General features: G+C 32.0%; 6 protein-coding genes and 2 long non-coding RNA genes across 10 annotated transcripts in view; 4 read left to right on the top strand and 4 right to left on the bottom strand.

The window, feature by feature from the left end:
• Positions 1-748: 748 nt before the first annotated feature.
• Positions 749-3,944, bottom strand: LOC7480613 (scarecrow-like protein 6). 2 transcript variants are annotated; one of them, XM_024595776.2, is made up of 3 exons: positions 3,625-3,944; positions 2,770-3,370; positions 749-2,661 (listed from the first exon to the last, which is right to left on the bottom strand). In XM_024595776.2, the coding sequence occupies exons 2-3, from the start codon at positions 3,365-3,367 to the stop codon at positions 1,160-1,162; spliced, it is 2,100 nt and encodes a 699-aa protein (XP_024451544.1). In that variant the 5' UTR covers positions 3,368-3,370; positions 3,625-3,944; the 3' UTR covers positions 749-1,159. The 2 variants fall into 2 exon arrangements, with proteins under 2 accessions (XP_024451544.1, XP_024451543.1); XM_024595775.2 differs by having other exon boundaries at positions 2,770-3,944.
• Positions 3,945-23,439: 19,495 nt separating this feature from the next.
• LOC7461702 (autophagy-related protein 8f) lies at positions 23,440-26,243 on the bottom strand. The gene is made up of 6 exons (XM_002302485.4): positions 25,980-26,243; positions 25,793-25,849; positions 25,646-25,701; positions 24,716-24,768; positions 24,417-24,535; positions 23,440-23,753 (listed from the first exon to the last, which is right to left on the bottom strand). Exons 2-6 carry the CDS (start codon positions 25,827-25,829, stop codon positions 23,650-23,652), a joined length of 369 nt encoding a protein of 122 aa, XP_002302521.1. The 5' UTR covers positions 25,830-25,849; positions 25,980-26,243; the 3' UTR covers positions 23,440-23,649.
• A 6,797-nt stretch (positions 26,244-33,040) lies between these two features.
• LOC7461703 (scarecrow-like protein 6) lies at positions 33,041-36,127 on the top strand. Of its 2 annotated transcripts, none has more exons than XM_024596048.2 (2): positions 33,041-34,313; positions 34,440-36,127. In XM_024596048.2, the coding sequence occupies exons 1-2, from the start codon at positions 33,710-33,712 to the stop codon at positions 35,906-35,908; spliced, it is 2,073 nt and encodes a 690-aa protein (XP_024451816.2). In that variant the 5' UTR covers positions 33,041-33,709; the 3' UTR covers positions 35,909-36,127. The 2 variants fall into 2 exon arrangements, with proteins under 2 accessions (XP_024451816.2, XP_024451815.2); XM_024596047.2 differs by having other exon boundaries at positions 33,042-34,313; positions 34,422-36,127.
• A 2,649-nt stretch (positions 36,128-38,776) lies between these two features.
• Positions 38,777-42,003, bottom strand: LOC7453956 (vesicle-associated protein 1-3). Its single transcript, XM_002302486.4, has 8 exons — positions 41,784-42,003; positions 41,420-41,490; positions 41,245-41,326; positions 40,873-40,988; positions 40,606-40,770; positions 40,436-40,477; positions 39,519-39,596; positions 38,777-39,177 (listed from the first exon to the last, which is right to left on the bottom strand). Exons 1-8 carry the CDS (start codon positions 41,833-41,835, stop codon positions 39,070-39,072), a joined length of 714 nt encoding a protein of 237 aa, XP_002302522.1. The 5' UTR covers positions 41,836-42,003; the 3' UTR covers positions 38,777-39,069.
• Positions 42,004-51,754: 9,751 nt separating this feature from the next.
• LOC7461704 (protein RGF1 INDUCIBLE TRANSCRIPTION FACTOR 1) lies at positions 51,755-53,691 on the top strand. Its single transcript, XM_024595083.2, has 5 exons — positions 51,755-51,960; positions 52,042-52,224; positions 52,322-52,396; positions 52,663-52,803; positions 52,928-53,691. The coding sequence occupies exons 1-5, from the start codon at positions 51,958-51,960 to the stop codon at positions 53,264-53,266; spliced, it is 741 nt and encodes a 246-aa protein (XP_024450851.1). The 5' UTR covers positions 51,755-51,957; the 3' UTR covers positions 53,267-53,691.
• Positions 53,692-58,060: 4,369 nt separating this feature from the next.
• LOC112326459 (uncharacterized) lies at positions 58,061-59,379 on the top strand. Its single transcript, XR_002980028.2, has 2 exons — positions 58,061-58,864; positions 59,078-59,379. It is a non-coding gene; the product is annotated as an uncharacterized LOC112326459 (long non-coding RNA).
• Positions 59,380-61,936: 2,557 nt separating this feature from the next.
• LOC112326492 (uncharacterized) lies at positions 61,937-63,660 on the bottom strand. The gene is made up of 3 exons (XR_002980090.2): positions 63,543-63,660; positions 62,548-63,249; positions 61,937-62,224 (listed from the first exon to the last, which is right to left on the bottom strand). It is a non-coding gene; the product is annotated as an uncharacterized LOC112326492 (long non-coding RNA).
• Positions 63,661-69,946: 6,286 nt separating this feature from the next.
• Positions 69,947-71,583, top strand: part of LOC7453957 (protein GRAVITROPIC IN THE LIGHT 1) — a 2,333-nt gene continuing 696 nt past the window's right edge. Inside the window, exon 1 of the mRNA XM_002301235.4 lies at positions 69,947-71,583. This exon is cut by the window's right edge and continues 696 nt beyond it. Within this exon, the coding sequence (XP_002301271.4) occupies positions 70,269-71,583 (1,315 nt within the window). The 5' untranslated portion in view covers positions 69,947-70,268.

A 71,583-nucleotide genomic window follows, 5' to 3' on the forward strand; every position in this document is an offset into this window, starting at 1 on the left:
TTCGAGCATTCATACAGAGTTCATCGAGCCGACGGTTTTGGCTTTCTATTATTAATTTATTTTGAGATATAATATTAAATAAGGGGTCCTCGCTCTTTCAACATGGCTTTTATCGTATAATAATGCGATTGGTGTTCAACTAAAGTGTATTCATTGATGAGGATGATGGGAAAGCAGGACTTGAATAATCATGCAATGGTCCAATGACACGACGCCCCATGTGACTGACTCCATGGGAGGGAGGGATAAAGAAACCAAGGAAAAATAAAAGCAAATTCAGTGTATAAATAATACCAGGGAGGGTTATACTGAAAACATAAATATCACCATACGATCCTTGAGACCTTCGAGGACACAAATCTATAAAGCCTGGAAGACTGTAATCGAATTAACTAAATTTACTTTTATCATATTGGTAAAACTATAAAACTACATTTGCAAACTCATTTACAGATGCATCTGCTTTGCCCTAAAGCTAAGGCTACCGTCAACCGAGAACAAAAAGAGAACGAAACAATCCAATCCTGTAAAACTTTTAACACTAAATGGGGATTTGACGCATCCCATATGAAAAGAACATTCAGATTCTGATGACACTAACCAAATATCATGAAAGATTTTGATCGCCTTGGCCAAAGATTCTAGTGATAGTTTTTGAGCGCAGAGCTGATTATTTCATGTGGCATACTACTACAACATCAATGATGCAGGTCAGTTATTGAGATTATACGAACCATTGTCTCGATGCTTTCTTAAACTAAATCATGTAAGAATATAATCACTTTGAACATCAGAAACAAGAGTATCTGCGAAGAGAACTAGCAAACTCTGGACAAGTCGTTAAAACTTAACAGAAGATGAGTCATGAATCAAATCGAGGAAAAAACCTACTTCAGCAAAACTGCCAAAGATGCACAACAAACAATTACCACCTTAAAACCAGCTATGAGCAGATAACTGAAGTGACAGCAACTGAGAACTGTACACCCATCCAGTTACTAAAATCTTCAGTTTCTTGATGGGAAATAGTAGGCCTAGAGCACATAGACAATTGGCGAAAGCGAACCGGAGAACAAAATTCAAAAAAGATTAGAAATTAAACGGGGGGTTATGAGCTGTGCACCTTTGAACCAACATCCAAAATGCTAATTCTCGTTTCTTAACAGCTCCAAGCAGAAACTGATACGAGGTCCCTCTGTTGCCAGCAAAGAACAAGTGAAGACTGCTTCTTTTCAACATGGAAACCCTTAACAGGAGTACGTTGCACCAAACACTCAGCTTGTGACTCAGTAAAGTTACTGAAAGTCAATGGAGTGAAACCAGACTGCAAAAACAGACTCCTCCAAGGGGTCGTCCTATCAGAGCAACCATGTCGACCCAGTACCATTCTTTCAATGCATGGTTGGACCAAGAACCTCTCAATCTTTTGCAGTATATCTAAGTTCACATTCACAGCATCAAGTGATTCAAGCAGGCTTGTATAAGATTGAATGGCATGATTTATATGGTGAGCAAATGGGAGATCACTTCGGTCACAACCACTGTCCAAAGAGACCACAACTTTGGGCGAGAGCTGCTTTACAAAGCGAAGCACAACAGGAAGAGTCGATGGGTAATTAGAAAAGACGCCAAGTGGAAGATTCACAGCAATTACTTCCTTGTCCAATGTGCAAAGAGTCATTGGCCGAGAAACAGAGCCCAAGGATTCAAGGCTTAAAATTTCAAGCTCGAATGGCATGTTGATTTCACTAGCAAAGATTCTTAAATTTTCTTGAGTAAAACCAAGCTCAAGCTCAAGCTCATCATGTGAGGAAGGAGAAACAAAAGCAGTGATTTTAAGAGAAGGGGCGCCTCCATTCCTCAAAGCCAGTTCTTGCATAAGAGAAGCCCACTGCCCACCATACCCAATATCAAAATCAACAACGTGAATTCTCTCAAACCCCTCAAAAGCCTCAAGAAGGGCTTGGTTACAAGTAAAATTTGCAAACTGAAGGATCGGTGAGATCTCAGAGAAGGATTTATAAGCACCAATCTTGAAAATCGGGTTATAAGCAGTACCAATAGAGTTGTTATTGTTCATATTGAGAAGTAATTGCAAGGCCTCCTTGAAGTAAAAAGCAGTCCTTTGATAAGGCTTACCGATTGGAACAGAGAGCTGGTGATTGAGCCGCGCCAATATCCCTTGCGCAAGTACCGGATTCCCAGTTTCGATCAGCTCTGCTGCTTCACATATCGGGTTTATTATTGCGTGTTGAAGCTGCTGCTGGTTTGCCAATTCATCAATTGCAATTTTCTGCTTCGTAATCATTCCCTGCCTTTGCTGCTGCATCATTTGAAACTGATGATTCTGCTGCTGCTGCTGTTGTAGCGGAAGAAACAACTCTGGAGGCCTCAAATCAAAGACTTTGGGCATATAATTGGCTCCAACATGCCCAGAATTCAGCCTTTTCAATGGCGGTGGTGATAAGAAATGCAGGTTATTATGATGCTCTTCTAATTGTGCATATGACAATGGCAAAAGCATAGCTGGGTTTTGCACAAACTGATGTTGATTTTGGTTGGTTATCGCCCCAGGATTCAAAATCTGAGGCTTCTCGTCTTGATCAAATGATGCCTGCTGCTGCTGGTGTTGCTGAAACAAACCTGGCAAAAGACTGATCCCTGAAGTAAACAAAACAGGATTTGGTGTTGGGTTTTGGTGAAGTACACAACCAATACTAAAAATTCTAGTAACTTCGTGGTTAACCAGAGGGGAATCAAGAAAAGTACCATGGATTGAAGAAGGGTCAATATTGTTGTTGTTGACAACCAAGTTGGCACTTGCAGTACACATATTGGGTACTTCAAAGCCAAAAACTTGATCTACCACGCCGAAACCTGATGCATTAAGCTCCGTATCTTGAGACCTACTTCCACTTTGTAACAGCTTGTTAAGTCCTAAAGCTGGGTCCTCGATATCACCCATAATTAGCCTTATTATGGACTGTTCTTGACTAGGAGACCCTGACAACACACTCTCCCAGTCCTCCATTCCAAGTTGCGGTCCGCATTTTTCATCTACACTAGGGCTGCTTCCACAAGCAGCTGCGACGTCGTTGGTGGTTTCGGTGGAGGCTCCTCCGCCGCCGCCACCTCCGCCTTGAGAAGAAGACAGCGTTGAGGAGGATGTTGGCGGGCTTTGTCTACTTATTGTGTCAAGCACAGATGTGGGCTCAGTACTGCCCACAAGAAAACCACAACTTTCTTTGCTGTCGTTGTTTTGCCACTTGTGGTGGTGTTGATGGAATGGATCTGGAGAGGAAGTAGTAGAAGAAGAAGAGAAATCCGGCAGCCCCTTCCCTTGAAAGTTCTCAAAGGGTAGGGGCATGGCCTTCATTTAACAAAATCAACAATAAGAAAAAAGAACTGAATAAACCAAGATATCTCCAGTTTATTTTCAAGAAAATCAAGAAACTACCCCACCCCACCACTACCAGCTACGACTAACTCTTTCAGAGTTTAATACTTTGCCGAGGAAAGGGGGTTAGTTGCAACAGGAGACAAAAAAAAAAACTTTTAAAATCAAAGTCTGATTTTTTTAGAGGAGACAAGTTGTTAGTGATAAAGCTTGGAGAACACACATACAGAGCTTAAAATAAAGCTTCTCTTCTTCTTCTTCTTCTTGGACACTCATCTAGCTAGCTCATTTTTGGTACCATCTTTTATCTCCATGGTTATTCCAAGTGAGTTATCTTTGCTGGGTTTTTTGTGTTTTTTTGCTTTCTCTCTCAGCTTCTTCTTGTCTTGCCTTTCTGTTGTGGCTTTGCCGTACTCCGTCCTGCTCCTATTTTCTGCCGTCGATGCGTGCGAAACGTAAAAGTGGTAAAGTTCTGTTCAATGCCCTCTCTCCCTCGTCTTGTTGTATCTCTCTCTCTCTCTCTCTCGTTTCTTTTTTGTTTCAATTTTATTTTTTAATTTGTGCAATATATAATTTTTTATGTGGCTTTTGTCTGTAGATTGTAGACGTGGTTATCTCTCTTTTGGGTTTTCTTGTTGATCGTTACCCCACTCTCACTTCCATCGCGAGTGTAAAAGAAGAAGATTAGCTTGAAAAAAATAAATGAATGAATTCAAGAAAAAAAAAATGGTAATGATTTCGTCAGCATGTGATTATGATTATTATAAAAAAGTGAAACAGGATATTTAAAATCAATTCTCTCGTCATGTTTAATTTAAAATTAAATGATAGATAAATTAAATTTATATATTTTTTAAAAATAAAATTTAATTCATTTTATTTTATATATTATTTTTATTACTTTCATTCATGTATTATCTTTATTATTTTCATTTTATTTCTTAAAGGATCTTTAAAAATAATTGGAAGATGAGTATTTAAGAAAAACTAGTTTTAACATTAAATTTTATTTTATTTTAATTGTAAATAAAAGGGGTTGGTTTATAATTTACTTTTATATTTTTTAGAGGTTGAATTATATTTTGAATTCAATTCTTGATACTAGAAATAATTCTAAACATTATATTATAGTAAAAATTTTTAATTAAATTCAATTTTGAAGATTACAAACATGCTATAAACAACATATTTATTATAGCTGAAACATTATGGATTCATATTCTCACACTTCATTCATTGTGTCAATTTTTTTTATTTTCTCCTTAAATTTTATTTTAATTGATTACATCTTTTTATGTCCAAATTAAAGTTCAATTACTTTAAATTTGTTGGGCAAGGACATGATTAAAAGAAAAGAAAATAAAGTAAAAAAAAAGGCATATGAATTGGGTGGCAATTTCAAAAATAATGCATAAAGGTTCACTTTGGCCATCATACCTTTTAAATTATAAACTTTCAGTCCCTTGATTTTTTGAAAAAATTAATTTTAGTCCAAGACTTCATTTTCCCTATCTTTTTAGTCTCTTGTTTGAAAGATAAGTGAAAATGTAAACAAATTCTAGTGGTAGAGAAATAAGTCTCGGTTGACACCGATTTTAACCATGAAAAAAAATTAATTTTAGTGTCAATGAGTTTTATTTGATAAGGAGAATTTATCATGTATGTTATTTGCTTTTTAATTTGCTTGAGATTATAGATTTGAGCTTAGAATTTTTTTAGGTTGATTTTGGATTTTTAAATCGCTTAAGATCATATATAGGTTTATCAAAGTGTGTAGTATATTTTATAGGTGTTTTAAGTAAAAACAAATTATAAAATAGGTTGTAGGTTAAAACCATCAACCTTAATTTTCCAACCACTATTAAGGTTAGAATATGGATAAAAATAGGTGGCACGTTGTGTGCCTTTATTATAAAAGAACAATTAGAGCAGAAGGCATTACCAAATAAAAAAATGTAAAGTATCCAGCATGCGGGTGCACCCTTTCAAAATGAACCATGTAAGCGGGTTTGGCTTGTTAGGCTTGCATCCCTGAACCTTTTTTAGACTGTTTATTTAGCCCTTTTAAAAAATCTAAATGTGCGGGCCTGTCCCCTTGGACCTTTTTTATCTTTTTTTTTTTCGCTTTCAATTTTATTTTTTAGTTTTGGGTATTTATTGAAATTTTTATTGGATTTTTTTTCAGTTTTTATAAATTTTTATGATTTATTTTTAATAAAATATGATTTATTTTTACTTAGTTAACAAATATACTTTCAAAAAAAAAATCTGATCTTATAAGGCATTTTTTCCAGCATCCTTACTTCAATTTTTTTAAAAAACTTTTATTAAAGTTGTTTTGCTAAATAAAACATATTGGTTTCAGAGCTTATAGTGCGTGTTTTGAGATAAAATATTTACATTAATATCTATTTTTCAATTTTTCAACTTATTATTTGACTAAATATTGTTCGGGTTTTACTTGGATTTCACATAAAATAATAGCATTTTTTTTCTAATATGTGCAACATTGCATAATATTTTTTTCAATTGATTTTATGTGTGTGTCTATTTTTATTATGATTTGATTAAATAAAAAATTAATTTTAATAAACAAAGTCATTAAACAAAACAGGGTATATGGCTCATATTGCAAGAGTAAATACCCTAATCTATATTTATTTTTTTATTTTTCTAGTTCTATCTTTAATTATCGTTAATACTTTTTTATTTATTTATTGATACTCATTGTTCTCGATTTATTTAATTAAATATATGTATAAGCGTTTTGATTTATATTTAGGATTTAAAAAAAAAACACATTGAAAACACTTGTAGGTATCTATTTTTTTTATTGGAAAAAAAATTATCTACCCGCTACCAAGCACATATCAAATAATTATAAGAGTTTATTAATTGGCACATTTCCGGTTCATTGATATTCTTCTAAAGCAAAGGGAATTAGATTTTCATCGGCAGTTTCAATTTTGATAATGTATGGTTAGTTCATTTTTCTTCCTTTAAAAGGAACTAGATCTTAACTAAAAATTGAAACTTTGATAATATATATATATATATATATATATATATATATATATATATATATATATATAATTTCAACCATTAACTGAATTTATTTCTCTTAATATTTAACTAATAACTGAATTCTTCTAAATATTATGATTGTTTTATGCCTTTTAATATGTAAATAGCATTATCTTTAAAGTATTATTTGTTTTATTTTAAAAATGTTATTTACTTTCATTATAAAAACAGATATTACTGGGTTGAGACAAATATATACTCCCAAAATTTACAAATATTCCAAGTCTTGCATAGCAAAACAAAGACTCTTCTAAGAATATTTCAAAAAAAACTTATTGAATCTTGTGTAAAAAGAGAAAAACAAAAACAAAAAATCCAAACAACCAAATTAAAGACTTATAATAATAATGCTGAGTGACCAATGATTAATCAATTAATAATAATTTTTACAATAATTAAAATGAAAGAACAATGCTGATTATTATCCAACAAACTATTTACAAGATTAATGGAAAAATGAATAAAGTGTACATGTAAGAATGATAAAAATCCAAGTTGTTGCTTGTGACATGTATGTTCGCTATCTTTATGTATATCATCTAGTTATTATTAATATTATTGGTATGTATTTTAGCACGAAAAGTTATTTGAAAAGCACCCATAATCATATGTCAAAAATATCAGCATGGTTTGTATATATAACAGAAAAACATAACAGTTAAGACTCCTATAAAAACTCAAGGATTTCACAGTACGACCAAAACAGGACCATCGAAAGGTAACCCAACAGCATGGACACCAAGAAGTGAAGATTTGAGGAGAACCCAGATGACAAATATGAGAGGAAAGCCCCTGAAAGGGCAGCGTACAAGTGCTTGCCAAATGGACTCAGCACGAATCGGTGGATGAAACTCACTGGAATCATCACTACAAAGCATAGAAGAAACCTTAACACTGGGACTGAGACCCCGATTGTCGCAGCCATGGATTCCATCTCCAAACCCTTTCTACAACAGTTCTCAATTTCTCAAATCTCAAACCCATTGCTAGGCTTGTTTCATTGGACTTGATTTTCACACACAAATTCAAAATAAATTGAGACACAAATTCAAATAAATTGAGACACAAATGGTGATAATACAGAGAGAGAGAGCAAGCGAACAGACCAAGCATTTTGTTTTCCTGCAATTTATTTTCCCTATGTACCTCTTCCCGCAGTTTTTATACCAACATCAAATAACGAGTGCTACAGTGCTCGCTATGGTAGCAAACACTGTTCACTAAGCTAGAGTAGAGAGTCTTTTCGAGAGCGTGGGTGCGACGGAAAAAGAACCATACTTGCTAGCTATTATAGCTAAAAAGCCGTGATAAAAAAGCATGGGTGTGTATGCTCCAAGTAGCTCCAAGAACTGGCCAAATAGAGTTTGTGCAGGATTTTGTCCATTTAAAAAAGATTTCATGAATAACAACTAGTTTTCTGAAACCTCTATAAACATCTATCTTTTCCATGCATTTTAACATGAAGAGCTTGTAAGAAAGAGTGAAGAAATCTTTCTTAAGAGCTTTGCTGGTTATATTCTTGCATATTGTTCTATAATGCTTTAAGCTTTATTTGATTTGTTCTCGGGGTGATCATAATTATCTAAGTTACTGAACTAATCATTATAAAGGTATGAATGGCACCACATCAATATTACAAAATACATGGTGTGAGTAACATCGAATAACACTCGGGCCAATGACGAGATTTCCTTGAGAATTGGGGTAAAATATTTTAAAAAATATAATGCAACAAAAAATAATGATTGAAAACTTTCATGCCAATAATGATTGAAAACTTTTGAATTTAAAACAAAAAATATTAACTTTACCTTGAAATCAAAGAAATTAAAACATGTGTAAGGGGATTTTTATTCCTTTCACTATGATTTATTTTTTGTTATTATTAATTTAATGAAGAGCTTATATAAATTAAATATTATTTAAATGGAAAAGATTATTGGTGCATACTAATGACTTATGCAGCTCCTCCTAATGGATAAAAATATTTTTTTTTATTGAAAGTGTTATTACGTTCTCTTTCTGTAAGTATGGTATATATCGGTGGCAGCATAGTAATTTGTTATCGAAGAAGCTTTCTTTTCCTTCTTTTGTCTTTCACCTCCCTTGAAAATCATTACTTGATTATTTTTGTTATTGATATTTCAACTTTAGTTTTTTTTTAATTTTTGTTATTAAACCTTTTATAAAAATTTATTTACTTTTAATTTTATCCTTCATCCTAATTTGTCATTTTTTTTTCAATTTGGTTCTTATTCTTTTTATTTTTATTTTTTTCATGGACCTTTTGTAAATGTTTTATTGTTTTCAATTTCATACTTCAATTCAAATTTATAGTATATTATGTTTTTCAATCTGGTCTTCATTCTTAAAATTATTTTTCTTTTTAATTTCACCCCCTAATAGAAAATTTGTAATTGCCCTTTAATTTATTTTTTATTTTGATCTTGATCCTCATTTTTTTAATTGTTGCTTTTTATTTTGGATCCTTTTATATATTTGTTTTTTTTCCTGATTTCATCATTCAAGATTTAATTTGTTGGGAATTGGACTTCATATTTTTCCGTGTATGTTGCTTTTCGGTCAAATGATACAGGTCACGGTTTTGAAAAGTTAATGAGGGTTATCTTTTTTTGGCTTGTTTTTTATTTATTTTATTGTTTAACATTAATTTTATTTATAAAAAATTGGTTTTGTTGTTCTCTTTTATTTATTTTTTATTGGATTATCTCGATCTCATGATTTGAGATGTGAGTTTGGCGGTTTAACTTGAACTAACTCGACCCTTATTGCTCAAATTAAATGTCTATCATGTTAATTCAAATTGACTTAATTTTTTTTTCCTTTTTATCTAATTTTTTTGTTTTATATTTTAAGTATCCGACAATTAAACTATATCATTTTTTGTTCTTGAAAAAAAATTTATTTTCCCGTTATTGTCATGTTTTTTTGAATAACGGACTAAATTTTATAGAAAGAAAATTTTAATGCTCGACACAAAAACTTTCATGAGTACCACGACCATTAAAACCACAAAAGAAAAGAAAAGAGACTTAAATAAACTGTAAAAATGAAAATGTTTTAGCAATTAAATTAAGTTTTTTTTTCCTATTTTATTTTTGTAGTAGGCAATAGAGGAGTACACTCAATGAGAGCGCGTGAGCTTCTCATTCTGTGTGCTCTCATGTTAATAATTCCTCTTACTCTTACAGCGACCAATGAGACAGATAAAAAGCGATGTAATTCAGATTGTTTTTGTAATTTATCCTTATTTCCATAATACCCTTACCAGCCTCGGTTTGCTACTTTGCTTACGAGGAAGGAATAGGATCGGTGAAGGAAGGGGTATTTAAGTAATCATGAGAAGCAGGTTCTGCTAGTCAGGATTTTGAAACTGAATCTGACTACACGAGATAACGGGGTTTTGAAAATATCGATACAAATTTAACGATTGAGATCTTTTTCTAAAGTTAAAAATGTGTGGATGTGATCTTACTTTGTTATTTATTTTTTTACATGCTTTGGCCCAAAAATAGAAAAATAATAAAAGAAAATGGAAAATCAGTTTTGGGTCCCAATTCCTCGGTAGGAGCAATGATTGAACAATGAATTAGAGGCGGATTTCGATGTATTTTTTAAAATAAAAATACTTTTTTAAAACATTTAAAAATAGCTTAAGCATTCCGACCTTAAATTATTTCTATCATATTAATTATTTTTTAAAATATTTTTATTTGAAAATATTTTAAATAAATATTTTTTTATTTTTTTAAAATAATCTTTTTAGTCACTACATAAAAAATCAAAAAATAATTATTTAAAAAAAATAAAAAAATGTGATTTGGAACGCAGGTGGCATCATAGCAACACTGATGCAATGATTCCATGACACGTCCCAATCTGACGCCAGGTTTCCAATGAACCTTTGTATCATAACGAGGAGTTAATTTAGATGCGCAGAGGGAATTGGAATTGAGAGTTTTTATCAACTGAATATCTTCTTGCCACGTCATTCTTCAAACCAGAAAACACAAGCCTCAACGACTAATAAAGGTGAGCGAAGAAGAGCCTTGGAGGGTGCGACGATTGGAGATAGAGACGATGCATTCCAGGCAAGACAATGTTTGAAATGGTTTCCAACCAGCCTTTCCAGCATTTTGTAGAATTTTTAGTTTCTTAGACAAGGGTTTAAGCATTATAAGATTATATTTTATTTAATTTATTGAACTTATTTTTGTTGATGTTAGATGACAAAAAAAATATTAAAAAAACTATAGATAAAAATATAAAGTAAATTTCTAATATTTTTATTAACAGCATAAAATTTATAAATCGAGGGTTTATAAACAATTCAATTCAGAAAATAATATAAAATATTGTAGGATGTAATTGAAAAGATAATTTAATTACTAGAATATTATTCTAAAGAAACTTTCAAATTAAATAAACTTTAAGGATGGTATTATAAAACGGAACAAGATAAGGTTCTGGTTGGATGAAAATAGATACTACATGCAAGATGATATTGTTGTAATTAACGGGGATTAGAGGAAATATAAATAGTGCAAGAAGCCACACTTGGCCGATACGAAGAAAATAGAAAGGGAAGGGAGGTTTCTTCATTTTTCTTCAAATTTCTTGAGTGAAACATTAAAAAAGGCATAGATTAAGGGGTTTAAAGAGAGTTTTAAGAGAATTAAACAAGAAATCTTAAGATTTTGCTGAATCTTAATGCTTGAAATTGAGGGTGTCGTCGAAGGGTTGGAAGGAGAAGTGGTAAATTGAGAGAGAAACTTGGGTTTTCTTGTAAACTTTACCTTGATTGGTTGTTATTAAGAGGTAAGAGAATATTCTATTTTCATGCTTCAACAAACTTGTGATATTTTTTTCAACTTGAGCATGGATGTTTATATTATGGAACCTAGGGTTTGTATGTTGGAAAGTTTAAAAGGATGAATGTAATTTATATGTTCTCGGACTTGTAAAAAGGTTGGGCTAAGTGAGAATTGTAGAACATTAGAAAGAATTCATGTCATCTCTCCAATATGCAAGTTTCGGCCTAGACTAAGAAATAAGGAATAAATTAAATTGGTTTAATTGTTATGAACATTGGGTTAAAGTGTTTTAGGATAGGTATAAAATGAATACAAAAGAGGCTAATTCTTACAAAAACTTGGAGAAAAACTCATTACCCTATTTAAGGCTAAGCACTGTATTGGTGAATAAAGAAAAATCTGAACTAGTTGGCTTAATTGTTATCATAATTGTGTTAACTTATGTCCATATGAAGTATCAAAGTGTAGAAAAAGAGAAGAAGAAGAAGAAGAAAGAATGGGACCTAAGGTTCGATCATAATAGGAGAAATTAGAGGTTTGTGGGAGCCAAAACAAAGTTTGTTCATTTATGAGTGTGTTTAAATAAGTGTTGATGTATTAAAGATGAATTGAAATTGATTTATTTAGTTTATCTAACTGTGGTTGAATTTCCAATAAATTTTAAATTTTAAATTTTAAAGTTTGGAAGACATAGATGAGATAAATGAGTATAATTATATAATTAAATTGTGAATCATGGAATGAATGTTGGATTGATGAAATCATAAATGTAGTATAATTTTGAAAATATAATAAATGTGAATACGGATAGGGGTAAATTAATGGATGGTTAAAAGCAAGAACCTTTAATAATCTGGCTTAAATATATTAGCATTTGTTAAGAATGGAATATGTATAATATGTTAAATGAAGAAAACAAATGTACTTGGATAAAACTTGGATTAAGTGGAGTAATGGTTTAAAAACTTGATCTATATAGATGTTGATGGTTGGATGCCTGTTGATATAGGAAAAGTCGCGAGGCTTATCTAGTAGCAAGGGACTATTACTCTAGCGCAGATATTGGATGTGTCTTGCACCTTTACTCATTATTAAATAGAGAATTCTTATTGATACAAGCAATTGTAGCTTTCTTTAAATGTGTTATTCATAATTGTATGTATGTTTCTATATCAATACTGGTGAAAACAATGTGAAAATGATGACTTTGAGTAGTACCTTGAGTGGTATTAATGACGTCAGCTTATTTAACGACTGAGAAATTTATTTGACTAGTATCTTCAGAGATACTAGTGACATTAGTTTATCTAATGACCAAAAAATTTGTTTGACTGATACTTGAGAGGTACTAGTGGTGTTAGCTTATCTGACGCATGAGAAATTTGTTTGGCTAGTATCTGAGAGGTACTAGTGGCGTCAATTTATTTCACGATCAAGAAACTTGTTTGACTAGTATCTGAGAGGTACTAGTGACGTTAATTTATTTGATGACCGGGAAATTTATTTGACTACCACCCTATGATGACAGTCATGTCAATTTGTCTGACGACCGAGTTTTTTTTTATTGACTAGTTATCCTGATGAGTGCTAATAGTATTAATGAGACTGATGACTGAGATGCTAGAGTTAATTAAGTACTTTAGGAAGTTTCGTGGCATGAGTAGAATTATTAAACGAATAATAGTATACCTTTGGCTAGAACTTAATAGACAAGATTAAAAAGTAATTTTAATTATGAATTACATGAATTAATTCCTTAACTCATTTATATTGTATGTGACAATGATTTTCAAGTACATCTCACTCGCGTGGAGCATTAGCCTTAGCGCTTTCTTTTGTTAGGTTCTAGTGATGTAATTATAGATTAGTTAAATCCACTTTTGTATTATTAAGTTGTCATTGGTGATTGTAATGTGAAGTAATCTAGATAAAGGTTGCTTATAATCTTAACCCTGAATTCTATATATTAAGTTTGAAATTGATATAATATTTATTTGTATTCATTAGATTAAAAGAAAAATACATTTAATTAACTTATGTTAATCCCTACGATTTAATTATGTCATTTATTTTGATGAAGTATTTTTAACACAGAAAATAAATGGATTGTAGAAGAGAATGCAATTATATTGCTATATGATGAAAGTTCAGGATGATTGAACTATGACTTGAGATTGATTGTGTGAAATTATTTACGATGTCAACAACTTGGTATGTTTTAAACAGGAAAAACTCTGCTGAATTTTTAGCATGGATCTATAGAAAAAAAATAATCATGGTTTATCCCTAATGATGAAAATGATCTAAATGTGTTTAAAAGTTAGGAATGTTATATCCCTCAATATTTTAGATTATTTTTTTTTTCCAGATTTGATCTTTATTTTATGGATTGCTATTTGTTTTGTTTTTAATCATTTTTTATTTGTATTTTTTTTTCAATTTTATCCCTTAATATTTTATTGATCAAAATTTTGTTAACCTTTTGGGTCACAAGTTTGAAAAATTTGATCGGGTTGGCTTGAATTGTTTTTTCCAGGTCTTTTTTTACAATTGATTTTTGCTAGTACCATCCTTTTATAGGATTATCTCGATCTAATGTGTCAGGTCACGAGTTTCGCGTGTTAACCTAACTTTACCCGAGGCAATTTATTTGTTGTTGTTGTTGCCTGATTTTTTTTTATCATATTATCAAATTAATCAAGGTTTAACCTGATTATCGAATTTCTCTTACTTATTTAAAAACATAACCATCTCCTAAACTTTTTTTCGGGGTTGAAAAAAAGTTTGGTCCGGCCTGTAATATCGCCCGGGCCATCAATCTAATAATTAACTATAAAAAAGTAAGCTATCAATATCATATCCGAGAAGAAATGAAATAATATAAAGTACTCGTTTGAGATTGTAGTAGAGATTGTTTTTCACTTGGAATGTATCAAAATAATATATTTTTTATTTTTAAAAAATTATTTTTGACATCAGCATATCAAAACAACAAAAAAAAACACATTAATTTGAAATTAAAAAAAATCAAAAAAATTTAAAAATACAATTTACTGCAATACCAGACTCTATCAAGCAACTACGAGTATTTACCAGAGGTCTAGTTTTTTTTACTTCCAAACAAAATTGCCCTTTCAAAAAAAAAAAAGGTTCGAACCTTGCCGCGCACAAAGAACCATGGGGAAACCACAAAAAAGGCTCTCGGATACAAAAATAAATCCAATTAAGATCCTTAAAGAGTATTTAGTCTCAATTGGGTCCTAAGGGTTTCATTTCATTAATCCTTGATGGAGTGCAGTCCAATTGATGAATCCATAGTTTTTAAACTCCCATCACTCACATGTTACGTTGGAGATGATATTTGTTTCCTTTTCTTGTCTCTCCATGCCTTCAACTCGGAGTCAGTACTATTAAAAATAACTTAAAATATTTTTTTATTTAATTTGGGTAACGTGTCTTAAAAATTATGAAAAATGAGTAATTTTCCAAGTAATTCAGGTAGTATTAAAAGAATTCAAGGTTACCTAAATTATATTATATACTATCTTTTTATTTATAATTTTTTTTACTTAATCTGGGCCAGTCAAAACTTTTGCTGGGCCTAATTTTAATTGATTATTTGTAATTTTTAGGTAAAAAATTAATGAGATGGTGATGACAAATCAGGATTCCTCCAAGTGCTCGGTTGCATAAAACAAACTCGGGTAAAAGGAAAAAAAAAATTCAGACTAGAATAAATGGAAAAGAAAATTACGAATAGTTCAGATAATTTCCTAAAATAGCATTTTTTACTTGAATTATTTGAATACTCGCCCTTAGCCTGGACTTCTGTCCTACACTTTTGAAAAGCTTCCCCTTCCATCAGCCACAATTGGCACCAAGTCCTATCTTTTATGAAAATATTTTTTTTAAAGAATAATTGTTTTTTAAACAAAAGTGTTTCCAGTTCAAATATTTTCTTTGATTTTTTTTTCTATAAAGTTATCCCGGTCTTATATATAACTTAGAACACGGGTATTATAAGTTAACATATGCTAACTCAACTTTTATTATCTAAGTTACGTGTTTATCATACTAACTTGAGTTGATTTGAGTTGATTTTTTTATTTTATTTTACTCAATTTCATTATTTCATATTTAATTAGTTAAAAATTAAACTACATTATTTTTTTTCTCTTGAAAAAAGGTTTTTTTTCCCAAGTTATTGTGATTTTTTTTATATAACTTTTACTTGTATAATATCGTTGTCTATTAAAAAAATCTAACTTATTTGATCTATTAGGACTATAATTCAAGTTATTGATTTTTTTAAAACATGCTTGTGATATTTAAATATTACTTTTTTATGAAAAAAATAATACACCCACAACAAAGCACAAGTACATATCTAGTATTTTGTATAAAATACATAAGAGATAATTAATTATACTTCGGTGCATTCCATGGTACATTGCAAATACTTTATTTTATTTTATTTTAGGTGGCTAGTGGGAAGGTGGGACTAGTTGGAGTGCAGTTTCAACCCTTTGATTGATGAGTGGGAAAATGTTTCATTCACCGGCATATCGCTCAACGCTAAAGTTTCAACAATGGATGTCTGTGTTTGTATTACAGTAAGAAAATCTGTTTTGTTCTTTCGGATCTTCTTTATTGGGATTTTGAAGTTTTGCAAGTATAGAATTATTTCTTTTGGAAACACTCTGGGAATTGATGCATATCATGTTTCTTGTCAGGTCCCGAGCCTGCCTGAAGATCATTACTAAGAGCGAATTCAGTTTGGAACACACCCACACATGTATACAAGTACATGAAGATCGATCTCTATTGTCTTTGATTTGTCGTGTCAAAATTAAAATACTCTAGAAACGAGAAACGACTCGGTCAACCATCTTCACAGACACGACTAAAAGACCTTCGATTAGATTCTGACTCTATTTTCTTTTGCCGTTGAGAGTTTTCTGAGTATGAATCCAAGTTTTAAGGGCAAAGAACTCTGTTGCTGACGAGCTATGACCATAAATTGATTCTTCGCCATACAGAAAAAATCATTTCACAAAAAAAAAAGAAAAAATAATGTCCATTTTCATATGAATTTATATAGAAATATCCGATTCAGTTTTCCTATCTTTCTCTGTTGCGAGTGCTCCTTTCATCTCCAATTAAGTTTCTATTGATCACACACGTATAACCTTGTAGAGAGAAATCAAGGTAAGAAATTTGGCAAACCAAAATAATTTGTCAAATTAAGTTTGGAATTAATGGAATTGCAAGTTTTAAACTCCACCGAAGCTTGCATTTGTTAGGAGGTGCACAGTAATCAAATTTAACAGTTGTTTTTATAAAACTCTCGTGTTTCATTAATAAAATAAAAATTAAATTGCTATTCATTTTTGTCTTTTGCTTCACCGCCATTTAGCAATTCTTGAAATGCTGTTTAAAATAAAAATGTCTTTTATTAATTTAACCTCTGTGAATGGTCTAAATCAAATAGCTACGACGACTAGCTAGCCAAAGTTTCCAAAAGAGCAGCCTAGTCACTTAAAAACATTATCCCCTCCTCCATTCACTGCGAAGATAAAGAAATTCATTGCCTGGGACCAAAATACCAATTCCCCATGTGGGCAGAGAATTTCAAACGTTGATTGTAACTGTAGCAACCAATGATAAACAAGTGCAGAAATCAACTATCATACTCACAATTCACAAATATGCTAACCTGCTTGGTTGCTTAATTACCCATATAATATCAATGTCATCAGCTGCCTTCTTCTTCTTCTCTTTTGCTTTTCTTTCATTTAAAAGAGAAGAAGAAGAAGGCAGATTATTCAACAATGAAAGAAAAGCAAAAGAGAAGAGAAAGAAGGCATATAATATCCTTCATTTAAAACCCTTGAAGTTACAAATTCATTATTTATAGAAATTCCATTTACGTGAAAGTTAACAAGAAATCATCGGTCCATATTCTTATAAGTACGTGGAATTACATCTTGCCGCTATCTAAACAAACACAGTACTGCACTTACAAGTTACAGCCACACACTCACATTTAACCAGTCCACTCAATATACGTTTAAATGGCATGCACATAATGTGATTAGATTGCATCCAATGGATAATGACACTCGCAGAAGATCTTGGCATGCAATGAGAGATGAACCATTTTAATGTTGGTGCAATTATCCTGCACAGGACATGTGAGCATCAAAATGATAAAAAGGAAAACCTCGTCTAGTAATTTTAACATAAACAAGAGGAAGAATAAGATGAAGAGAGGCCTTGGCCAGCGATAATCATGAGTCATGACATTGTAATAGTTAGTGATGCAAAATTAACATTTTGATGTACATCAACTAAAAAGATAGAGGCTCTTGCCAGCACAGTAAATCTAGCAGCCTATGCCATATAATCTAAAATATGATGTTATAGCTATGCAGAAGGCAGCGATCATTCGATCAAAACTAGGGTTCTTCTGATCAGTCCCTCTAACTTCTTATTCTTCATTACTGTTTAATTATATAGTACTTGGGATTGTTTTGGCTGACAGTGGGACTTATAGAGAGACATAGGCTTACAAGATAACCTAAAAAACGTGGATTTAAGTATTCAGTTATGGGAAGGAGGGTGAGTCTTTGGTGGAGAATAATCCAAGTTGAAACCAGGATGTCTTTCACCACGTTTCTTTTGAGGCACACGCCAAGAAACTGAAACAAGAGACTCTTTTTTAACAGCACCTGGATTTTTCTCTATCTCATCGACCGAGTCCAACTTCTGTTTGGCTTTCGAGTCCTTCAGCTTTTGAGCAATATTATCACCTATAGTCTTTGCAATGCTATCTTTTTTTGCTGCTCCAAATTCATTTGACGAAGAGGACTCCACTGTGGGTACTGTAGTAACCGAAATCTCCTTCTGATCATTCTGTAAAAGACCCAGGTAATGTTACAGCACGTCATGCAAGCAATTGAAGCTCAAGAAAAAAAAAAACTAGCAACTTGCACCAACCTGATAGGGAATTATGTGAAATTTTTTCTCAGGGTTATTGTTAATGTCAGCAAGTGGTCTGGCGTTACATGCATGCAAAGAAAGGCATAAAAGTGAAAGAAGAAAATAGCAAGGATATGTGATCACTGACATATTAAGGAAGACAAGCTTTAGCTGGGTAGAGAGTGTTTTAAGGTTCTAAAAATACAAGAAAAGCTTCCTGTACATATGAGTGCTGGTGAGTAGTAGTGGTAGTAGTTAGGGCAGTGGCACTGGTGGTATTTGTTGGAAGAGCATTAAATGCAAGTATCTCAGGAGATTAAAGTCTTTGTTTTGCAGAACATGCAAATGTATGGGTGAGGAAAAGGAAGGAGAAAGTGTGAAGATATGGTCGGTTTCTTTGTCCCTTCTCTTTCACAATTATATCAATTGGGTCCCAAGACTCAGCCCCCACCAGAGAAACAAGAGTTTAGAGCCTCTCCAGTAGATATACTGGGGAGAGAAGAAGAGAGAGAGTCCAAAAGAGAGATTTTCCTTACAAGAATATCACAATATATAATTAAGAAGCATATGGAAGCAGGAGTAGAATATGCAATGTTAAATTAACATTGACAAATTCAAGAAAGCTAGTGCAGCCCTCATTGGAGTCATTGTTTCTACCGAAGAACTCCATTCTCTGTCTTTGTGTTAAACCTTCGCTCCTTGCATACTTCCTGCCTCGTTTCTTGCCCTTGCCTGCCTTTCTTTTTTACCTTGAAAAACTTGTTATGAATATTTTATGAGTCATATATTGTATTATTAATGAAAAGTAGGTTGCCTTTTTAGTTTATGTTTATTATAATTGTTCCTTGTATGTCAATCTGTGTATTATGATTAATTTAAATTACCTTAATAGAAGACAAAAAAAGACAGAGGCAGCCAACATGCGTTACATTGTTTGATGCATGCATCCATTTTAAAGGTACCAAGTATCAATATATAAATTTTGAAGTGCTATATAGTATAGGGTAAATTCTTCAATGTCTTGGTAAATGCAACGTGCCTTTGATACATGTCTTCTCAGAAGTTTTATATGGGAAATTGGAGGATTTTTTTCTATCACAGTTTTAAAAAAATTTGTAAACATAATGGAAAACAATTTAGGGATATAGCGCAAATTTACAAGTCGTAAATAACAACTGCGACATATGAGTATCTGCGACTCTTATTTTCAGCACCTCTATTGATAGAGTTAAGGCTGAGAAGGAAGATCGAGAAGATAGGAAAGATGAAAATGTTGAGTTAGTTGAACCTGTTAATCAATACATGGCTCCTCCTACTCCTAAATCTGAGGTTGTGAGTGCGGATGACCAATACAGATGCAATAACTAGGTTAATAGTCACATGCATTCAAGCTTATCAATTGATGAATTGAAGGTTAGAAAAAATTCAAAGATAATTTTGAATGTATCACTGCAGTAAAGCGGTGGCATGTAAAGAATCCATTGCGGTACAAGGCCCATCGTTCAACTAAAACTTATGTTCAGTTGCAATGTGTTTAGAAACCAGTTTATAAATGGTATTTGCATGAAAGATATCACCAAAGGTCTAATTCATGAAAAATTTCAAAACTGAAAGGGTTACACACATGTCAAAACCCTTTTATATTGCAATGTCATCATCAGATTGACTCAGATCTCATTGTCGAGGTGATGTTGACAATTATAAAGAGGGATTTAAGTACGAGTGTTGCAAGGATTCAAGTTACTGTGGAAAGAGATTATGAGCATGAAGTCTTTTATTAGAAGGCATGGATGGCTAAACAGAAAATATTAGAGCGATTATTTGATACACTCGGAGAGTCATTTCAAAACCTACCTAAAATGCTACTGGCCATCAAATATTCAAATCTAGGAACAATTGTCACTTAGAATTATAAAATGGTTAATGGAAATAAAGCAACATTTAGGAGTATTTTGGGCATTTGGTGCTTTAATTGATGAGTTTTATTATTGTCGTCCTCTAACTAATATTGACGGTACTCACCTTTATGGTAAGTACAAGGCAAAATTGTTGGTTGCAGTTGCTTATGTTACGAATAATGAAGTTTATCCGTTGTATTTTTCTATTGTTGAAAAAGTGACAAACAATAATTGGAATTGATTTTTAGATTTACTTTGTTGATATGTGATTGGTGATCACATTAAGTTATGTATTATATCAGATAGAAATGCAACATTTAAAAATTCCATGGCCTGGATTTTTCCTAAGCCTATTGAATATCATTGATATTGTTCACAACACTTTGTGAGTAACTTCAACATTATGTTAAAAAATGTTGCCCTTGAAAAATATGTTACATAGGATGTGTATAAATCCTTTTAAATAGGATTTTGACATTTTATATAAGGATTTGTTGGAGACTGATGATGAGATCATAGCATGATTAGAAGTTGAACTTAAAGAAACTGTCATATGATTCTGGTAGTCATTGTTATGGCAATACAACCACGAATTAGTTAGAGATTTTTAATAATGTTTTAAAAATTATGTGTCTTGCTTGTATCGGCTATAGTGCAAATAATTTTTTTTAGATGTAATAAATATCTTGTGGACCATAGAGAAAAAGATGAAGATTTTTGAAACCATGTTGTATTATGGCTTCTAAAGGTCCTAGCTGAATTATTTGTTGGTGCGATAACTTCTAGATCACATATGATATCTTTATTTGATTCTAGAGGTTGGATATTTCAGTCTGAGCCACCTCTAATAGTTGGTATTACAAAAGAAGTGCGAGAAATGATTAATATCAATGAAACAACTTGTACTTGTGGCAAATGACAATAGTATCATCGACCATGTTCATACCTAATATGTATTGCACTTTTCAAAACATGGACCATGTGCAATTTGTTGATGATTTCTACTCCAACTTATCATACAAAAATACATATAATCCTTATTTTCAAACCTTGTTTAATACATCACTGTGGCCTATATATATTGGTCCAAATGTATAAGGATGTCCAACTTTATGGTGAATGAATTAGGGTCGAAGAAAATCCACTTGTCTACATAATGAGATTGATGCTAGAGAGGGGTACTCACTAAATAGATGTGGTATATACTGTCAAAAGGGTCATGACAGAAAAACTTATGAAACTAGACAATATATATTACTTTTATTTTTATTTTAAATTATGTAAACTTTAATTATTTTTTTGAATTCAACTAAATGGACGTTCAATTGTATTACAAAGGCTAATAATTTGTTGATAGAAGATCTCAAGGGAGGCGTGGTTTAGACTAGAGGAGGTTCTACTACTTTTAGGAGTGTTGACAGACAGAACCATGTGATTGTTGATGTAAGTTCTGATGATAGGTCGGTTGTATATATGCAGGATTAGTATTATTCCAATGATATTTGGAGCGGAGAGGTAAGATGTTTAGATTAGTAGCATTTGTAAATAACTATTTTAATTAAGCCTTGTAAATTATTAAACTTTAATGATTTTAATTGTTTAAATAACTAAATTGCTTGATTTTCAGGGTGGTGATCCTGTAACACCTCGACAACATGCATTGATGGAGTTGCATGGGCATGTCTGTTTATTTGTTATCGACCCTGGTAATTTTTAGATCAATCATCTGCGTGACATATATCTTGATCGCGTATTGATTGCAACTGTGGTTGAGTGATGGAAGCATGAGACACATTTTATATTTAAAATATACATACAAAGTTAACTCTCTTTTTTGGTTATATATGATTTAGATTAAAAACACTTCGAAGATCAGGAAAAAAAAATAGAACAACCACAGAAAATAGAACCTTGAAATCATCAAGTCTAATGTTGAGAAAGAAATCCATACTTACTGCTTTACTAATTTCGAAAGAAAAATAAAGTAAAGGCGTATTAGTTAACGAGTTTTATAAATACACACTTTATTAATTCTCTTTGTTTGAGATCTATGTATATTTTTTATGAGATAAGAAATGCAATTTGTATATTCAATGTGATTAAATTAATTTAGCATAAAATGAGTGGTACTTTTAATAGAAACAACAGTCTAGTTTTCTTTTTATGAATATTAATTTTTATTTTTAAAATATTTTATGTTTTACATCTTTTAACGAGCTCTATGGTTTAAGTTTTTAACTCTTTGCATTTAATTTTATTTTCACATATATTTTGTTACTTCTTTAAGAAATTTGAATTTTCTATTTTTAAATATAAATGATTTGGTGGCTTCATTTGCATAGAAGATTTAATTTTATTATGATAAAGCGATCAAAATTCAAAACTTAAGGAATTGAAAATATTTTGTTCCATATTCCTAACAGAAGAAGGTACGGTACATTGATTCGCATCTGAACATTGAATATAACAAACGGTTTTTGTCTTGATATCAGTTTCAAGTGTTCAGATTCTTGGGGTACAAGTGAAGAGGAACACGCAAGTTTTGGTGCTGAAAACTAAATTAACTCATCGCCCAAACGAATTTGCAACATCAAGATGGAAGTGCAAGACATCGGCGTGTAGATATTGCAATCCAGCAACCAAAAAAGAAAAGTAACCAAAATAGTTCCAAAATAGTTGCAGAAGCCAAGGTGATTACACCTCAACCAAGAAATAATCACAACGACGACAGCCAAATCTTAATTCCAAACTGGTTAGAATAGACTATCTATGCTACACGGATCGCATACCAAATCCACCTCAATATTAAGGGATTTTAATCTCGACGCTGGCTTTTATAAAAACAAAAAAACCTCAGAGTCAGCCTGAGGCCTCTTGGCCCTTTTCCTCTAATAACCCAGCGAGTCCTACATTGAGAGCTAAACCATCCAAACAATAATAGCAACAGCTTCCTACAGATAACTTATCGCTTCTCTAAACCGAAGTCTGCAGCGTCCGACACTGGGAGGGAGCCAAAATCACAAGAGGATTAACGGGCTGACAACAACCACCTCCACGGTGCAAGCATATCGTACACACTAAGTTTTCTCAGGAAAATCCCATCCTCACTCTTTTCCGTTTTGTCACTCACCACCATATTCATTTTACAGTAAATTATATCTGGGCAAGATTCAAGATTTACTCTAAAGTAAACTAAGACATTTGTTCTGCCGTTATGGAGGCGAAAACTGAAATAATTATGCGATAAAAAGAAATCATGTCAAAGATATTACTTAAGTTTAGCAGTTGATACCATTTCAGTTGCAGAAAAGCTATACACAACATACAAACTTTACAAGAAAGACAACAAGGTCATAAATCATAGGGCATAATGCCAGGACTGTTTGAAGTCCTAGGAAACATGAGAGGTGGTAGCTTCATCTTGTCAATTTGTAACGACACTGAAAGAACTTGGCTATGGCAACTCATGACACCCAAATGTGTTTTCCCCACTGTATGTAACATAGAGAAATCCATCTTCATCCTTGTTTTCATCATAGATTGTGGACATTATTGCTCCTGCATACGTTTGGATTAAATAATTATCACTCCAGGTTTATGAAAATGTTTTGCCTGGATAAACTAAAAATATCCACGATTTTAATGGGAACACACCAGTTACATAAAAAAATACATAGACTAACTGATATACTTGCACTGCATATGAACTAATTTGTGCTAAACAAAGTTCATATTGCTATGCAAATTAATGTCCATGCATGATGGGAATTTTCAATGTTCGCTGAGTAGCGGAACAATTTAAATAAAAATGAATTTGATCATTAGATGTCTAAGCGATAATTTAGTTTCAGCTGAAAAAAAACATCTGTGCAAACCATTTAATTTGTGATTAACTAGTTTATTTGGTTGATTTTGAAGGAAAAGTTACCCAAATAGAAGAGTTTCATTATCATAAACTCAGTTCAGTAGTAGTGTCTTGCAAATGCTCCCAACCAGCAGCCATTGTTATATATATATATATATATATATATAGAGAGAGAGAGAGAGAGAGTATATATATATATATATATAGAGAGAGAGAGAGAGATACATAGATTGATAGATTGATACCAGCAAACCCAACCAGTTGAAACTTCAAAGTTATTTTTCAGAAGCTTAAAATCGTATGCACATTGTATGAGGTGAGGGGGGAGAGAGAGAGAGAGAGAGAGAGATTGTTACCGGTTGGTGGGAGAACATTGTCCACAAATATAAAAATTGCCTTTTCTGCACTCAGTTTAATTCTCTTCCGGATCACATAAACAAATTGACCCACAGTCAGGTCAGCAGGAACTAGATATCTGTAAAATTCAATCCACGTCAATACTATCTTTTGCTCTTCAAAATGTATAAATAAAAAGAACAGGACAAAAAAGTTGCATTACTATGACTAAAAATGCTGAAGGAAGATCCCTGCCATATTGTGGAAACATGCAGGAAACCAAGAGAGAAAGCATTTGCAATATGCAAGTGATTCTTACTTTTTCTTGTCAATATTGGGAATATCACTTCTCTCAGCCTTCTCCACAATTACCTAAAAGTTAAAAGTGTTAGTAGCTAGACAGGCTAACCAGGACGAGAAAGGTACCAAATGACACTGCATCTAGATATTAGGTTATCAATGGTAGAATTTATAGATTAAGCTCCTATTTGGCATTGCGGTAATGATTGCTTTTCAAAGTGTTTTCGGTTAGAAATGCATCAAAATAATGTTTTTTTAATTTATTTTTGACATCTGCACATTAAACAATGCAAAAACACACAAAAAATTAATTTTAAACAAAAACAAAATCAAATTTTGGGCAAACAACTTGGCCGCAATGTCAATCGCTCTCTATAGTGACATGATTTGAGCAAACAATGTCATTCGGCATGCAAATTGAGCACCATGTATCCCGTCCTGCACATATGCAATTAACATTCAATAGATGAATAAGGTGCTGAACTACACTCAACCACAAATTTCAGCCCAATGCAACAATCAGGTTCAAATTATCCAAGCACCCCGAAATCCCATATCAAAACATACAAGATTAAGGCAAGTCCTGCCACCTAAATTGTTCCAAGATTTAAGAAGCTTCGTTCAACAAGAGAAATAAACGCAAGACTTCGTGTTCTGCTCTCTAAAATGAACAGCGAAATATTTAGGAAGTTCTTCCTCATTATATAACCCAACAATCATTTCGTGCCAAAACTTAAAACTTCAAGCAAATCCCCCAATTTCATTGAAGGACCTTGTTTTCGAGAAGAATAAGAAGACACCCTCGCCCAACAGTCACAAAATGAAAGATTGAAGCTTCAATCAATTGTTAAAAGCAAAAACAGCCTCATATCATCATGTAAAAGGAGCAACAGCAGCTCAAGCCCAATCGACAGTAATTGATGAGAGAAAAGGTAAAAAAAAACCTTACCGGAATTCTGTCTGGGTATTTCTCCCTGATTCTCGCAGCTTCAGCTCTCCTCTTCTCTGTAGAAGGAAAAAAGAAGAGAATTAGGGTTTGTTTCCTCAGTAATACGGAATCAGACAATATGACAAACCAATAAAAAAGAAATCATACCAAAATCATGCTCTTGCTTGAAGCTGCTCTTAGTCATATTATTTTTTGTTAAATATTCTGCAAAAAACACAAAATTATCCGCCGATTATTAGGAAACTAAAAGCGATCAGTTGAATCAAAACATAAAAATAAAAAACACTCAAAATCCAAGCAGTGGTTAAATTTTATCGGCAAACAAAAGCCTTACACAGATACAACTTCTTCAGGAACAATCGATAAAGAAGATGATGGCTTGTTTAAGGATTGGAGTGATGAATTTATTTATACAAAAATCCGATTCCTCTCCGGTTAAATTGCGTTAGGTATAGGACAGTTGGCAATTAAAGGTCGCCAGGTCAAAAAAAGGGGAGACGTTTGGAGTACGTGGTTTTGTGTGTTTGGTTAATGGAGGAACTTGAAAGCCGATCACCGTTGATGAGGATTTAAGGATAAAAAAAAAAATTAATAATGGGACCAGCTGTTTCTTTTGCAGAGCTACTAAGAGCTTACGTGTTCTTATGATCCCACCCATTAAGTGAGGCCCAAATCCAGTGACGAACTTATCTTAACACGTGACATGCCGTCCTCCTTTGCTTTTGCTCTAAAGGAACTTATCCACCTCCTCCGTTTAGAAAAGCTGTGGCTTTAATTTTTAAAAGTAATGCATAAAAGAATTGTTGTATTGATTTTTAAAATAGTATTAAATATTTAAAAACCATAATCACAGCTAAAAACTGTAATCAAAATCAACTTGGTGATTCTCAAAATCAAAATCACAGCTAAAAACCTTGTCAAATTAATATTTCGGATTCCAAATTTTTATTGCTTTTTTTAAATCAACAATATTGCCTAAAAATCTTTTTTTATATTAAAAAAATTAACCCAACTTACAGCATAAGCATAACGCAGGTCTTCGACTTGTTGTCTAGTTAGGATGATTGGAAGTGTGGTTGTTGTTGTTTTTCAAGGTGTTTTTAAGAAATACATCAAAATAATATTTTTTTTAAAAAAATTATTTTTAATATAGCGCATCAAAATAATTTAAAAACACCAAAAAATATTAATTTAACGCAAAGAAAAAAAATTAAAAAAAAAATTAAATTTTTTTTAAAATATAAAACAAACAGCTTCACGGAAAGCTGGAAATAAATTATTATTTAGAACAAAACAGCTCATGAATTGTGAATCTGTGCTCAAACCTTGCAGGGTGCTCATGAATTGTGAGTTTATCCTCAACCTTGCAGGCTGCCCATGTATTAAGAGCCTAGGCCCCAAGTCCTAAATAAAAGGGCTAGTTACCTAGGCCCATTAACATGGCACGTGCCAAACCCATTTGAGCGCCAGATTGGGTTCAGAAAGACGATCAACAAGCAAGCTGCCCTCTTTTTTGTCATTGAACCTTTTTTTCCTCTCAATCCAAATATTCAAAAAATGTACATCGAGGATAGTTTTCCTCTCCCAGGAATTATGGAGACTCATGCACACATCGTTGAAGATACAAAAATATAGGTGTTGCTCCTTCATTATACAATGAAACAATAATTAAAATCACACCATTATTTAAATAAATTACTAATAATAAAAGATGGAAAATAAATTGAAATATTTTTAAATTATTACTTACGGGTTATCAAAGAACATTGTTTTTCGGTATATTTTAAAGAGTTGAAAAATAATTAACACAAATATCATTTTCATTGTTTACTCACCAGTGATAAATATTCTATTTTATGATTACATGTCAAATTCACTGATAAGCATACCAACAGACAAAACAAATCATCGATGGAATGACATATGGTTTTTTTTGGATGATATGTTATATTTAGAGATGAAAGTACAAATGGACTCATCGACAGACCACAAATAACCGATGAGAGTTTTTCTAACGAATTATTTATATTCGTGAGTCTGTCGGTAAAATTCATGCTGATAGACTTGAGTGTAAATACCGATCGGAAATTCTGTCGGTAAATCTAAAGACTCTGGTAGTAGTTTTGATGTGCTGATGTTAAAAATAAATTTTAAAAAATAAAAAAATATTATTATAATATATTTTTAAATAAAAAACACTTTAAAAAATAATTGTAATTATACTTTCCAGAGATCACCAGAATTTAGCTATAAAACAGAAAGTAGGATAATTTTTTTCGTTACCCTTCACTCATATCAAAGTATGACCGGAAACATGAAGTCATTGAATTTAAACTATCAAAAAGATATATCTCAGACATCATTTCCCAGAGACAGAGACAAACAATTGTTAATACAAGAGCTCGTTCAAACAATAGTAGTGCAGAAATAAAAGTCAAAGGACAACGCATATATAATAATATGCATTTGCAAATGGAAATGCAAATGCATGCATGCATTATATGTATCTCGAAACGATCTCGTGGTCTATAACCGCCGCCGGCCATCTAAATTGTTGTACTTTAACCATGGCCTGCCAACTATAAAATAAAAAAGACAAACTGGCAAGAAATATTGATAAACATGTCGTGAGTGTTTTGAGGATTAAAAAATATCAGACTTGCTTAGAAGGAGGATGTAGTCATCGGCTGGAATATTAATGATTTTTTTTTCTTTCAACTTCGTAAAAAATATCATTGAGCCTCCTTTCATATATACCTCAAAACATCGGTATTTAGATTTAAACTGCGCATTCATTTGCAGTTTCTCTTGGAATTCAAGTCCTAAGATCTATAAGACTTTTTTAATTAAAAAAAGAAAGATGAGTTATTGGTACCATTAATTCTCTTTATTTATTCTAAATGCGTGATCCCAATTTGATTTCTAGTTCTTCATTTATTTGATAATGCAGCGTGGTATATAAAAATCCTTGAAAACATCTGCACGAATAGTCTTCCACTACGTGAAAAGAGCCTACAACAAGCTGGTCACCACATCGATCGATATTGCAGGGCGCCATAGCTCTTGGTAGAGGTTCATACAAATTGATCCATGAGGAATTCCAAAATAAAAAACTAAGTGAGTATTGAACTAGAAACCTCTCCCATCTTAAGCCGGGCGACAACTCCTCGTGTGTTGATCTAGCTAGCTAGGTTGTCAACTAACCCTGTAGAGTTAGCTTAACAACCAAGTTTGTCGCTTATGATTTTAATTCATACGAGGAGCCTTCAATGAAACAATAGCAACAAGTTCTGGAAATCATTCAATGACAATATTGGTGCTTTAAAGTGCTCTTTTAGGTTTGTTATATACGTGGGGGGCTAGAGCAGGCGCCGATTAAATTTTCTAGTGTATTTTCGTTTGCTTGGGGGGCGGGCTACCTTGACAAAAGAGAGAGCTTGCGACCAGCCTTTTTGGCAAACAAAGAAACAAAACTTGTAGAGAAGGATAAAGAGAAGGAGACAAAAAAATTAAAAATCTTGAATAGAAAACCAAAACGAGCTAGCTAGGGAAGAGAGAGGCAAGTAAAGCGAGTTTGAGTTGGGTCACTTTACACTTCATAAGTGGAGGAAGAGAGGGTTGTTTTTGAGCCTTCACGTGGGATGTAAGGATAAACTAAGCCTTCTTCCTGACATGTCCAAATCCTGGTTACCCTAAACAATTCCTGACAAACCTAAGCATGTCCCCCTTGTATCTTCACAATTCATCACCAGTTATTGAAATCTTGTCTAGACAATCAAACCACTTGCCTCTTCAAGTTGCTTTAATGCCCTTGTTGGTTCCTATTATTGTCTCTCAACGATTATACATGTCCTGCCCTCTTCATGCCCATGATCTGTATACGCGTGACAGTGAATCTGTGGATGAGCAAGGTGACACTGTCTAAATTGACCGTGCCCCATTACAGATTTGACCAAACCCATTCTCGATTCTATAGGAGGTAAAATGAGAAAACATGGAAAACTGAAAGCAACATTGAAACCAAACATGCTGCATCTGAAAGGCTATAATGTGTCCAAGCCTGGTACTGGAAAAAAGATACAGAAAACATTCAGAGTCTACTGTTGCTCCGCGTCATATCCCACCCTTTTAAGGAATTGTTTCTTCATCATGTATTTGACTGATATATTTACACATTGCCTATATACAAATTCACAAATTAATTTGCTTCTTGAGTACTCTCAGATGAGAACACCATTAATTACCTTTGTTGAATTAATTTCTTTTTACCTTCATTTCTGAGGATTGTAATATATTCCCCAACTAAAAAACCATCTACATTGAACTTATAGGATATGCAAAAGGGATAAGGATTTAATGTTTTTTTCCCCCATGGTGTATATCAAGAAATTAATAAAATGCAGTCTGTCTATATAGGCCTTGAGGTGTGATTCCTTGCTAAGGAGTCAAATTAAAAACTATATAACTGCAAGTCCAAAACACTAATTATCAGTCTTGGAAGATTATATATCGAGAGTACTGTTCCTTTTAATCAAATCAGAATATTGATATACTTAGTTTTAATACGAAAAAAAAAGGTGTAGATCATTTGAGGAACCAAGGAATAAAAGAATTCCCCCATTGTACGCATGGCATCTATCACTTCTCACAGTAAAAGAAGAAAAAAACTCTCGAACTAAATTTCTCAAAATACAAAAAGCAACAGAATTCCATTAATTTATAACCACGGTTCTACTTTGTTGCTTGTACTCAACATTTCCGTTGATAATATCATTTCTTTTTTGCATGCCTTTAATTGAATTAATATATATGAACATTAATAAAAAAAACCTACCACCTGATCATGAAACTAAATATATAGAAAAATAACCTTTTCTAGAAAAAAGAAAATAATAATATAAAAAGGTCATAATAAATGTAATATATGTTGAGGTAGAAAAATGATTCCTAATTAGACTACAATTTTAACTAATATCTCAACAACCCCTCCTTAAACAGAGAGAGTCATTTGGATTTCCTTTATATTCTCCACAAAGAAAATATAAAAGAAGACAACTCAAATATGAGTTGTTTGTGAAAATTAGAATATTATTTGATGTTTGCTCTCAAGAAGATCTTATTTAAATGAAAGTTTCTCATTGTTAAACTGAGTATTTAATAACATAAATTAAGAGAAGGATTGTAAAGGCAGAAGAAGGATACCTAACTATAATAAAAGACACCCTTAAGTTAGGATCGATCGTTTGTTCTTGATGTTTACATTCTAAAAAAATCTAAGTTACAGAAGAGCACCTCATTATTAAATTACGTGTTTAAGAACATTAATTAGTTTAAGAAAGAGATTGAAAACATAATTTAAATGCAATTAAGTTAATTTATTGAATAACAGTAAATCGGAGGAAAAAAAGTTCAAATACTTTAGGTATTTTAGTATTTTTAATGGTCATCGAAGTTTAATTGGAGCGACTAATTGCCATATAATTTGCAGGGAATGGAAAATTGGATGCTAGAGCTGTTTAATCACTCTGTGGTCGATCATTAGTTGATCAATATTTAGTCGATTGTAAGGCCATTTAATTTATAATTGTACGAAAAGATTTTTATATACAATTTAGAATAGTTAATTCATTTTTATAAATATTTCTATACATAGCTTACAACGTTACACACTGTTTACTTAATATTAAAAGAGTTAATGTAGTGAATCATTAGTAAAAACAAATACGTATAATATTTAAACATCAATAATTCTAGGAAGATGGATATGACAATTTCAAAAATTATATAAGCAACCAATATAATACTCTTCATATAATTAAATAAATGAATTATTATTATAAATCATATAATGTCGTCTAGACTTTTTGTAAGATGGTTCAGTTTAGATAATTCCACTGTTTCTAAATTATTTTAATTTGATTATAGCAATATTTTGAATACTATGATGCACGTAACTTATTTATTGTACTAGTAAATACATTTTTTATACGATCACCCATGCTAATTAATTTAATTAACTTCACCAATTTTGTTCTTAATGTGTGTGTGTGTATGTGTGTGTATGTGTGTGCGAGTGCAAGCATTTGTGAGGAAAATGGTATTATGTTCCATATCAATACAAAATTATTCACTCAAATTAATCTCAATGCAATTAACACTATACTTAGCTTCCATAAAATTGTTTCATTATTATTTTAACTCAAATTTCAATACAATTAACACCCAACTATTAGAAACCTATTTATGATTTGATTAATTGTTTCATTGCTTTTACTAAATTTATTTTATATCATACTTATTAATTAAATCCAAACATATATGTATCTATTCAATTATTTGAATAACTATTTGTATAGTTTTTTTATCAATTAAATTTAAATAATAAATAACATCATTATAAATAATAAAAAATAGTTCAAACACACACACACACACAAGATATCTTATATCTCAATGCATATTCACTTGAAACTCTTTTAAAAAATTATTTTTAAACAATATTACAAGTTATATCACATAATTTAATATTTTTTATTTAGAAACTACTTAATTGAAAAATAATAAGAGTGTACGTGAAACACAATTTAGCCTAAAGATTAAAATAAATTTCAAAACACCTTGAAATGAAATGATCTGAGAGACATTTTTCTTATTTTATGTTTGATGAAATTAAAATACGTGGTATAAGTTATAATACAACCACTCATTTAATTATCAAAATAAAAATAAAAATAACTATTATAAAATTTTCATTTTATTTTTTAAAATTTTATCTTTAATTTCTCTATTGTCAACTTTTTTTTTAATTAAAACCAAGAGACCAATTTTTATTATATAAAAACCTTGCATTAATTACTATTAAAAAGCAAAACATCTAAACCACACTAGAAAAGAAGCAGGAAGTTAATTTATGGTGATGAAGAGTATGTTACCATTTTATAGTATATAGTATAAGATGGATAGAAAAATAGATAGATATAAATCAATTGATATGTTTACAATGAAAAAGGTATTGAACAATTAATTTATAGCTAACGATACATTTATATTAATTTATAAATCAATGAAAAAGGTATATATATATATATAGAGTGAATTCTCTATTATATATATGAAATTCATGGATAAAATAATCAGCCGATTCTTTAAAAATCAACCATGCATTTATCAAGGTTTAAATTCCATGATTTAAGATCTAAATCCTTTTCCTTCCCAAAAATATGAATCAACTACGTTCTTCTTATTTAGCAAATGGAAGTATTGTGTCTAACAAATCAATAACTTTGTTTTTATCAAGGGAGAGTGGAATAACAGCCCATAAAAGAAACCCTACAAGAGAGATAACTACTTCTACAGACAAAAGCCACATAAAGAATTACAATTAAAAATAATAATAATAAAAGAAACTATAGCGAGAGAAAAGAGGGGGGAGAGAGAGAGAGCAAGAATAGAAAAGGTTGGGGATTGAAGGGCACTTCACCACTTTTACATGTTGCTCGCATCCACAGCAGAAATTATAAGGAAGACAGGGTACTACCGCAGAGCCACAGCAAGTAGGCAAGAGAAGAACCTGAGAGAGAGAGAGAGATCCAACAAAATTAACCCGCTTATAACAATCAAGGAGATAAAAGATGGTACAGAGTATGAGATAGCTAGCTAACTGGATGAGTTTCCAAGAAGAAGAAGAAAAGCTTTATTACAAGTTCTCTCTGTACTGTGTGTTCTCAAATGGGATGTTTATGTTCTTCTTTTTTTCTCCTTTCTGAGCTCTCTCTTTGTGCATTAAACAACTTGTCTTCTCTGGAAAAAAAAAATCTGAATTTGATTTTAAAAGTGTTTTTTGTCTCTAGTTGCAAGGTACAACCTCCTGCTTTGTTATATTCAAACTAACCCATAAATATTTTCCTTTCAGTTTTTTTTTTTTTTTTTGTCTGCCGAGTGTTAAACTTTGAGGGGCTGTGGTAACTGGTTGGGTAGGGGTGGGGTGGTTTCTTGATTTTCTTGAAATAAACTGGAGATATCTGGGGTTGCTCAATTCTTGTTTCTTGTTGTTGATTTTGTTAAATGAAGGCCATGCCCTTACCCTTTGAGGACTTTCAAGCGAAGGGGCTGTTGGGTTTCTCTTCTTATTCTTCTTCCTCTCCAGATCCATTCCATCAACACCACCACAAGTGGCAAAACAACAACAGCAAAGAAAGTTGTGGTTTTCTTGTGGGCAGTACTGAGCCCACATCTGTGCTTGACACAATAAGCAGACAAAGCCCGCCAACATCCTCCTCAACACTGTCTTCTTCTCAAGGCGGAGGAGGTGGTGGCGGAGGAGCCTCCACCGACACCACCAACGGCGCGGCAGGTGCTGGTGGAAGCAGCCCTAGTGTAGATGAAAAATGCGGACCGCAACTTGGAATGGAGGACTGGGAGAGTGTGTTGTCAGGGTCTCCTATTCAAGAACAGTCCATATTAAGGTTAATTATGGGTGATATCGAGGACCCATCTTTAGGACTTTACAAGCTGTTACAAAGTGGAAGTAGGTCTCAAGATATGGAGCTTAATGCATCAGGTTTCGGTGCAGTAGATCAAGTTTTTGGCTTTGAAGTACCCAATATGAGTACAGCAAGTGCCAACTTGGCTGTCAACCACAACAATTTTGACCCTTCTTCAATCCATGGTACTTCTCCTGATTTCCCTCTCGTTAACCTCAAAGCTACTATAAGTTTTAATATTGGTTGTGTACTTAACCAAAATCCAACACCAAATCCTGTTTTGTTTACTTCAGGGATCAATCTTTTGCCAGGTTTGTTTCAGCAACACCACCAGCAGGCAGCATTTGATCAAGACGAGAAGCCTCAGATTTTGAATCCAGGGGCGATGATCAACCAAAATCAACATCAGTTTGTGCAAAACCCAGCTATGCTTTTGCCATTGTCATATGCACAATTAGAAGAGCATCATAAAAACCTGCATTCCTTATCACCACCGCCATTGAAAAGGCTGAATACTGGGCCTGTTGGAGCCAATCATGTGCCCAAAGTCTTTGATTTGAGGCCTCCAGAATTGTTTCTTCCCCGACAGCAGCAGCAGAATCATCAGTTTCAAATGACGCAGCATCAAAGGCAGGGAATGATTACGAAGCAGAAAATTGCAAGTGATGAATTGGCAAACCAGCAGCAGCTTCAACAGGCAATAATAAACCCGATATGTCAAGCAGCAGAGCTGATCGAAACTGGGAATCCGGTACTTGCGCAAGGGATATTGGCGCGGCTCAATCACCAGCTCTCTGTTCCAATCGGTAAGCCTTATCAAAGGACTGCCTTTTACTTCAAGGAGGCCTTGCAGTTACTTCTCAATATGAACAATAACAACTCTATTGGTACTGCTTGTAACCTGATTTTCAAGATTGGTGCTTATAAATCCTTCTCTGAGATCTCACCGATCCTTCAGTTTGCGAGTTTTACTTGTAACCAAGCCCTTCTTGAGGCTTTTGAGGGGTTTGAGAGAATTCACGTTGTTGATTTTGATATTGGGTATGGTGGGCAGTGGGCTTCTCTTATGCAAGAGCTGGCTTTGAGGAATGGAGGTGCCCCATCTCTTAAAATCACCGCTTTTGCTTCTCCTTCTTCACATGATGAACTTGAGCTTGGTTTCACTCAAGAAAATTTAAAAATGTTTGCAAGTGAAATCAACATGCCATTTGAGATTGAAATTTTAAGCCTTGAATCCTTGAGCTCTGGTTCTTGGCCAATGCCTCTCCGCCTAACAGAAAAGGAAGTAATTGCTGTCAATCTTCCAGTTGGCTCCTTTTCAAATTACCCATCAACTCTTCCTTTGGTGCTTCGCTTTGTGAAACAGCTCTTGCCCAAAGTTGTGGTCTCTTTGGACAGAGGCTGTGACCGAAGCGACCTCCCATTTGCACACCATGTAAATCACGCCATTCAATCTTATACAAGCCTGCTTGAATCACTGGATGCCGTGAATGTGAATTTAGATGCAGTGCAAAAGATTGAGAGGTTTTTGGTCCAACCAGGCATTGAAAAAACAGTACTGGGTCGGCATAGCTGCCCTGATAGGACTCCTCCTTGGAGAAGTCTGTTTTTGCAGTCTGGTTTTACTCCATTGACTTTCAGCAACTTTACCGAGTCACAGGCTGAGTATTTAGTGCAACGTACTCCAGTTAGGGGTTTCCATGTTGAAAAGAGGCAATCTTCGCTTGTTCTTTGCTGGCAACATAAGGACCTCGTTTCAGCTTCTGCTTGGAGGTGTTAAAGAATGGGAATTAGCTTTTTGGATAGTGGTTCCAAGGTGCTGAGCTCCTAACCCCTGGTTTAATTTCTAATATATATGTGTGTGTGATTTTCCTGTCACTGGTTCTCTTTCGCTAAGTGTCCATGTGCTGCTGGACTATTATTTCCAATCAAGAAACTGAATGTTTTAGTAACTGGATGGGTGTACAGTTCTTATTTTCTGTCACTTAGTTATTGCTTATAGCTGGCTGTGATGCTTTTCTTGTTTAAGCCAGTAATTCTTTGTTGTACACCTGAGAACAAGGTAAAACCAAATGGAGAAGACATAACCAACCCTTTTCAAACCAGTAGTCTCTTTGGCAGATTTGATAATCTTTTTTCCTAATTTAATTCGTCAACTTTTCTTCTTGTCTGTCTTTAACTTCCTCGATTGGTACACAAACTTCACTAACACTAGCAATCCTAAAAAACGCATTATCTGATCTGCAGCTAGTCCTGTTTCTGATGTTCACAGTAATTATATTCTTTCGTGACTTAGTTTAGGAAAGCATCGAAACAATGATTCTTAATCTCTGGAACTTATCTGCTTCAATTAGCTCTGCAACTGAACTAGCTCGGATTTTTAATTTAAGTTCCAACAGCCCTGCTTATTATAATCTTTGGTTGATGTTTATCGGAATCTGGATGGTGTTGCTATTTTGCATGCTTGAAACCCCCACTTTGGATAAAAAATGCGACTGCCCTGCCTAACATCCTTTGGCTTCACGATAACATGTGTAAATTAGTTTGCAAATGTAGTGGTGTAATATGATGATCGAAACAAATTTAGTTGCTAAGATCAGTGTCTCAGGCTCATAGATTTGTGTCATTGAAGGTCTCAAGAATCGGATGTTGGCCTAAATTCTCTCTAATAGATATTTTACATGATGGTGGGTGCACTAGCTACTTAATTTAGTACAAGGGCTATGTATATATATTTTATGAAGTCACATGGGTGTTGTATCATTGGGACCATTGCATGATGATTTCAAGTCCTTTTCTTCTTCTTCTTCTTCATCTGCATTATTAATACTTTAGTTGAATATCATCAATCACATAATCTTATGATAAAAGCCACCTTGATTTGAAAACAACATCAACAACAACAACAACGTCGGCTCTTTGGACTGTATGTATCGATACTCAAATAGCCCTGGGATAATCGAGCAGAGCATTGTTAATTGTGCATCTTGTGGTCCAATGTTGGGAGAAAATAGGTGGTCCAAATCCAACTGGGAAAGCACTACCACTACTACCCTTTCACCTAGAGCCAGAGGGCACCCCGATCCCATTATTTGAAGAGGTCTGGGGCGAGGAAGAACAGCTAACATGATGGCAAATATACAAGAGCACGCAACCCAATTATACGTTGTTGTCTTTATTAAAATGATTTGAGTCTGTTGTTTATCCAAGTTGTTAGGCAGGGTTAGTCTTAGATTTTGCAAGGAGACTTAAGAGGTGTATAGAAGAACTGCCTAAGAAGGTCAGTTTGATGGTTGAAGAGCTTTATGCTTGTTAAATCCTGAGATAAAAGGGGTCTTTCATCCACAAGTCGCTAATATCATCATCGAGTTTTTATTTAGTGTAGATGGAATAATTGGCGATAGGCTTAGCTAGATGGGAGATTTTAGAAAATATTTGTAATTGCTTGTCTACGAGGACAGTTAAAGGAAAAGAAATAACGGTTTGCGGTTTATGGTCTTTGTTTTTTTATTTTAAAAGTATTTTTTTAATGTTTTTGTAACCTTGGAATGCTTTTTTTGAAGAACTAGGCAGCAGAATGGATGCCGTCCTCCCTGTCTACACTTCTATAAAAAAAAAAAATGCAGCGCCCCTATAAAAAAATAATCTGAAAAACTGTTTAAAAAACAACGGCTAATATATTGCCAAACAAGCATTTATCCAGAAGGGTTTGACCCTTGAAGGAGAAGTTGCCGTTTTTTGGGAATTGCACACCCCTCTTGAGTCTTAAGAATGACGACACCACAGCTTTATATATGAATCCCGTGGCACACCTTCTCGAGACTGAATTTCTTTCTTCATTTTCTCCCTGTCTCTTTCCCAGGCTCCGTTATTGAAGAGTTTTTGAGGTTCAAGTAGGTCTAATAAGGAGCACGCTCTCGTTCATGTTTGGCACACGGATCTACATAACCCAAAACCACAACGTGCCTCACATAATAAAGCTTGCTGAATCTGGCCTTTCCATGGCCTAACACATTGAAGAAACCTACGGCAAACCCAGCGAGAAGAAAGACAAGACTCTTCTGATTGATTGATCCATCACCATAGGTCCGGCTCCCACCTTACGATCCCATCTGGAGAAACTCTATTCTTAATTATATGCCGATCTAGGTGAATTGTCTGCAAAATGGGGAGCTTCTGTTTCTATGTAAACGCCTGTAAGTTTTTTCTCTTTCCTTCCCGGTTTCATGCGAGTAATTGGCTTTTATGTTTGGTTTTGATTGAAGAGTAGATTGGTCCTTTCATTCGTTTAAGCAAAATATGTGCTTCAACTCTTGTACTACAACTCAAGATTGCAGAGGCTGAAAGTTTATCATTCGATATCTGGCCTCCAATATAGCTCGATCTGTTGTTTCCCCATACTGCAGCCATGCCATAAATTCATATCGCCTTACCAGGACATTTCATGTCTCGAATTAGTGTCGGTGACTTGGGAAAACCGACAGCCCTTACCGTGGGATTAATAATAAATTGCATCGAGCAGGTTGTAAGAACCACAGAAATACACGCAATAAAAAAAAAATTGAAGAATCAGAGATGGAAAGGAAAGAACGTACATTTTCGGGTTCAGGAAGAAGACTGGTGCGGTAGTTGATGGGCTAAGCTTCGGTAAGAAAAATCAATCCATTCATTGCAAGAGAAAGGGCAGTCACTAATTAGACTACAAATCAACCCATTCACAAGATATCTTAAGTTGCTATTAGACAGTCTAACCACCACCTAAATCAACTAAGTTCTATCTCAAACATTTGACAAATCAATAATCAAAAGTACCAACAATGCATCAGACTATGATTTTACAAACTACGTGAGGAAGTCACTACAAAGTTTCAAAACCTTTGGGAAGGCTGCACACTCTGTTGGCAACCCAAACTAATCTCAGTCACTTGGATGTCCTTGTGTTCACTTGAAGATATAGCCAACCAAGATGCCAAACAAACCAACCAGAAATACAACCAATAAAGAGAAACCCCCGGCATGTTTTTTGCTAATTTGTTTTCTCATCAGTTCCTGTTGCAGGAAATCACACACAACAGCAAGATAGGTGAGCACTAACAGTAAAAAAGATCATTGAATAACTAGAGGCATTTCACTGACAAGAAACTTGACCAGAAGGAATTCATGTAGGCAAAAGAAGATATACAACAACAAACTATCCTTCCTACTATACCATATGGCATCTCATTCATTGACACAAGATAAGAATTTCACATCATCAACTTCAAGTACCAAAAGCGTGTAGTGCATTTCAATGGAAATCCCAATCCCAAAAAAGCACAACATCAAACTTGTCCAAACTCCCCTCAACCAATTATCTAGCCTAAACAATGACATTAATATTTAACTCATACCAGTTCATGCTGAAGCTTCTGATTTTGCTGCAGGGCAGAAGTTTTCTCCTCAGTCAACCTTGAAATCAGAGACCACGTCTGAAATTCAAACATAGGTCAGAAAATTGTGACCCAGAATTGCAAAAACAAAGGTGTAGCATAAAGCAAAATACTTTCAAGTGGCAGCATTTAGCTTTAAGAAAATGTTGATCTATGGAAGCTCTAATGGTGATTAATCCTTGACAACCTTAATACAGAAAAGCAATAGTATTACAAGGCAAACCTCTTAATTATGAACTTATGAACTCTCGTAAAAGTAAGCTCTAAAAGAGAGTACAATGAAAATTTTATCTGACATGGTTGCCCAAACATGGTCAGATTTCTACTCACAGGAATTTTAACATGATTTGTCCAGAAATCGAGCAATTAATATACAGTTCCTAGAGGCATATGGCTAGATATTTCAAATGCCGCACATGTACCCTGCCAACAGCCCTCAAAGCAAATGCCTTTCCCGCCAAAAACAGAAAACAAAAGAATGAAAAGACACATAGCTTCACAGTCTCAGCATAATCCTTATATTAAAATTGCAGTGCCACACTAAATTCCTCAATATCCAATACAGCAGAGCATTCACAACATACTAGCGTATTCTTAAGAGGATTTTCAAAATAAAAAGAGAACGGTAAATATAAAATTAAAGCAGTCATTAGTTTTTTGCAAGAAGTAACAATGTAAGAGCTGAACATCTTATACCAGTGAGGACTATAGTTTATAGAATCACTATGAACTTGTGTATTTCAGATTTCATGCAATGAAATTCAAATCTTACTATGAAAATAACATATTTGTCATTAAGTAAACAAGGACCATTAGATTAAATTTTTTAGATCAAAGTCATTCAATTTAAGAAAAAACATGGTAAAAAGATAATTTACCTCAAAAGATTTCTCTTTAGGTTCCTCCAAAGTTCTGGATACCTAGAAAACAACCACAAACAAATTAAAGATATCATAGCTTCCTGAACACAAATAAGCACATTTGCATACACTAAAAGCAAAAAGAGGAAAGAAGATCTCAAAACTGGAAAAAAAAAAGATATACTTACAGCATCAAGTAATGAACTATCCTGGTTACCATTCTCAAGCACAGAAGGCCTAGGGGGAGAAGATCCTTCATCAGACTCTTCTGGGACAGGAGAGGGAGGATTTGCAGGGATATATACAACCCTCAATTTGAACTCCTCCACAACCTTATCACCCTCCTTATTAAACTGCAAAACAAAATACTCCATCCTTAATTCTACATCAAGAAAACATAACCCCCAATCTTTAAACAGAAATAAATGATAGAAGAAACAAAGAAGCCACCCCACCAATTCAGAAGTTATCCCTTTTGTAGTTGTACCATCAGGCGCAACAACACTCTGAAGTAGGAACTTGTCCTTGCATTGCATATCTGATGGTGCCTCTTTTTGAGCTTGCATGGTAACTAGCACAATCCATACACGAATAGTTGAAAACTCTTAAAACCATAATATACTAAAAAATATGCCTAACATGCGCACTTAAAACAAATCGGAAAAAGCCATGTACTTAAGGAAAACTACCGTAATTTACCCAAGACACTATCATTGGGTATAGTATTATCAGCCAAAATGCATTACCAGCTAATGATTTGAATTTCAGAAATCCCAACAAAAAGCGATTTAGAAATTTTTATCATCTATTGATTACGAAGTATTCACCTGTAACGCTGCAAGTGGATCCGGGCATGACAATGCCGCTGTTGGGACGAACGCAGTATTTCCTCGGATTGGTTGTTTTAACCTAAAACTCAACAAACCCATCAAGATTACATTTTCACATAACAGTTATTATTTACTAATAACATCAATAAGGGAAAAATTGGGGAAAAAATACCTTAAAAGCCACATATTTATCTGACTTGTTAGTTAATTGCATAGAACATGAACTCTGCTTCTTCAATTCAACTTTATCAATAAAAAAAAGACTATTAATCCCAACAATTAAACTAGAGTTTTAGATCTATAATAATGCACCGAAAACTAATTTCAGATTTTGATTTTCCTTTACCATGATTTTCTCAGCAACCAAACAGAAATTTACGAGAGCACAGTGTGACTAACAATTTGGCTCCTAGTTAGGAGTAAGGATCATTCTTATGTAACTTCGAAACAAAATCATGAAATTCAGATATTTTCTTTTGTTTTCCTAATTTTCTCGGAAACCAAACATGAAAAGGAAAAGGAAGAAAGGAACTTACATGGGAATTTAAGCTCTATTGGGTGAATATTAAGAAGATCTCCAGTGCTCATGATTGATTTTTTAAAAAAAAATCAATCCGTGAAAATAAAAATTTGTTTCAATTTTTTTTTTCTTTGTGAGATTTTTTTTTTAACCTGATCTAACGAGGAAGGAAAGAGAGATAGTGGGAGAAAGAAACAAAATTTAAAAAAATATATAATTACTGTTTTGAGATTTGGTAGGGGAGTAAACGACGATGACTGTAATTTGGGTGACAGGTGTGAGCCGTTCGATCTAAAGGAAATGTTGTGAGAGTATTGAATTTGAGTGGGATTGTTATCTTCGCAATGTCAACAGCAAGTGACGTTTAAGAAGAGGAATAGAGTTAGTTTGGTATTGCGGTAGCTGTTGTGGTTGTGATTTGAAAAAAATTATTTTATAAAAAGTATTTTTAGTTGAGGTTGATTTGAAAAATAGATGTTTGGTTAAAAATATAGTTGAAATTGAGGTTGAACAAAAAGTAGTTTAATGTGTTTAGTTAAAAATACTTTTCAAATTGAGGTTATAAAATAATTAATATATATATATATATATATATATATATATATATATTGATGGTTTTAAATTTAATTATTGTAGATTTAACTACTGCTATTACATCATGAAATAAATAATACTTATATCAAATATTTTTTATTATTCCATTAAACTATTTATAATTTTATCACGTTTAATAAAAACTATAATTTTCTTGATTTTTAAAAATCGCAATAATATTAAATAAAATATCATAGAAATAAAATTAGAATTTCAAGACATTGTTAACGACCCGTGAATTAATTCAACTGTGCCAAGTGAATTAACATTCAATGTCCCCATTTTCTCTGTCTTGAAGCCATTTAACTTCACCTTTGATAAATTATCTTTTGATATCTTACCCAACTCCATCTCTTTCCTTGTACATAGCAAGAAAAACAGAGCAGGTCCATGGCCGGTAACAATTTTGCAACCATGCTGAACATAAACACCAACAAGATCACTCTCATAGTCTATGCAATCCTTGAATGGATTCTGATCAGTCTCGTAAGATATGTGTGAGGACTGCTCATCCTCATCTCATTGTGAATCCTTGAACAAGTTTGCTTTTTTTCCTTGGATGAAGCAACTTCGTGACCTTCAAGATTTGGGGTGGTAAGCTAAGTGAAAATGGTGAGGAGGATTTGAAGTGTTCTTGTTGTGGTGTTTGCTTGGACATGAAACTATTTTGTGATGATTACTGTCTAATTAAGCCTTCCTGGGATGACTCGATTGTTACCCAAAAAAAAATTTGGTTTTGGATCATTAAGTTGATGATAACGCTGGTGTAGAGGATCATCCTGATAAAGAAAGCTTAAGAAGTGAACAGTGCAGGATGTGGCAACAGGCGGCAATGAAAAGTGAAAAGCAGCAATATTCTGCTTCATCAAAATCAACGGTCGAAACACAATTTATAGTGGAACCCATCTTCAAAACTTGCGTTTAAAATATTAACCAAACAGCTATTTTTTTGTGGTTGGAACAAAACACAGTTCCAACCACAATACCAAACAGCCTCTAAATTTCTGTTTTGTTAGGTTTTTTTTATTTTGAAAGGTTGAATTTGTTTACCGATTATGATTATTATCCTGATTTTTTTTATTATATTTTAAATTTAAAAATATAATAAAAATTTATTTTTATTTTTATTTTTTACTTGAAAATATATTAAAATAATATTATTTTTAAATTTTTAAAATTTATTTTTGATATCAATATATTAAAATACATAAAAAAATAAATTCAAAATAAAAAAATTCAAAAAATAACAAAATTATAATTCAACTGCTGCGTCAAACAATCCCTTTATACAAATGTGCATGTTTAAGATTATTTGAAAAAAAATATAAAAAATAGTTTCTGGTTTAGAAAAACTTCTGAACATTAAAATAGGAAAAATAAATAGACAAAACAGGAAATAATTATGAATGAAAGGTGTTTCAAAGATATTTAAATTATAAATGGTTAGAATTACCATTTGCAAATAAAATAAATAAATAATATAAGTGCAACATGTAAAGTTAAAGAATATAGTATCCACAATAAGATTTTAAGCCCTTTTAACACGAGCAATTAAGATACATTTCAAAAAAATAAACAGGTTGCAAATAACATGGAGTGTTAGTCAACAATTTTATATGAAATAAATAAATGATATAAAAGTAATATTTAGATTTAAGTATATATACACCACGTAATTTTAAGTTTTTAAAATAAAACAGATTTAATTATAAAATTCAATATAAAGATACGCACATCGCATCCGTACAATGTATTTCAACAGGGACATTTCAAGTAATACTCCACATACATGTATGTATACGTAAGGATTTTTTTTTTTATGCATGGTTTATACTATAGGGTGTTTCGATACAATTCAACTGGAGTCTTTTAAAATTTTCTACACGTGATATACCTACTTATTAATCTTGATTCAGAACGCTAGTAAATCCTGAAATTTTTTTTTTTTTTTCAATTTGGGTGCCCAGACCAGTTTGTGTATGCCTCGACTAATTTTATGAGTCCTGAAGTTAATAACTATGTAAACTTCCAATAACTATTATATTAGCAACCATATGATTTAAACCTAAAATTACAGTAACAAACTTCTTAGTCTCAAATAAATAACATTAATTATCTAGCATCTTGGACATGCCTTGTAATTAATTTTAATTCAGAACGTTTGCATATTCATCAATATTTTAGCACACTAATTGTTCCAATGGAAACAAACTAAATTAAATTTAAAAAATAAACTACAATAATCCTTCTGAAATATCACAAACCTGAAGGCAAGAGACTTGTAAACCAAAGTAACACAATTAATAAATGCTAAACCTCTTTTGAAAAACATTGGTAGTCCATGTCTATTTTCACTATTTACAGTATAATGATAATTTTATCTTTTCAATTGAAGAAAACATAACAGTAGCTTGCAAGATATTGAAATCATTTCAATTCATTAGTTATTACCAAACCAACAAGTCCTTTTCCTTTTTCATTTCAATTGCTTAGTAAAATAATTAAAATATCAATTGAAAAAAATAATAATTAAAACTTGCGTTAAAAATTATTTTCACGATGTTTTTTTCATTATTATAATGTCAATTAAGAGCTGATTTGATATTTAACCAATAATAAAAAATCAAAAATCATAATAAAATGACTAAAATACCCTTAAAAGTAAGAATTTTCAAAGCTAGTGTGAAAAGGTTTTTTTTTATTTTTTCACAATAGTTTTTTTTTTTTTTGTTATTATCAAGTCAACCTATGATAAATTTAGCATTTGATCAAATGTAAAAAAAAAGAAGGTGGAGATGTGTGGTGCACTATTCAACATATGGGAGGCAGTCATGCCATTTTGGCGATGTGTGCTATTGCTCCCAACATCCAAAGACATCATTTTATCGTGTCGTTTGATGCATCATCGCATCCTTTTGCTGGTGGTGCAGCACGTGTCAACGAGGGTTGTCTAGTTTGTCATTAATTGACATTTTTCTTTTATTTTCCCTTCCCTCCCTTTAAAATCACAGTTTAACCCTCCTTGTTATTGATATTTCAACTTCAATTTTTATTCTTTTGATTTCTATTTTTTGTTTATGACCCTTTTGTATAAGTTTTGTATGTTTTCAATTTCGTCATTCAATCTCAATTTGCTGTATATTATGTTTTCTAATTTGATTATTCTTGTTTTGATTAGTTTTTTAGCTTTTTGTTGAATTGATTTTTCTTTCAATTTCACCATTCAATCAATATTTTTTTTAATTTCAATTTTGATATCATTCTTTTAATTGTTTTTTGGTCTTTTGGTTCAATTTATTTTTCTTTTCAATTTCACCATTTAATCAAAAATAAAATTTATTTTGTATTTTAATTTTGATCCCCATTATTTTAAATGTTATTTTTTTTAGACCCTTTTGTGTAATTGATATTCTTTTTTCAAGTTAATCCGTCAACATTTAATTGGTTGAGAATTGAGTTTCGTAGTCTTTCCAGATACAATGTTTTCAATATAATGTCCCAGATCATGTTTTTTGTAGGTTAACCTAGGTTGACTCACTCTTTATTTTTCGAGTTATAAGTTTGTCATGCTAGCTTATTTTTTAGTTATTGTTAGTGATTTTACAGCTATTGTTAACCGATTAAAACTAGGGTTGATCTACATTATTTTCTTAAAATTTTTAGTTTATCTTTTTGTTATTGTTAATGATTTTTCTTGTTTATCTATATAGATGATTATTAATTTAAATATTTGCATAACTTTTTTTATTTGTATTTTTAATTTTTTATATAAAACTAAATAGTTTTTTTCATGTAAAAAATTTACTACCCACGATATCACGCGGTTCAAATAACCAGTGGATTATATGCCGTAACAATTTTTATAAGGGAGACCGTCAGAGAAGATATGTGCATCAAGAGCGTAGGACACAATTTAAACCAGACAAAAGCATGATCAGCGACCACACATAAGTCAGTTTTCATGCAATAAAGGAGAATCTGAAAAGTACCCTGTGGAGATGATACTAGTACTCGAGGGCTTAGGCTACGCTAGCTGATTATTATTATTTATCTATTTATTTATTTATTATTTATTTTTTGGGGGGAGGGAGGGGGTTTGATAGGGCTGCTAGAGTCAGGTCCTACTATTGCTATAAATAAATAAAAAAAATAAATAAAAACTGTCCAGCCATTTGCACTGAAACAGCTGCTGCATACATTGCTTTGCCGTTGCAAATTTTTACCATTTAGACGCCAATTCCTCAAATCCGTCCCTGCCTGCAGCACCTTGCGGCAACATATCTCTTTCACATTTTAATTTCTTTTGTCCTCAATTTCTTCCACACGCATGCGCACTTCTAATCAACCGTCGCATTGCTTGTAATTCATGCTCCTCAGAACACGCAATCAGCGATGAACTTTGGTTGGCTAATTAATATTACTGTACAAATCTTGATTGCTTTATAATCTAAATCTGGGTTCATCCTGTTCGAAGCATGTCATATCCACGTTGGCTCTTGTGATGTAATAAAAACCACAAACTCGTGAATTTAGAACAGGATAATACCCATGTACATTATTTGGCAAAAAAAGATTTACATGCAAATAAATAGTTCAAGAATAAAGCTCATGCGTTGATAACTTAGTTATAGTAATTTAATTTATTTTTTCTAACCAAGTTATCTTGACGATTGATGTTGAAAATCAAAGTGATTAGTAGTTAGTGCTTAATAAGTCAAAGTAATTAATGTCTCGTAAGTCAAAGTAGCTAGTAACTAATACAAGTAAAATGACTTTTATCGTCTCTCACATGCTTCAATAAGTCTCTTTGTAGTGAAAAATAATACAATGATATTTTAGAGAGATAAACTTTGAAATATATATGCAATGGAGAGTGGAGATTATGAATCTTGAATTTGCTGGATTCAGTTGATATTTAAAACCCACGAGTCTTGTCATTTTATAGAGATGAGGGCTGAAAAATCATTTAATCCTAGTAAACTAATGTGGTATTTTAAGTTTTATTCCACTTAAAATAATACGTACTGAATTGTTATAAAATATCAAGGGATCTATGTTGGGGTCTTGAAATTTTTTTAAGAGACTCCGCATGAAGCCCTGAAAAAATTTATAAAACAATGTTGGGCTTAGGCGAGTTGCCTGAACTGAACTTCTTATGGGTGAAAAATAAATCTATATGCATTGCCTAATCCCCGACATGTTAGACTAGAACGCGTGCTCGAGCCTATAAAATACTAGGATGCATGCCCATCATCCTTGTTAAGCATGCGTCCAATGTCTGGAGTGCTAGGCAACACACCTACTGAACTTCTAGAGTTTGGAAAAAAAAAAATTTACAGAATATACTAGTGTTTTTGTGTAAGATATATATTTAGATTGTTATAGCATCGATGACTCAATATAATTATATAAGAAGTAAGTCTAAACCTTCTGGATTTTTTTTCTTGATTTTAGTTGATGGGGTATATGGCTTCTCCAGCACCGAGTCTTTAAACTTTTTGTTATCTTCAACCCGCACGAGTCAGAACAATTTTCTAGGTCGAAGAATGTATGCATGTCACATGACTTCTCCTTCAAACTATGACCAGTAGAGTAGGTTTCTAACTTTCTATTGCCCTACACAAAATGACATTATTGATGCTGATTTAAATAACAATATTTCAAAAATACAATATCATTGAATTCCCTAACTGGTGGCGGCGGCGGCAATAATCGCAATTTTTATTTTAATTTTTAAAGAAAGATTACCAAACCAGCTAGCTACTAATTAATAGGAGATTATTGAAATAAGAATTTTTGACATGTATTTTCAAGTGCACTATTATTTGTCATTCGTTCTTTGCTGTTGATTCTGAGAATGACAGGTAGAGATTGGCACAAGTGTTTACATAGTGTTGATTATTTTTTAAAGTATTTTTTATTTAAAAATATATTAAAATAATATATTTTTTATTTTAAAAAATTATTTTTAATATCAGTACATCAAAATAATTTAAAAATATCAAAAAATATATTAATTTAAAGCAATAAAAAATAAATAAAATTTAATTTAAAAAAAAACATTTTTAAAATGGGAAAACAAACAGTACATTTATCTCCCATGTTTTTCTCATTTGTGAATGAGGTCGCTTTCGGGTTTCGATGGCAATTTGTGGCCATTTTTTTATTTTTTATTATTATTAGGACTTGGTTGAGGTGCCAAGTGTAATAGTGGCAATCAAAAAAATCGTATGTCTCGCCGTTTTAGGAGCTACTATACTACGTACGAAGGGTCTGAGGTTTTTTTTTAAAAAAACAAAAACTATATTTAAATATTGTTAACGTATGTTGAAAAAATAAAAAATCAATGATTCATGTTATAACATTAATAAGTTAGTTTTATTTTAATTAGATAATAAAAAAATATAAACAATAGTAAATGAGTATTTTTTTTAAAAAAATACAGTATATATAAAAAATAAATATAAAAAATGTAATTAAATAAAAAAAATTAACCTAGTAAATCTAAAATAATACAATAAACATATAACTTTGATAATAAACTGCTGGGGCAACCTTTGTAAAAAAACTTGACACTCCTCTCTGCATTCACGCTTCTTTTGTTTTTTTAATCAGACTTCGTTCTAATTGTATTATTAAAGGGTGTTTGGAAATACAATAGTGGTTGCTTTTTAAAATGATTTTTACTTGAAAATACATCAAAATATAATTTTTTTATTTTTTTAAAAATACTTTTGATATCAACATATCAAAAAATATTAATTTTAAATAAAAAAATAAAAATATTTTAATTTTTTTAAAAAATATTTTTAAAATACAAAAACAAACCATAGCTTAATCTCCATGCATCGCCACTTTTACTCTTCTAGTTAGCAGCCGTCTGTGCTCTTCGGACACACATTCTGTTGACTCTCCTGCATAGCTTTTTTTCTCCTAGATGCATCCGTTGGTTGCTATTTTTTTTGTTTTTGCAATTTATGTTCAGCAACAGTATCAACAAAACTTCTATATGTTTTTGATTTAAAAATATGTTAAATAATATATATATATTATTTTTTAAATATTATTTTTTATATCAATATATCAAAATAATTTTAAAAAATTAAAAAATTAATTTCAAATAAAAAAATTAATTTTTCATGCTTTCCAAACCGCACCTAAATCATAGAATATCATCTAAACTTAAAAATCATATATAAAATCATAAAAACTTTTTTATGATTCATACAGTAAATTACAACTCCATGAAATAAAATAAAAGGTTTAAAAAATTAGATGGGTTCCGGTAGGATGAACTCCTCAACTGTCTTTGTATCTGAAGATGAACAAACCAGATCAAATTTTATACATTTCTAATTGAAGCATGATCAAACTGAAGAACAATCCGATTGAGTCAAATTGAATAGCAACCAGTACTTGGGTGAAGATGGAAGTGTCGTCTCTACCGGCACACCTTCAATAACAATCTAAATATCGATATAAGCAAAGATTTAAATAAATTACAATCTTTTCTAACATAAATAAATTACCTTCAATTCATGGCAGTAGTAATATTTTACGAGCATATTGGTGCTGGTTCGTGATCAAGTTACGGTCTTTTTTGTTAATAGGGTTTTTTATTTTATTAATATAGATGTTTGTATCAATTTGCGTATATCTTTACTAATTCTACGGACCTTGAAGTTAACGATCATATAAACCTTTAGTGGCCATCATATTAGCAACCACAGAACTCGACCCTGAAATCACAGGAAAAGCAAACCTTTTAATTTTAAATTTTTACCACTAGTCACCTACTAAATGGTTATAGTACCTGATATTTGAGTAATAAAAACACAGTTATTGTCACAGGCATAATATTTTTTGCTACAAATTTGGGGTAGTCTATTTGTCTTATTTTCTAAAAAAAAACAGAGTACATGCAGACCATCACCCGAGCATTTGTAAGCTGATAATAGCTTGTTGGAGAATGTGATTACGGTTATTTTATAAAGTATTTTTTACTTGAAAATATATTAAAATAATATATTTTTTTTATTTTTTTAAAAATAATTATTAATATAAACGCATTAAAATGATCTAAAAACACCAAAAATATTAATTTAAAGAAAATAAAAAAATAAAAAAAATTTAAATTTTTTCAAAAGCGCTTTTCAAAAGTTATTTTGTGTTATTAGCATAAAAAATTTAAAATTTTAATAAAATAACATGATTATAAATTTTTGTTAGTAAAATAATATAATTATACTTGTCATGATTTAAAAACGTAACATATAAAAAATTCATAATTAAAAAATATAAGATTAAATAAATGTTTATTACAGACTAAAAAACTATCGAGGAAGAAGAAAAAAGGATGGAGATTATTTTCGTGACTAGTCACGATGCTGTCCATATTTTTTACTAATATTGTACTATTTTACCAATTTTTTTTCAAATTCTGTCAATATTTTTAATTTACCAAGCTATATATATATATATATATATATTTTAAATCCCATCTAAATAAAAAAGGTGACTCCAGGGAAGATCTCATTAGTGCCACTTGCCATACCCTTTTTACCGTTTGCCACACAGAACTGAGAAAAGTCGCTGTTTCTAGCCTTGTCGGGGGAGAGAAAAGTAAAGAGCAGACACCTGCAGCCAGGCCAGGCCAGGCCGACCATTTACAGAGAAACAAATGGTTAGAGGTTCTTCGCCTCATGGGCTCTTAGCAAGCATAACATAAAGAAAAATTCTAACTAACAAAAACATTTTTTTCTTTGTTTCTTTTTTCAATTTTATTTTTTTAATAAAAAATATGTTCATTTATTTAAATAAAAACGATTTCTTCTCTGAAAAAACTTTATATTAGATCTATAATAAAAATTAAACTTATGAAAATAATTAAATATTAAAATATAAAAAATAATTTTAATGTGGAATTGCTAAAAAGCCCTTGTATATAAAAAAAATCGTGTTTTTCATTTTTTTCTTCATTTAAAAAATAATAAAAAAATTATTTTAAAAACTGCAAGAACTCTTAAAATTTATTTTTCAAGTTTAATGTAAGTTCAAAAACTTAAAAAACTAGTTTTTTCAGTTTTTTAAATGGAAAAATATTATATTTGAATATAGAATTTTAACTTTACCTTTTCTAAAATCTTCAAAAAGTTAAAAATATTACTCTGATTTCAAACATACTCTTAGATCTTGATTTGAGTTTCCTTGATCCTCTGCTTCATCGTCTGACTACAAAAATCTTGTCTGCCCCTTTGTGTTTTCATTTTCCAAACCTCCCTTTACACTAAAGTAGCGTATAGCAGTAGTATACTACTAGCTAGGTATCGCGTAATTTTTTTTGTTTTAAAAAATGGATAGTGTATTTCTCTTGTCCAAAACACAATAAGAAGACGCACCCCTTTATATGAGGCCAGGCACCCCTCATCTCCCTTCCTCCCTGCTCTTAACGTTGGTAACAGTAACACCCTACACCAGTACTGTCACCACTTTGCCAGGCGCCGTCTCTCTCTCACTGCAGTAATAGTTAGTACATCACCATCTTTACAAGCCCTGACCACAAACACTGATCTACATCTCCCACACCAAAATTCAAAATGGTATGTTTTTTGTTTTATAAACTCGTCTTTCTTTTCTTGAATTATTAGCAGTAGTACTAATTTTCGTGTTTTTTTATACAGTTGGTTTCATCAAATCTATCACTACCTCCTTGGCTTCAAGCACTTCTTACAGAGAAATTCTTCAATGCTTGTGTAATTCACGAAGGAGCAAGAAAGAATGAAAAGAACATATTTTGCTTGGACTGTTGCATCAGTATCTGCCCTCACTGTCTGTCTCCACACGGCTCTCACCGTCTCTTGCAGGTTCCTTCAAGACTTACCTGCTAAGATCAGTTTTTGCTCTTACATGACAAATCATGTATTTAACAAGTTTTGATATTTGTCTCCTTGTATGTTTCAGATAAGAAGATATGTATATAATGATGTTTTAAGGGTAGATGATGCTCAGAAATTATTCGACTCTGCATTTGTTCAAGTAAGCAATAAATCTGGATATGAACATGATCAAATTCAAGAAACATAAGGGAAAACATATAGATATCGCAATCCTCGTGGCATAATTCTATGCTGCTCCTGTCCGTGTACGCATTTATTACTGTTTATATGGTTTCTTTCTTGTTTTGAATTTTGATACGCAGAGAAGATTTAGCTACTGCTTTTTTAATGCCTTCCTTTCTTGAAAAAGCAAATTGCACCTACCATTTTGACCATGACCGATTCCAATTCTCTGTTTTTTTCCAGTCCTATACTACAAACAGTGCAAAAGTGATATTTTTAAATCAAAGGCCACTAACAAGGCCAGTGAATATCAGAGGCAACATTTGTAGCAGGTGTGACAGAGGTCTGCAATTCCCTTATCTATTTTGCTCCATTTCTTGCAAGGTAGCTAGTAATTACCATGCTTAAAACTTTACTCTTTTACTATTCTATCTCTAACCATTTCACTTCACAACGTCCTTCCTCATCTGGGTCTCTCTCATTTCTCTCCAATCCTCTCTTTTTTCAGGTTGATCATATTTTGAGAACAGAAGGTGTAAGTGGGCTTTCAAGTTTCTTGTATGATTGTAAGTTCTTGCCTTTGTCTGAACCGCGTTCAGATGACGGCTTAATGACTCCAGTTTCGGTCCTTGAACCGGCCGCATCGAGCAAGACAAGTTCTAGTTCAGGCGGGGATGGTGGGGTTGCTTGCAGGGCTCTTGCCTGTACTGCAACTACGGAGATTGTGAGAAAGAAAAGGAGTAGCTTGACAAATTCATGCCGGACGATGTTTCCAAGAGATACCGTAATATCGACCATTTTAATGAACCGGAGAAAGAAGGCACCGAACCGGGCTCCTCTTTATTGAATTGACCGTGGCCGGCCTCCTACTAGCACATAGGGACTGGGAAAGAAGAAAGTGGCACGGGGAGGCTTGTCTAGAATTGGTAATTTGCTGTTTCTGGGAGGGTGAGTTGGGGATTAGCACAAGGAAAAGGAAAATGAAATCCTCTCACTTCTGCCGAGGGATTTACTGGTGGGTAGCCTTGGGGGGAGGGATCTCATGGCAGATCAAAATCACATTCGAGGCCTCTGTTTTTTTTTCTTTCTCTTCTTCCTTTCTGTTACTTATAATAGAGTTACTACAGGGAGTAACAGTGACAGGAGGACCCTGTTTTATTGCCTTTTTCTTCTGATTGATGGGGTAATTGTCATATACAAGTTGCCGATTATCATTTCCTTTCTATACTTTTATAGCTATCAAATTCAAATGTCCTGCTTTTCAAGGGGCAATTATTAGTTTGATTTTATTACTTGTCACAAGATGATTTCAATGGGGCTCTCTCTGAAGCGTACACATCCTGATGTTGAATGCTCATGTTCTTGTCCCCTTGACATGTAAATCATGAGCACCCTAAAATCACATCTGTACTTGGATTTTTCTAATTAATTCTTGTGAAGGTTTTTTATCTTATTTTATACGCTAAATTACAGGGAAGTGAATAGCAAATCGGCATTCAAGCTTGTTTTATACAAGTGCTTTGGGAATTAATGTCAATAAAACTAGAGCATCATCATCATCATCATCTTTGGGGAAAAAAATAGAGCAGCATTAGGTGATTTCTCCTCCAGAAACTGCTCCCCCACTCTCTCATGTTTTTCCTTCTTCATTTCTTCTTCCCTAGGGCACAATAGATGTAAAATTGGTGGGCAACGTTAATCAATAATTTATGCGTGTGACAACGTTAAACTACCCTGGATCGTGTTATTTACTCTCAATTTCTGTAGCGAAATGGTGACATGAACAGTTTTTTTAAAAAATTATTTTTATTTTGTTTTAATTTAATATATTTTTAGATTATTTTGATATGATGTAAAAAATAATTTTTTAAAAATAAAAAATATTATTTTAATATGTTTTGAAATAAAAAACATTTTAAAAATAACCACTATTATATTTTTAAATATCCTCTAAGGTTGCATATTAGTGTGTAATAACTTGTTTATTTTTGTGTTTTAAAAATATTTTTATATTTTTAAATTGTTTGACGTACTGATATTAAAAATAAATTTTTATTAAAATATTTTTAAATAAAATAAATTTTTATTAAAATATTTTTAAATAAAATATATTTTAAAAAACAACTATTTTTATACCCTATAGAACTTATTTTATTTCAATTTTGGCAGAACCTCCCATGTCTCTCTTTTTCATGCAAATTGTGTAAGTCCCAAAGCAACGAGAAACAATATTTTCCCCATCAGCCTTAATAACCTCAGGGTCTGTTCTTTATATATATATAAAAAAAGAAAAACAGAAAAAACAAAGCTATATATATCATGAACTCATTTTCATGTTGTGCGAACAGTGCATGCTGCGAAGGGAAGACTTCTTGGACACAATAAGGGTTGAATAAATGTCATGTTTCCATGTGTTTTTTTTATATATATATATATAAAAAAACAAGCTGTCCATCTCCATCCATGGCAGTTCTCCTGCTGTGATATACCCCACTGGAAAGAATTTATGCCACTCGATAAATTTTCGTCAAAAAGTACTTTCACAGCTAGGAGTCGTCATAAATGGCTTGAGAAGACCATTGATTGTTTGGATTTGGGGCCCCTACTACCATTAAAGTCTCAATCCTTCAGGAAGATAACCGGAGATGGATACAGTTGCCATTTCTTGCTCCAGCCTCCAGTAACGAAATTGGAGGGGGGCACAGTCGTTCCCTTTGAATTCTTTCCCCCAAGATATTTATGGATTATATAGTCCCCTAAAGAAAAAGGAATATATATTTATATATATTTGCTTACAAGTGCATGTTAACAAATATTAATGATACTAGCAAGTTTGTAATAAATCTTAATCGTGAATCTTACAAAACAAGAAAGATATCAGTCGGTGGGTTTTTGAGCATCCAGCAATATTGTGAATTGCAAACGTGTCAGTATCATAATTACGCCGATAATTTGCATAATTAAGAGATCAACTCAATCGCTTGTGCTCTTATTGAGGATTTTGATATTAATTACAAAAGTAAAGTTTTTAAATTATGACAGAATTTCGAGTACAGTTTAAGATATTTAAAAGACACTATAAAAAGAAGAATTTAGTATGGATACTTTCATATTTAAAAGCGTTTTTTTCTTCTTCTGTTTTTTGCACCTGTCCCGTTTTATTCCATTTCAAGACAATCTCTTCTTATGAATTCTCTAATTTCCATATAAATGTGATGCACCGCGCTGAAGTATTATTTTATAACTAATTTTACGGATTCTAAAATTATCGATCATGTAAGTTTCTAGTGGTCATCATATTAGTAACCACATGACTCGAAACTGAGACCACAGAAAAAATAAATCTTTTAATTTTAAACTCTTCCCACTAAACCCTAATAAACCCTAATAGATGGTTTTTATTTTATAACCTTTGTAAGCCGACTCGGTAGCAACCGTGCAGTCCGATTGTGATGTTACAGTCACACATTTTAGACTCATGTAGCCATTGCATACCTGACTTAAAGACATTTACATCTTTGTCTTTAGCTTTGTCTTAGACATGTCCCACAGGACATTTTTGTACCAATCCAGGGGCAGTTTTCCATTAAGCACGCGGATGCTTTTCAAATAACTAGCCACTACTGGCTGGTGTTGGTTTCTCCCCAGCAGATATATTTTTCTTTCTTTTGTACCAAGTACCGCAATCATATGCTACCAAAAAAATTTAGAAAATAGAAATGGAAACATCGATGGATAATATTTCATTGTTAATTTCTTTTTTATGGAGTTGCCAACCCATTAAAAAAATAAAAAGTTGATAATATTTTGTCATTTCTTTTACGCTAATTTTTTATTGTAGTATACTTACTTTTATATTTAAGTATTTTACATCTTTTTTCTAGAGAGATTTATTGCATTAATATATGATTTATATGTTAATGTTTGTTTGAAATTTAGAAAAAATTGAATTTTGTTATCATCTAATGAAATTGAGTTTGATTGTGTGACTTATATATGTTATAATTGAAGAAATAACGAGTTATTTTAATAAGTATTAATCACATTTTGTTAATTTTATTGTAAGTTAGAAATTTGAGGAATTGATTTTTTTATTGAATTGATAAAATTAATATTATTCCATTTAGGTTTTCTAAGTAATGGATGATCTTTTTTGGATATATTAAAATTTACAGGAAAGGTTGTATAAGTAAGATTATCTTTAAGGTGTTAAAAGTTTTATTAATTGTGTACTTTCTAAACCAAATGATATTAGTGCAGATAAAATTAGATGTCTATGAGTGAAGTGTACAAATAAAAAGTTTCACCATAAAGATATTGTGATGATGCATCTACTTAAAAAAAGTTTATTTATAAATATTTATGTTGGTTTGCACACAAAAAACCATATGTTTCTCATAAAACCATGTTAGAAAGGATGGTTGGTTCAATTTATAGTTCTAGTAACATATATAAGTTTGTGGATAATAATAATAATCCTTATAGGAATATGATGATGGATGTAATGTGAATGAATCATGATTATTCAAGTGAAGGTTCATGCAACATCTTTTTAGATGAAGAATCAAATATAAATGTAGCTAAGTTTTTTGAACTTTTGAAAGATTATAATAAACCTCTAGGTGCATAACTTACACAAATTATTGGTCATTATATGAGTTTATAGATGATAATAGTAATCTTTATAAGAGTATGATGATGGATGCAATGAAAATAAATAATGATTATTCAGGTAAATGTTCATTTAACACCTCTTTAGATGAAGAATCAAATATAGATGTAGCTAGGTTTTTTTAAATTTTTAAAAGATTCTAATGAACCTTTATGGGATATGTGCATAACTTACAACAAATTATTTTCCATTACACGAGCATTTACCATCAAGTCATATTATAGGTTGAGTGAGAATGGTTGTGATCACATCATTGAATGGCTGAAAACATATTACTTTAAAGAAATAGGCTGAAAGAGAACTTCAATGTTGTAAAATTCATGATAAAACCTCTTGGCACATGATAAAAAAAAACAATATGCATCCAAATTTTAACATATTGTACTATGGTGAATATGCAAATTTTACCACGTGCAAAACATGTCAACATGCTTGATATAAACCCTATATTGGTAGAGAAAGGACACTTGTTGAATATAAAAATTGAGATGCTTCTCAATCAGTCATAGAATGTAAAGATTATTTATGTCTTCAGAGATTGCTGAGTACATGACATGACATCATTTATATGATGCGGTTGATGGAATCATGGTACACCTTTTTTATGGTGAAGTTTGGAAACAATTTAATAATATGCATTCTCAGTTTTCAATGAAACCACAAAACATATATCTTGGTTTGAATATAGATGAATTTAATACATTTCAATCTTTTATTGTATTTTATTTTTATTGGTCAGTCATACTAACAACTTACAACTTATCGCTGGAGATCCATGTGAAGCTGAAATTCATGTTCTTGTATGTGATTATACACTGTCCTTACATTCCAGGAAGAAATACTTTAACCATTAAGTTGTATGTCATAGTGTTGATTAATTAAAAAAAAAAACTGTCAATTTGACATTATTTAAAAGACAGTATCAACAAAATCTAGCTATGGACATTACATGCATCTTTGTTTCTTTGTCATCGTTAGCTTACCGGGTTCTATAAATGAAGATCAAGAAAAATCCCATCGCCCACAAACCCTCCGTTCATTATCGGCTCTGTATTCATCTACAAGCAGTCAACGCAACATCTCCAAAAAACCACCTGATCCACTCTCTGAATTCTCCGAAAAATCCCTTGAGCTGACGGAATTTTGAAGAACCATGGATTTATTATTTTGTGCTTACGCTTCAAAACGAAGCAAAGTAGTTGATCTGTTTTAGTTCATACAGTATTAAATTTAAATCGTAAAATGGGAGTATTTGAATGTTGGCTTTTATGTTGAAACGTGGGTAGGTGATGAATTGAAAATAAATATGGGATTAATGGTAGGTGAAACTGGGATTTTGTTTTACTTGCTTTGGTGATTAAATTTCCAACCATCTATTACCCTGGTGATTTTACTAGAACTATCTTATTATTTGTATTGGAATTTTGGGTTTGCTTGTATCTGCAAAAAGTTGGGCTGGTTTGAGTGCCTGACGTTCTCGAGGTGATTTGATCAACGACAAAAAGAAAAAAAAGAACAGAAAAGAAAAGATGGTCATTACAGGGTAGAAAAAGGGGCAGAAGCTTTTTGTCTGAATCAAGTTAGGAATGATGAGATAATTGAATTTGAGGAAACTGTGGAGCTACGGTATTAATGGTTTCGATCATAGCTGGGTCTCTACATCATTTTATAGTTTTCACCTTGGTCTTGTTTTGTTCTTCGCCTTTTGTCAATCTTATTTGCACTTTGTTATGTATATTGATGCAGCTTTTAGTTTATACCAGGATGGTTGAGGTGTGCTTTTGCCACAACTTCATACTGGTGATAGAAAATTAGAATCTCTACTTGGTCACTGAACTTCGTAATCTAATCTTTTTGAAGTTGTCTTCGTTGCGACAATGTTCTAGTTGTTGAATCTTTACTTTGCTTACTATGTCTTCTATTGCTTAGTGCACTTCACTCAATTCTTGTTTTTTTTTTTTTTGTTTTTTGCTGATGTCTGCACAGAATTGGCTTCCTTTTGTTGCTGGATGAAGAAATCTCTTAGGCATGTGCAGTGCGCCATTCATTATCTGTAGAAATGGTCAATGCTATTACTTTAGTGCAGTTGCTTTCAGCTACAAGTTGCTACAATATATGTCAGACTGAAGTTCTTTGAGCAACGTAGGAGTTTTTTCTTGTTTCTTAAACTGGAACTTTCTGCAGTTTTGCTTGTTTGTGACCTACCTCTATGTAGTTTGCATACTGTATTTCTGGGGGTGTTTCTGTCGCTGGCTTTTTGCCTCATTTAAGCTTTTTGATGGTATCAATCTCCTTCCTTACCAAAAACTAAAGCCTTCTTTTCTACTATTGATATCAATAATTGGAGTCTTTCTATGATCCTGTATTACCAAACAATCAAAATTCAAGCACATTTAAAAAAGTCCGGTGATCTTCTACTTCATCACGGAAGCCCACGTTGGATAGGACATTCTCCAATGCTTTGACAAACCTCTCGAAGTAATTTCTAGTCTCATTTATCAGTTGATCTAGCATTGAAATGGTTTAAGAGGCCTTTCGTGTACAAAATTATGAAGCTTTTCCAGGATAGTCTATGCCACGCTTTTTAAGTTGCAAGCACTCAAAATGTTGTTTCTTAATAATTATCGTTGTCAGACAGGAAATATCCGGATGCATAACTCCATCGAAGTACCTGTCTACTTTCAATAACATGTTGCCATGCTTCTGTTACAAGAATGTCATTCAACTCACTGATCTTTTCGAGCTTTTTATTCTTAAACTCATGATAATCTGCAATGGCTATCGCTTTTGAAAATCGATTCGTATACCAATGTCAAAGATAATTATCCTAATGAATATACATCTCCTTAAGATTGCGATCTCTCCTTCTCACTCCTGCAACATTTCTTTTCTAGTTGGTTTTCTTTTCTTTTCGTTTTTTTTTTGTGTAATTGTTACACACTAAATTAATTACAACAGAGGTTATGTAATAGTGTGGGTCAGAGGATAAGAAAAACAGACCTAGTAATGGGCTGGACTTGGTAAGTGTTTTATATTAAAATAAAATTTGAGCTAGAAAAAAAAAATAATTTTGTTATGAGTTTGACCAGTTAAATATTACACATAAAAATCAGTCATAATAATAGTTAAATAATATTTATATATATCCGAAGAGCAAATCATCCCAAATCATCTTAATAACTACCAAAAATCCGGTTTGAAATGACAAAAAAGCCACGGTTGATAGTTTGAAAAACAATTACTTTAAAGTAATTTAACCTTTACACCATATTTTAAAAATATAAAAAATTAAATTATTCTCTATCAATCTCTTAAAAAAAAATTCTTTTAAGACTAATAAATTTTTTATACTATGCATTTTTAAAAGGTTAAAAAATCAAATTGTCCTGATTATTCTTATAATAACTAATGAAGCTTACATAAAATATCATTTTAATCTAATAGTATGCTAATTGGTTTTTTTTATTGGAAAAGCAAAATATTAATATATCCAATATATAATAGATTAAAAAAAATCCAAATGAGGTTATTCAATTTAAATTCAAATATGTAAAAAATGTATCATTTAACATAAGATTTAAATCTTTAACTTAAAAGGACTTTAAATCCAACAAATAAATTCACTACCCTTGACAACCTTCATTCTTGGTGTCACAGGGTTAAAATCTGTCAGGGTGTAGGCTGACGAAAAGCATTGTTGGACAGTAGCTACGGGGTGGCAGCCCGCGTGACAGTAGTAAAAATCGACAGCATGCGTGTGCGGCAGCACGCAATAGCTAGCACAACAACGAGCTGACGAGAGTTGGGGCTTGGGCGAGGATTGCCCAAGGCTTGACGAAACAGTGCCGGGATGACACAATGAGACGTGGGGAATTTGGCAGCACTGGTGAATTCGGCAGCGTCGAGGAATTCGACAGTGTTGACATAATCGGCAGCAGGGGCTGACAATAACTTGGACAGCGGACGGTCCAAGGCATGCGAGGCAGTTACGTTGGCAGCATGTGTGCTGACAGTGGGCAGTTGGCTTGTGGGAGAACATGCCAATGCAGTTGCGGCAGGTCTGGGAGCAGTTATCGGTAGTTTCTTATGTGGGGGAGAAGTTGGCAGAACATGGGATAATGGGTGCTCCAGCTGTGTAGGAAGTTAGGGATAGTTTCTATTTGTAACTTCCATTATCTTGTAAATAGATAGGCTGTAAATGTGTAGTATGCAGAACGGAAATGGGCATAGCACACAAGAAGAACTTTGTGTAATCCTTTAATTGAGTTAATGAAAAGGTTGGGACTTGTTCATGTAAATTGATGTGTTGTGTATTCTGTTCATATTCAGTTGTGTTATTCCACTTGCTTGTGACATTGAAAGAGTGTGGGGATCTCTTGGGTTTGTGGGACAAACTAGTCGTAGGCAAAACATGAGTGAATAGGTGAAGGAAAGACTGAGTCTAGCGGGACTAGACTGCCGCGCAAGGTCTGTTTTCAAGAGCGAAAAATTAACCTCGTGGCACTTGGTCTCCTAAGGTATGGAGGGAAGGAGTTGAGTTTCACTCTCCAGCAAGAGTCGAACCAGAAAACCTCTTCAGTGACGAAGAAACTTGCTAGCACTAGGCCGAAAGCTTATTAATCCTAGCAAACTTTACACTTCTAAGCACAACAGGAAAATCAATTTTCTCAGCGGGGAATCACAGGTAACCCGTAGAGCATCTCATTCTTCTGCAGCCATGGTAAAGCAAGACTCCGTAGTTTTTTAGATGGTGTTTGGTTTTATAGTAATAATTGTTTTTTTTATATAAAAAAACATGAATTTTCCAGAACATTATTTTAAAGAAAAAAACATTGAAGAGGTACATTAATTTTTTAAAGAAAAAAACATGGTGACACCCAAAAACAAACCCTCAATGGCTGCTTCCTTGCTTGTTGCCTTCCCTGTCTTCTTTCCTTTTTTTTCTTCGGCTACATTAAGTGCCTCTGCTAACTTGTTAAAGTCAAAGAATGCTTTGTCTTTGTCTTCTGCACATCAAGTGCTCTACTTAGGTTTGTCATATCATAGACTGGGTCCTTTTGTTTGTCGGTGTTGCGATTTTTATTGGGCTCTGCTTCATTGTGACAGGTAGTGATGGATCACCAGTTGCTAATTCTGTATCGAAGAAAAATAAATTACAAAAAAAAAAGAATTGTTAGTTGATTAATTCAACAGATAGCAGAACTGATCATTATTTTCATAAAAGATGTGGAAGTACTTGTCCAATGGTAACAGGGAGTTATAGATCACTTTCTGATCTTCATCACAGAGAATCAATTACAAAAAAATATAAAAAATAAATGGAATTGTTAATTAATTTAATAGATAGAAAACTAATTATTTTTCGAAAACTATAATTTGGAGTTTTAAATCTGTAAATTTAATTTAATTTCTAGCTAGGTAGGTAAGAAGATGAGATAAGAGAGAGAGGAGCATACCCAATTAAAATATGAGAGCAGATCTTTCCTCTAGTGATCAAAGCAATTGAGGAATGAAGAGATAGGATGAAAATCTAATTCGAATAGACAAATATCTTCCTGACATGAATAAACATGTAATTTTTAGATAGTTATTTTATTTAATAGATAATAAATATGATATATGTGTTGTTAAATCTAATTTAAAACTCGTTAAATTTAATGTGAAATATATATTTATATTATATAAATATATTTATAAATATCTAGATTTAAATACACACACACACATATATTAACTATTTTATTTTTTATTAAATAATAAATAATATTTGGATAATAAATATCAATATATATCTTCAACCAATTGACAATTGAATGAATAGTTTATAAATATTAAAATTATTTAGTACAATTTCTCAAAAACAATTTACAAAGAGCTCACTTTGAACCACTCTGTATGATATTTCTATCAAAGCAAGCACTCGTTGTAATTGACTTCAAACACTGAAAATTGGGCCAAAACTATTCTAAACTCTAAAGTAACAAAATCTTTATTCAAGACATGCAGAAATCAAAGACAGCAACAACTAGCAGAAGTGATAAGAACAGGGTAAATGCCTTGAATGCAAGGTTGAAGAAGCTCTCTGGTTTCCATACTCTCATTGCGTCGAATTATGGTATTAATGGCATCATTTGTTACGTCCCAGGGTGTCTTTAGCTCTATATATTCAGCAGCCTATACAAGAATTAGAATCCAAAAATACACTCTATATAAAGACAATAACCAAATTTACGAAACTAGCAAAAACTTAGGACTGTGCTGAGAAAACATATAAAGCAAAATAAATCTCAATTCTGAATCTTTAATTCATGAATTATCAGCACCCAAGCAGCATAAAAAAAAATAAAATTTCATTGATACTTTAACTATGCTTTCAGTTAAAAATACGCAAAGAGTAGAGGTGAGCAAATTTCAATTGATAGCGAGAGGATAGAAGGGGGAAAGCATTAACCTCATAGATGGGTCTGGACTCTGGAGGACATAATTTCCTTTGCGATCAGGACATCAACAGGGAGCTTCTCTTGTCATTCCCTGTTGTTCTTAGTTGCTCAGCTTTGAACCTCGTTAACAAGTCTAAACAAAATACATAACCAAAATCAATGAAAAAGACATTTCCAAAAGTGATTTATAGAGTACTCAGAGCCGTTTATTTTTAAAAGTGTTTTTAATATTGTTTTTTTTAATTATTTTTTAATTATTTAAATTTACTAATATAAAAAAATTAAAAACATTATTTCAATATATTTTTAAATAAAAAATATTTTAGAAAACAAACAATACTATAACACAAAAAATATATATAAGGGTAATTTAATAATTTTGTCAAATGTAAAAATTTTTGTTGACTCAATAATTTTTTTAAAATATAAATAAATAATAAAAAACAACCTAACTACACGATGATTGTAAAAGTAATTTTTCATATATATATATATATATATATATATATATATATATATATATATATATATATATATATTTGGTTAAAAACACATATTTTAGGCCTAGTTTGTTCCGTGAAAAATGGTTTTTTAAAAATTACCTTTTGAACTTTCTAGTATTTGCTTGTCATTAGAAAAGTTGGTCAACGAAAAATATTTTTCAGTCAAAGAAAAATTTGGCTTGGTTTTCAGAAAAGTGTTTTCCTTTTATTTTAGGCGGAAAACACTTTTCAGAAGTTGTTAAAAATTTAAAAATATCATATTATTTGCTGATTATATCAAATCTGGTCTTCAAACTTTTGATTGCAATATATATATATATATATATATTTTAATATTATTTTTTCAATTTCATCCCTTAGAATTTTATTTTGGTATTAACTTTGATCCTCATTTTTATAATTGTTATTTGTTTTTCCCTTATCATTTTTTAATTGAAATTTTTTATCTATCAAATTTGGTCCTCATTCTTTTGATTTTTACCTATTTTATTTGATATAATTTATAAAATGATAATTATTATTATTTAAAATTTTTCACCTTTTAATTTTTTTATTTGTTAGATTTAATTTTTATTAGTTTGATTATTATTTATTTTATTTGAGATAATTTATGAAATTATAATTTTTTTCAATTTTATTTTTATTAAACTTTTTAATTTGTAAGATTTGTTCCAAATTATTTTAATAAACTTAAAAAAAATAAAATATTACTAAATTATTTTACAGCTTATTTTTTATGACATAATCAAACACTCAAAAATATTTTTTAATTTATTTATTTTCTTATAAGTAAAGGGAAAGTGAATGTATCAATTAAAAAATCGGAAATAAATTGGAGTGAAAACGCAAGAAAAAAAAAACAGAGAATTATAAAATATGATGGAAAGAAGAGATGAGGCCTTCACATCTGTATTTAAAAAAATAAGAAATTTTAATTCCAGTCCAGATCCTACTTTGATACTAATTGCTTTGCGTCCTGACCTTGAATGAACAAGGGAGTCATTTAGAGTTAGCTTGGAATTATTTTCAAACGGTATTTTTAAAAAAATTAATTTTTTTGTTTGATTTTTTTATATTTTTTATTGTTCTAATATGTTCTAAATAAAAATCACTTTAAAAAACAATCGTTATTATACTCCCAAATACTTTTTTATAACCTGTTTGTTTTTGTATTTGAAAGGCGCTTTTAAAAAAAATTAAAATTTTTTTTAACTTCAAATTAGTTTTTTCTATTAGTTTTATATTATTTTGATTTACTGGTGTTTAAAATTTTTTTTAATAAAATAAAAAATATTATTTTAATATATTTTTTTTAAAAAAATACTACAAATAAGAATTTATAATTTTTAGCTGCCGGCATGACTTTTTTGAATTTGATAATACTTTGAACGCTATAAACACAACTAATATTTATAACTTTTTAAGTGTTCGGTAATGCTTAGCTTTCAAGAACTATAATTTATATTTTTTGAAAATCACATCCATAATTAAATTAGTGATTTTCGAACGGCTGAAACATTATGTGCCTTTTTTCTGTTTTTTGTCGTTGTTGTCTTGTAGATGTTTTTTTATTAGAGGGGGGTTAACAACTAATGAACTGGTTAAGATTGTATCCTTACGGTCAACAACTAGAGATTTGCATTCAGACAAGGTGACAATGACATGTTTTAATCAAATTGATGTTAAGACACTACACCACCTACTAATTCATACGATTTATAAATAAAACGAATGATTAAGAGGAAAAGGCTTTGATAAATCATTAGTTGCTGGAGTTCTTAATTATCAATGGGGTCCCACTCTTCCAGAACAAACTATATAACACACTTTATAATCTTATTTTATTCTCAATCTAAATGGATAACAATATTACATTTTTCATGCCATATGAACAACTTGGATAATAGTCTAAGATCCCCATTTAATAAAAAAAATCTTAATAATAAATAAGGTATACTTTTTAATTATATCTTATGAAATGAAAATTGCCCTAATTTAAACAAAAAAAAAACTAAATATAAAATGAAAATTATTCAATACCCTGCCTATAAAACAAGCATAAAAAAAATTATTTTAAATATTTTAAAAGGTTTGATTTATAATATTATCCAATTCACTGCACTTTTATAAAGCCGAAACTACATAAAACAGGTGTCGTTATCGTTAAAAAAGGCTGAATTCATCTTGCTTTTCAAGTGTGACAAGATCACAGCATATTTTGCTTCTGGGTCTTATTTTGATTCCCATGAAAGTAACCCCGAACGTAGCAGCCTGACCTCAGGAGAATGGCCCCAGTTTTCACCAACTACTTACAAATATTAATAATGTCTCGGCCAAGCCGTCCAGAGTCAGCTGAATACTTCATGGAATCCAGCCATCCTCCTCCTATAAAGTGTTTCCTTGGTTGGTACTTGCAAATAGAATCAACCACCTCCCATGGGGTTCGTTCGTTCGTTTTGAAGAGCTAGCCCTACAGCCATCATTTTGCTAAATCGCCCTTGTTCTTAAAGAGCATAATTATTAATTTTCCCTCCGCCGTTTTATTAGTCGGAAAGACAAAGGAGGCACAGGATCTCGGCCTGTGAATTAAGGCTTGCCACTAAGATGTGTCGGCTAAAAGCATCACAGGCAATTTAAAGGTGCATAAAGCTAGCATGATATACAGGGGATTGCATTATAACAATTAATTGGGGTAGGAGTTAGGAAAAGCTTGTAGGGCATGCTGTAAAGCTACTTTGAAGCACATATCACTGCAGCTGAGATCGATATGCAATGATTGTCCCCACACAAATACAATATTGCGATGGTAACACCGGGACTGGATAAACCTCTCTTTGGGTGGAAGCAATTCCGGGTCCTAAAAGTGACCGGACAACGGTGAGATTATTTATTTATTTACTTATTTAAAAAAGGGCGAAAATAATCATTCCAAAATGCCAAGGGAAAAGACACATAATTCTTTGAATATAATAAGATAAATAAATAAATAGAAGAGTCAAGAGAGACCTAAAATTTGTTAGCTGGCTGGCTAGAACTCCAATGAATTTTAAGCGCTGCCTTGACCTTATCTCTGGTGGGGGAGCCGTATGTTAAATTAATATCACAAGTACCTGTGGTGGAAGTTGAAAACAAGCCTGAATGTGAGCTTATTCGAGACGCAAGACGATGAAGTCATGATATATTCCTTACTTTAGTTTTTTTTAAAAAAAATTACTGAATGGAAGGTCAATAATTAGATTTTTTTTCTAGATATTTTAAATTAGCGTGAGAAATATATCTTTAAAATCATGAAAAGATGAAATTTAGTCTTGATTGACCTACACACTTATCTAAAATTATATTTACTATAGAAAAAAAGAGAGACTAGAAGAGATTAGCAAAGGAAGATCCAAACCTAATGGATCTTAATTTGATTTTCTACCAAAAAAAAAAACATGAATAAAAGTGAGTTAAAATTAAACTTAATTTCTTAATTATAAATCAAAATATCATAATGCTTATATACGCATCCAATTAAATAAATCAATATTTGATCAAGAGATAATTATGATCAAGATATTTAATTTCATAACACGTGTCATGTACTTAATTGTGTTTTCAATAATAAATTTTTTATTTAATCAAATTATTATTTATGTAAATAAAAAGTAAAAAATAATCATTAACAAAAGTGAATTAAATAAAATTATGAAGTCCAACTATCAAATAATCCAATATTGAATGATGAAAAAAATTAAAAAAAAAGAGATTTGGATCAATCGGTAACCTTGTGGCTATGAGCATGGGACTAGAACAGCTTCATAGAAAGGAAAGTGAAAAAAAAACATGAAGATCAATCTTCAAAATGAAAAAAATATCAATTTAAAAAATATTAAGGGATGAGATTGAAAAAAATACGATAAAAAGGATAAAAACAACAATAAAAAACATAATTAAAATCAAATGTGGAGGGATACCAAATTCGAGATAAAAATAAATTAAAATCAAATGTTGAGGGATAAGATTAAAAAAAATGAATTATTAAAAAGGTTAAAAAAATCAAAAAAATAATGACTAAATTTGATATAAAAATTAAATTAAATCAAATAACGAGAGACAAAATTGAAGAAAAATATCAATCAAAATAAGATAAAAAATAAAACAAATAGCAATGAAAAGAATAAGAACCAAACTATATATAAGAATTAAATGAGAGGACATTTTCACATTTTCGCAAGGAGAAGAGAGCGAAAAAAAAGAGAAGAAGAAAAAAAATTCACTAGAATCAAACTGTCACATACACGTGTTGTGCCATGGAAAGAGGATGTTAGCGCACTTCCAACGCAGCCATTAAAGGTGAATTTTCACCATTGAAACACGATAAAAAGTGCAGGCTGCGTTTACCTATTGTGCTGCTCACACACCAATCATTTTTTATTGATATTTTATAATTACAATAAAAGCCAAATTGCCTCTTATTCAACATAAATATAATAAAAGAAAAAAAATCAAGTGTAAAAGACAAAAAAAACCCTTGCAAGCAGGTTCTAAATTTTTTGGTTCGATGACATCTATGTAATTTCACCATGTATAAAAACAAAAAATGCCTATAAAGCCCCTATATGCTTGCTTCTTTTTTTTCAATGCTTCCAATATTATTTTAGTCATTGTATTATTATAAAATAATATAAAAAAATCGATCTAACCCTGCTAAATTTGGCAATTGACTAATATGTCCCCTTGAAACACCAATTTACCCTAAATGGCCGATTCATTTGATGATTTCAAAAAAAAAAAAAAAAAAAACTAAGTGGGGGTTTTTGATTACTACAACAGTAAAACCCAACACGTTTTAGAATTTTGTATAATAATAATATTCTTCGCTTTCCTTTTGGGTTTCTTTTCTCGTAAATCGTCAACGTCGCTGAATGTAGACAAATCTAAACAATCCCGGACAAATAAAAATTGCTCAAGTGAAGAGTCATCTTCCTCAGATCAATCCTTGAGATCTACGTCTTACCCAACAACATTAACTGATTGATTGATTGTTAATCTATTGTCAAATTTGTGAATTATGTCCTTCTTCACATTGACCGAATATATATATATATATATATATATATATATATATAACGTTGTTGGTTGGTTGTTCGGAATTATATTTTATAAAAAATTATTTTGTTATTTAAAATTTTATTTTGTATATTTTTAAATTATTTTAATATATTAATATCAAAAATAATTTTTAATTTTTTTTAAAATATGATTATAGCTTCTACGACGTGATGACATAATTTAGAAGAGGTTATATTTTTGTCATCTTAAGAAAAACAAATTATAAACACGAAGTACTCTAATCATCTTAATTCTTTCTATGGTTCGTGTTTATGTTTCTCCTCTTTATTTTCAATTTATGTTTTTAGTTTTTTATAGTACCATTTTTTTTTTAAATACTTTAATCTCCAAGAGATGAACTCTATCCATTTATTAATGAAACATAACTCAATCGGGATTCTTCAATTTGTTTTTTCATAGTTCTTCAAATTCATATGATAACTTATTAGTTGTTGAATCTCAACTTACACTTTAAGGCGTCCGTTGAGAAAACATAAATTCACTGTAAATTTGTTTATAAATTTATTTTTATCTTTTAAATTATATATATTTTTATTTTCTTATCTGTTTTTTTTTTTATTTTTAATTTTAAGATATTAAGAAAATGCAATTCAGACTCAACCTTGGTCTAATCTTGCCTCAATCCTCGAGTCACCATGCCCCGACTTAAACTTCATCCCTCCTTAACCATTGGGCAGTCCTGCTCATCTGCCAATCTCATGGCACACTGTTATCTCTCCCATGTTACCGTTAAATACAGGAGTCCAAGAAGTCAAGCAAGCAAAAAGTATAAAAAATTATTCATTCTCAGGAAAAGAGGAGTATTAAAAAACAAAAAAACAAAAGAAAACAAAAAATCAAGTGAAAACACAGGAAAAGCGCAGCAAACCAAACCCAGCATTAGCTTAACCCATCACCCACACAATACCTTCCTTCCAAGACATCCAAAGCACAATCCACGAACCACAATCCACACAGTACGCTTCAAAAATTTTCGTCTTTACCTCTCTCACTTTCTCTCGATTTTTCTTTCCTTGAGAAAGTTAGAAGAAGGGAATTCAATTCCATTCCATCCTTACAATCCACAAAGACAAGAGAGCGAAAGATTTGATTCTATTGTTTTTAATTTCCCATTTTGTCATGACGGAAACTATGGAAACTGCAACCTCTACAACACCAAAACAACCCCAAATCTCTGAGATGTTTTCAAAATTTGCTCTTGCTTTCAAGACCAAAACTTTCGAATTCTTCGCCGACGAAACCACCGCCGCCGATGAAACCACCGACGTTGATGACGGTTTCTCTCTCCTTGATTCCGCTGAGGATTTTATCGCTGACCAGAAAGTCATAATCTTGAAGCCTGACCAACCCTTGAGTCAAAATCAAGACTTTTTGCCACAGAAAGAGTTGACAGTGAAAAATAGCGAGACCCAGATCAAGCCTTTAAATACCCAGTTAGCTAATACTTTGATTTCTTCAGTTTTTTCTTCAGTTTCTTCGTTTGAAGCTTCTTATTTGCAGTTACAAACTGCGCATGTGCCTTTTAATGAAGAGAGCATTAAAGTAGCTGATAAGGCTTTGGTTTCAGCTCTTCAGAGATTGTCTGATTTGAAGCAAGTTTATAGGGATTTGTGTAAGAATCCTGATTTTGGTGATGATTTGCCAATTGGGTCTTGTTTGGAATCTCAAGTAGACGAGAATCAAAGCAAGCTGAGAATTTTGGGGACTGTTTCCAATAGTTTGCAAGCAGAGATTGATCAAAAAGATAGTGAAGTTTCGGTTTTGAAGAAGAAATTGAGTGAGGTACAAAAGTTTAATTCTTTATCGTCTAAGAGGTTGTGCAGTAGTTTGAATTTGAATTCTGAAGTTTTGTTGACTGTTAAGGTTTTTGATTCTGTGTTAAATGATGCTTGTAGAACAATGCATAAGTTTACTAAGATTTTGGTTGATTTGATGAGAAAAGCTAGGTGGGATTTGGACTTGGCAGCGAATTCTGTTCATTCTGATGTTGATTATGTGAAAAGAGGGCATAATCGTTATGCATTTTTATCCTATGTTTCATTGGTGATGTATAAAGGTTTTAATTTAGAAGGGTTTGGTTTGGAGAGTGAGGGTGAAGTTTCATGTAACAAGCTTGGATTGGATTCAGTTAAGAGTAACAGTTCATTGAAGCAATTGCTTGAGCATGTATCTAGCAATCCTATGGAGTTGTTAAGTAGGAATCCTACTTGTAAATTTTCGAGGTTTTGCGAGAAGAAGTATCAAGAGCTTATGCATCCGGCAATGGAGTCGTCAATTTTCAGCAATTTGGATCAAAATGAAGTTGTGTTGAATTCGTGGAGGTCACTTAGTATGTTCTACGAGTCATTTGTTAACATGTCGAGTTCTGTATGGACACTTCATAAACTGGCATTTTCTTTTGATCCCGTGGTTGATATTTTTCAAGTGGAAAGAG

The sequence above is a fragment of the Populus trichocarpa genome, chromosome 2, assembly GCF_000002775.5.
Source record: "Populus trichocarpa isolate Nisqually-1 chromosome 2, P.trichocarpa_v4.1, whole genome shotgun sequence".
Taxonomy (NCBI): Eukaryota; Viridiplantae; Streptophyta; class Magnoliopsida; order Malpighiales; family Salicaceae; genus Populus; species Populus trichocarpa.

Excerpts from the sequence above, each read along its gene's own strand:
- LOC7461702 (XM_002302485.4), bottom strand. The coding sequence starts at position 25,829 with ATGACTAAGAGCAGCTTCAAGCAAGAGCATGATTTTG. Across the intron at positions 25,702-25,792 it reads CAAGCAAGAGCATGATTTTG|AGAAGAGGAGAGCTGAAGCT; the intron begins GTATGATTTCTT and ends TTCCTTCTACAG. Across the intron at positions 24,769-25,645 it reads AATACCCAGACAGAATTCCG|GTAATTGTGGAGAAGGCTGA; the intron begins GTAAGGTTTTTT and ends TTTAACTTTTAG.
- LOC7480613 (XM_024595775.2), bottom strand. The coding sequence starts at position 3,376 with ATGAAGGCCATGCCCCTACCCTTTGAGAACTTTCAAGGGAAGGGGCTG. Across the intron at positions 2,662-2,769 it reads TGACCCTTCTTCAATCCATG|GGATCAGTCTTTTGCCAGGT; the intron begins GTACTTTTCTTG and ends TGTTTACTTCAG.
- LOC7461704 (XM_024595083.2), top strand. Across the intron at positions 52,225-52,321 it reads GCTCTCACCGTCTCTTGCAG|ATAAGAAGATATGTATATAA; the intron begins GTTCCTTCAAGA and ends TGTATGTTTCAG. Across the intron at positions 52,397-52,662 it reads TCGACTCTGCATTTGTTCAA|TCCTATACTACAAACAGTGC; the intron begins GTAAGCAATAAA and ends GTTTTTTTCCAG.
- LOC7453956 (XM_002302486.4), bottom strand. The coding sequence starts at position 41,835 with ATGAGCACTGGAGATCTTCTTAATATTCACCCAATAGAGCTTAAATTC. Across the intron at positions 41,327-41,419 it reads ATAAATATGTGGCTTTTAAG|GTTAAAACAACCAATCCGAG; the intron begins GTATTTTTTCCC and ends GTTGAGTTTTAG. Across the intron at positions 39,178-39,518 it reads AGAAGCTTCAGCATGAACTG|GAACTGATGAGAAAACAAAT; the intron begins GTATGAGTTAAA and ends TTCCTGCAACAG.
- LOC7461703 (XM_024596047.2), top strand. The coding sequence starts at position 33,710 with ATGAAGGCCATGCCCTTACCCTTTGAGGACTTTCAAGCGAAGGGGCTG. Across the intron at positions 34,314-34,421 it reads TGACCCTTCTTCAATCCATG|GGATCAATCTTTTGCCAGGT; the intron begins GTACTTCTCCTG and ends TGTTTACTTCAG.